Source organism: Macaca nemestrina, chromosome 12 (genome assembly GCF_043159975.1).
Source record: "Macaca nemestrina isolate mMacNem1 chromosome 12, mMacNem.hap1, whole genome shotgun sequence".
Classification (NCBI taxonomy): Eukaryota; Metazoa; Chordata; class Mammalia; order Primates; family Cercopithecidae; genus Macaca; species Macaca nemestrina.
In genome coordinates, this window is record NC_092136.1 from 5,341,622 (window position 1) to 5,412,702 (window position 71,081).

At 52.6% G+C, this 71,081-nt stretch overlaps 2 protein-coding genes and 1 long non-coding RNA gene across 4 annotated transcripts in view; all 3 read right to left on the reverse strand.

Moving 5' to 3' along the window:
* The window catches only part of LOC139357312 (uncharacterized), a 5,375-nt gene extending 1,080 nt beyond the window's left edge, over positions 1-4,295 (reverse strand). Inside the window, exons 1-2 of the long non-coding RNA XR_011610280.1 lie at positions 4,236-4,295; positions 3,978-4,131 (exon numbers count right to left, since the gene is read on the reverse strand). This is a non-coding gene — a long non-coding RNA (uncharacterized lncRNA). The remainder of the gene's footprint in view (positions 1-3,977; positions 4,132-4,235) is intronic.
* An 8,845-nt stretch (positions 4,296-13,140) lies between these two features.
* On the reverse strand, positions 13,141-14,755 carry LOC105469722 (myeloma overexpressed). Its single transcript, XM_024789083.2, is given in 5 exon segments — positions 13,141-14,055; positions 14,058-14,133; positions 14,135-14,190; positions 14,193-14,530; positions 14,532-14,755. Coding segments are annotated over 5 exon segments (744 nt in total). The 3' UTR covers positions 13,141-14,005.
* A 42,340-nt stretch (positions 14,756-57,095) lies between these two features.
* Positions 57,096-71,081, reverse strand: part of LOC105469720 (two pore segment channel 2) — a 202,702-nt gene continuing 188,716 nt past the window's right edge. The window contains exon 21 of one of the 2 annotated variants that reach the window (XR_011610439.1): positions 57,096-57,528. The gene's annotated coding sequence lies outside the window, so the exon portion shown is untranslated. Of the gene's footprint in view, positions 57,529-61,027; positions 61,624-71,081 lie in introns of those variants that run through there. The other variant, XR_011610438.1, reaches the window with a different exon arrangement.

Sequence of the window (71,081 nt, forward strand, 5' to 3'; positions counted from 1 at the left end):
TCTCAGTGGGAGGCCAATGGCAGGGAGCAGCCACAGTCCTGTCCCAAAGCTAGGAGCCCAAGGGGCCTTCATCCCAGAGGCAATGAAAGGTGGGGGCTGTAGCGTCAATAGAGACACCTGTCGGGACTAGAGCCACAGTCAGTGGAAGAGAGCACTCGGCATGGCCAAGAGCGAGCCTGGGACCTCCATGATCACCCTGCTCAGCGGCAGCCAGGATCCCCCCGGCCCAGGACTCCCCTCTACCCCCATCCATGCCTGGGGTCTGGAGCAGGTGGCCTGGCTTTGCCCCCCTCACTGTGTGGCCTTGAGCAAGTGACTGAACCCTTCTGAGCTTCCACCTCCACGTCTGCAACCTGGGACTAATCTGGGTTACTGGGAGGATTGGCAAGTTAATACATAACCCAGGGTCTGGTACACAGTAGGCACTCACCGAATGTCAGCATAATGTCCAAAACTGTTATTCATTCCTTCTCAAGTTCTGTGCCAGCCCTGAATGGTCCTGGAGCTGACAGAGACAGAACAGCCCCTGGCACTTGCATCCAGGCCGAGTCAGGACCTGGTTTCTCCACCTGCATGTCCTCTCCCACGCCTATGACCCGGACACCCATGTCTCGAGACCCAGTTCTAATGTACCATCCTCTTGGAGGCTTTCTCCAGGCTTCCTTTCAACATTATACTCGTGCCAGGGGCCCACGGGGCTCAGATCCCTGAAGTGCAGGGACAATGGACTTACCTCTGTGGCCCCAACGCCATCATCCTAGTCTTTTCCCACATGCCGTGGGAGGACACAAGGAGATTGGGAGAGGCTGGGCTGAGAGCCAAAACGAGACTTAGAAGCCCTCACACCAGTATGCAAAGGACCCGCATTGGCTGGACAGGGGCCACCTACTTGTACAGTGCAGAGCCAAAGGCAGACGGGAACATAGAGACGGCGGTGGAGATATGGAGGAGACAGATTTGAGAGTCGTGGAAGGAGGTTACGATGATGGAATGAAGAAGAAGAATCTAAGAGCCTGATTCAAGAGATACAAGGGACAGGAATCCCCAGAAGGATGTGTGACACCCGCGTGTGAGGCTTGGCCCCCTTCCATGAGATGGGGACGGCCCGTGGAGGACCAGGATAGGGGCAGGGAGGCCATCCTGCTTGGTTTAGGCCATGTTTGGTTAGGCGCATTTGAGATGAGGGTCATCTCAAATGTTCCTCTTCTCTTCATGGGATCACACAGAGAGCCACAGGCAGAGCTGGGACAAGGACCTGGTCTCCCTCTGCCCCTCACGCGAGTCTAAGACTCTTTCCAACCCTCCCTGTGGTTTTCCAAAAGGACACCGAGTGGACAGAGTCCAAAGAGAAATGTTCCCTTGAAAACACACATCCTCTCAGCTGTTTTCCTCTAGAATCATCAGCAAGAGCCCAAAATGCATACATTGTTTTCTGGTGAAAAATAATAGCAATCCTGTCTTGATTGCCAAGTCTGTGAAACCACAAGCAGCAGACAGAGGACCCCTGGAGCGTTCCCAGTGAACCAGGTGCCAGCAGCCCCCTGTGGACCTGAGGGCAGGTGCTGTGGGCGGGAGGGCCTGCTAGAGGCTGGCTGGGCCTGGAGTGGAGGCCACAGCCCTCTCTCCTCCAGACACTCGCTTCTGGAGGGGCCTTGCCCCCTCCATGCTGAAGTCACTATGTGAACACTAGGACCCCCAGATCTTTTTCTCTGGCCAAGATCTCCCCTGAATCCGGAGCTGCTATGCCAGCAGCCCAAGGCTTCTGCCTCACCCGTGGGAGTCTCATAAGCAGCTCAACCTCAGTGCACTGCAAAAGGAACCCACCTCTTGGCTTGGATGGCTTGGACAATTTGGGCAGCATGTGATCCTCGTGAGAGGAACCCAGGTCCCTCTCCTGCTTCCAGCTGCCCCAGCTGCAAACCTGGGGACACACTGAGACCTGGGTCACTGAGCTACATAGAGTGTCCCTCCTTGAGTTCTCATATCTGCCCGTGCCTCCCGCCCCACACTGGCTTCTGTCCAGGTAGCTGCCACCACCCCTGACTCACCTGGCAGTCTTCCCTCCTCCTATCAGAAAAGGGGTCTTTCAAACAGGACCCTGACAATGCCATCTCCTGCTCCAGTGCACTTCAGGCCACTCCCAGTGGCCCATCAGAACCCCGACACACCCCTCCGCCTCCTCCAGGCCCTGCCTGGGGGCCCCACAGCCACCCACCCCCACAGGACCTCCAATCAGGCCCAAGGCAGTCATTGCCAAATCTGCCCCGACCTGCATGTCAGCCATGTTTGCAAGTGCTGTTCCCCCTCTCAGAATGGTCTTCCCACTCCCAGACCCTAGGGGAAGCTGAGTTACCCCCTGCCCCATCATAGCCCAGGAACCTCTTCCCTGGGAGGCACCTCCATTCCCTCCTCCCAGGGCATCCCTGGAGCAGCTCATATCCCAGGTGCTGCCTGGCGGGCTCCACTTCCCGTGCTAGGCAGCACACTGTGCACGGAAGGCAGTGGGAGCCTTTGAAAAACTGGATCTTACAGTCACATCCAGCTGGGTTCAGACCCACAGGAGCAAGAGCCCAGCAACCTCAAGCGGACCTCATGGCTGCAGCTTCTGCACATACATAGTGTAGGAGATGGCATGACCCAGCCCACAGGGCTGCTCCTGCCTTCACACAACACGGCTTGTTGGCATTCCTATGATGTGCCAGGCATGGCTGTAGGAGTGAGGTGAGAGCAGGGAACGCACAGCTCAAATCCCTGCCACTCAGAAGCTGGCCTGCTCACGGACAGAGGTCCAGCGTGTCAGATGGTGCCAAGTGCTCCAAAATACTGGGGAGAGGCAACTATAAATAAGGGGCCAGGGGAGGCTCACTGTGCAGGCCTTCATTTGAGCAAAAACTTGAAGAAGAGGAAGAAGCAAATCACATGGGTGTCTGGGAAAGGGCGTCACAGGCAGAGGGCCCAGCCAGGGCAAAGGCCTGGGGTATCAGCTGCCCACAGAGTATGAGCAGCCGCACGGAGGCCGGAGTGGCTGGAGCGGAGGAACAAGGTCGGGAGAGGCGAGACGAGGTTGGAAGGCGCAGGCCTGCGGCGGACTTTGCTGTCTCGTCTGAGACGAACCCTTGGAGGGTGAGCAGAGGAAGGGCAGAGCTGAGGCTCGGATGTTAACAGATCGCGGGCCATGGAGATGCCTCTGCAATAAGCCAGGGCAGCTCAGACCAGAGACGACTGGGGCGGTGGCAGGGACTGGTCAGGTTCCGAATGCCACGTGGATGGGGTGGGGACAGCACACGCTTTGCAGTGCTCCTGGCACAAGCTGTGCACTCAGGTGTGAGAGGAGTTTGGCCAAAAACTGACTAAAATAATGAATCCACAAGACATGGTAACGAGGACCACGGCCAAGGCACAGAAGGTGTGGGAGACCCTCTTCCTGGCCAGGACAATATGTGTGGACCTCCTGGAAGAGAAAACCTCTGAGCTGGGAGAGGGAAAACGGCTTGGACAATTTGGGGAGCTTGTGATCGCCATGAGAGGAACCAGAGGAAGCTTCCTATCCTGCCTCCTGCTTTGGCCAGTCCCAACCCCTCCTGGGCCTGGTTGGGCAGGACCCGGAGCCCCCCAAGGGGCCAGGGTGAAAGGAACAGCGAAGGTGGGCTGGGAGTCTCTCAGTGGTTAGCACAAGACCTGCAGCAGCACCTCCCCAAACCCGAGAGCTGGCCCCAGCTCTGGCCCCAGTGCTCATCTGGCTGTTCTGCCACCCGCATGGACTGCAGGGATAACTTGGGCCCCAGAATAACAGGTACAGGTCTGCCCCAGCACACCCGGGGGTGTAGAGAAGACAAGCCAGCTCCCTGAGCCTCAGTTTCCCCATCTAGAAAACGAGGGTATTGTGTTACATCTAAGCACGGAGGACCCCTCCTGCTCAGCCTCGTTAGGGTTCTGTGGGAGCTGGCACTGTCTTCCAGCAAAGCCCCCATCCTCACCTGCTGTGGTGCCCAGAATTGCTACACAGCTACTCTGCTTGGCACATGAAGACCCCTGTTGTCTCCATCAAATTGCAAATGTGTGACCTTCAACGAGCAGCCCGTTCATGTCCCAGTCCTTTTCCTGGCACTGGTCCTGCCTGGTCCTTTGGCACTGACCAAAAACAGTGGGAAGGGGAAAGCAAGTCATAAGTTTTGAGGTTGGGGCCAAGGAAGGGTGATGTGAGGGACCCCTGCACTGCCCTAGATAAGACTCACCGTGAACAGCAAGGGCAGCGTGTGGTATTGACGGACTGCCCTCTGCCCACTGTGTTGTGCTGGGCACCATGGAGCACTTCAGCAATTATCCCCTGCATGGCAACCACTGGTCACTGCACCTCACAAAGGATGGAATCAGGGCTCAGAGGGGCCGCTCCTGCACAGGAGGAGGGGAGGGGACACTGGACCCCAGTGGGAGGACATGAAGGCATTGGGGGTCCTGGAAGGACCTCAGTCTTTACTTCCCCATTACTACCTGCTCTGTTTCCAGTCTGATTCTTTCTTCTTCAGGGCAAACATAGGCTGTAATAACTTGGGCATTCAGGTGACTTGGGAAATCCTGCCAGGGTTCCCAAGACAAGAGCTAGGTTCTTTTTGCTCTTGGGGACCCTAGTCCGCATCATGAGGCAGGTACACAGGGCCTCAGGAGTATTGGGGAATGGAGGGAGTAGAGATGGCCCTTATCTTGGTCGGCCAATGGTCACTGGGGCTTAGGCTGCTGAACATGGTGGGGGGCAGGCACTTTGCAAATAGAAATGGATCTTTGGGGGCCAGACCCAAGGTTGGCTGGGAGACATGGCCTGTTGGCCTGGCCAAGGGAGCCCACTGTGAGGAGCTAGGGGCCCACTGGTTTCTGAACCAGTGCGTTCTCACTCAACTGGCTGCTTTTATGAGCCCTGGACTCTGTAGCCAATTTCCTGGCAGCAAAGCGAAGGGGCATCCCCAAGTCACCTGCCAGCATCCTGCGCCCACTGGTGTGGTGGGAAGGAAGGAGACCCGAGCTTCTGGCCATTTCCACAGCACCCAACTCTGTGCCTGTGGGTCAGGCCCCTTACTACTCAGGGCCTCGATGTTCTCCATATCTGTTACTGGGGTCTTTCCGGAAAGGAGAGAGCGTCCACATGGACTAACATCTATGAGAACTGAGAAGGCTCTGGGGACGTGTTGCCATGAGTCCAGCTTTCTGCCATGTGTGTTTTTCTGGGCAAGGTCCACACTGGGAGGTCTCTGGGGGCAGTACTGGGAACGAGAACATTCGAGATCTCTCCTGCCACCCCTGTCCCCCCGTGTGACTATGCACATGCCCCAGAGCCTCCCCACACCTCCAGCTGCCCGTCTGTTAGATGTGATCCTGCCTCTGTCTCTGCCCTGAGCGTCGCAGAGCTCGGTTTTATGTGGAACTGTGGAAGTCGTCTGCAGCTTCTGCTTGAGGCCTGGCTGTCCCCGACTTTCAAGAGGGCCACTTCCTTATAAAATAGGCGGTATCATCCAAGCTCTCCCACTACGCCCACTGCCCTGCGTCCATCCTGGATCTTAGCTTATTTATATTAGCTCACATGTGTTAGCTCATTTAATTCTTTTATTTTTTATTATTTACTTATTTATTTTGAGACAGAGTCTTGCTCTGTCGCCCAGGCTGGAGTGCAATGGCGTGATCTTGGCTCACTACCACCTCCTCCTCCCAGGTTCAAGTGATTCTCCTGCCTCAGCCTCCCGAGTAGCTGGGACTGCAGGCACTCACCACCACCCCCGGCTAATGTTTGTAATTTTAGTAGAGACGGGGTTTCACCATGTTGGCCAGGCTGGTCTCGAACTCCTGACCTCAAGTGATCTGCCACAACCATGTAGAGGGGATTATTATTATTCTCGTCATGTCCATGCTACAGAGGAAGAAACTGAAGATCAGCAAGGTGACCAAGGACATGTAGCTAGAAAGCCTGAGCTCAGAACCCGTGCTCTTAATGAAGGTACCACACTGCCTGCCTTCTGATGAAGGCCCAGAGGGGCAAAGGAACCTTGGAAGGTCACACAGCAAACTACTGACTGTATACAAACCCAGGATTCCTGACTCCCAGGCCTCTGTTCTTGCACCTACATACTCCAGGCCCTCCATTTATTCCGGGGATAATATGAGCAGGTTCTTCATGGGAGAGAGGCATGAAGGAAATTTCTCCTGCAATGAGGCACTTGTGAGATTCCTGCGAGAGATTAATAAAATCTTATCAAAGAGCACAGTGATTCCTGCCAGCCCACCCTGTCAATCAGGAATCGGCAGAACTATAATTTCTATCAAACTATAATTAGCTGAATTTCCTTTTGTAATCTTGGGAATCCGAACTGACTGCAGCCTATCATTGGAGCCGTGGGATAATGATCAGCTGCTTCTCATACAAAAAGGTTAGGAGTCAAAATGCCCTACGGGTCCCTTTGATGTTTAAAGAGGAATCATTAATGCAAAGACACGAAAAAATTAGTGGAATTTCAAATACAAAACAAATGTAGCCTTGTTGGGATCCAGAGTTTCATGGAGGGGGGGATGCTTGCCAGGCTGCTAAACCAGGATGGCTTCCTGGCCACAGCCAGCCCCTCCTTGGACAAGTGCCACAGAGCGGGTGAGGAGTGGGGTTAGTATTTCTCTAGGGCCAGCATGGTGCCAGGTAAACAGTGCATACAAGAAGGAAGTGGAGAATGAATGAGTAGATGAATGAATGAATGAAGTGGGAGGGCTTGGTGTTTTGTTCCTACGCCTGAGCCTTTGCCATCTGTCATTCTATCTGGAATACCTTCCCCTCTTTCTGACTCTCGGCCTGGGGAATCTGCTGCTCAGCCCTCAAGATTCACCTCAAACACCGCTTCCTTCAGGAAGACTTCCTGGATTTCCTCCCCAACTTGGCTGCTCCCTCCTCAAGCTCCCGGGGCCTTAGTCTGCAGGTCCTTTATGGTGTTTATCAGCCTTTGTGTGTCCTTCCTCCATCAGGGAATCTCTAGGGAAGACCTTGTCTGCCCCAGCTCCGTGTCCCCAGAGCTGAGGGGTATCAGAAAATGGATATTAAGATCACAGATCATAAATCCGCCCTTGACCCCGTCCCCCAGTCCCTCCTTAACCTGGCAGGCACAGCATCCTTTCAGCAGCCTGAGTCGGACCCATCCTTCCCCCGCTCCCCGATTCATTCAAGTGAAAGACAAAGGCCTTAAAAAGTCATGCAAGGGTGGGACCAATAAACCTGTCCTTTGAGAGGAAAAGGGAGCCCCGTAAGAATCACACTAGAGCACATGGGGCCATCCCAGAAAACGGGTGCCGTGTCAGCCTTCCTGGGCAGTTGTGCAGGATCCAACCGCTTCCCAGATTTGGTCCCTTCTGCCGTCCTCCCTACTGCTCCACAGAGGGGTGCGCCATCCAGACACCCCCCATCCCCGCTCACCCTGCCCCTCCTGATCCCATCCAAAGCCCTTCTCAGAGAGCACCCTCTTCCCTCACTCTCCTTTCTCTTTCCCACGGTTCTGATTGCCTCCATAGCAGGCCAGGCCATGTGACTATGGTTACTGCCTGTCTTCCATCTCCCCTCAGCAGACCCCCTTGGACAGGGACCCAAGTCCATTTCATTGACATAAATCCTCAGTGCAGAGTGGTGCCTGCCACAGAAGGCTTGACCAGGGTTAGCGGGAGAGGAAATGAATGAAAAGGACAGGGTGTTCAGTGGTGCTGGCTTCTTGTGTCCCAAGTTCCTGCCATGGCAAATTCAGAGGCTGATGTATGGGCCTCATGGACCCTGAGACCACCAGCCCCAGCCTGGCCCTGGGCCCCGTGCCGGTTTCCCAGCAGCTGCCCTACCTGGCACCTACTGCACGCGGACCAGGCTACTACCCGGGCCTCTCTCTTCCCACCCCTGGGAGCCCAGCACTCAGGGGTCACCACCCTGGGTCCCTAAGCTCTTAGTGTAGCCCAGGCTTCCAGCTGGAGAGAGGCTCACCTCCCAGACCCAGAATTGTGTTCCTGGTGGCATCTGATGCCAGGACTCAGGACCTGCCAGAGGTGAGCCCTGCAGGTCAAAGGGCTGTAGGACACCCCTGGCCCCAGGAGGGACAGAGGAGCACCAGGTGCCCACGCAAGTCACCAGAGGCATTGCCTGGTGGCACCCCGGCTACAGACGAGGACACAGAGGCCTGGAGCTGTGCATGGCCTGCCCCACACCACACAGCAGGGAAGCGCTGGGACAGACACAGAGCAGGGCTGCCCACTCCAGAGCTGGCCTGGTTCACTGCAAAGGGACAACAGGCCCTCTGCAGGAGAGCCTAGCCTGGGTGTGGCTGCTGAGGAGACAGGCAAGGGGGGCAGGTGAGTCACTCTCGTCTCCTCATCCCAGTGAATCTCAGTGAGCTGAGGGGCCCAGTGTTCCTCCAAATGACTGCTAAGGGGCCTCAAGGAGACAGGCACCTAGCCCTCCCATCTGCAGGGGATCCAGCCCAGTGAGGTCAGAGAGCTCCCGGGCTGGAAGGGACTCAGAGGGCGTCCACACCTTCCCGGAGGTCATCTTGCCCAGCCCTCTCTCCCTGCCAAGGGCCCATCAGGCAGGCCTGAGTGCCCTCCACACCCTTGGCAACTGCCCAGTGAGATTTCAGGGAGGTGGCCTCAGGGGTAGACACTGTATGAATGAAGGAATGTGTGGTAGGAGGTGACAGTGGTGACTCAGGGTGACTCAGCTGGAGCCTGCCAAGGGCCTGCTGAGCAGCTGTCTGCAGCCACAGTGGCCCCCAGCCTGCCCACCCTGCAGCAGGGGCCAGCTCCCCTTTCCCCAGGGCCCATCTCTCCTGCTGGCTTCGTGCCCAGACATTTAGAAACTGGTGGGGAAGAGGGTGCATGGCAGGTGCCTGCGCTGAGCCTGGGAATGGAGTGAGGGAAGGCCTGTGAGCAGAAGAGAGAGGTAGGGGTGCTGCCCCTCCTCCTAGGAAAATCTGGAGACTCCACCATAGAGGCCCATCTCATCCAGTAAATCCTCATAATCCAGACGGGAAACCAAGACCAGGAGGGCAGAAGACTCGCCATAGTCATGGGGCTGACAAGGCTGAACCAAGAAAATGACCCTAGCCAAATCATTGGTCTTCTAGTTGGTGGAGGACGCGGACATCGTGCTGTGCATGCCAAGGCTCCATCTGTAAAGCCAAGCGAGTCCCATCACGGTCTCTGCTAGAAGCGACTCACATTGCCCATATGCCTGAGATGACCCAGGTGCTTATTTCACTTTCTAACAATCCCCTGTACCATCTATCCACTATCTATCTGTCCATGCATTCATCCATCTGTCCACATCCACACATTTATCCATCATTGATCAATCCATCCTTCCATCTGTTCATCCCTCCATCCGTTCTTCCATCTGTTCATCCCTCCATCCGTCCTTCCATCCATTTATTTATCTTACACCTTTTGATCCATCCATCCTTCCACCCTTCCATCCATCCGTCCATCCATCCATCCGTCCATCCATCCATCCATCATCCCTGAGTTCATTCATCCCTTACCCATCCACCCATCCCTTCATCCATCCACCCACTCATCCATCTTCCTTTAGACCATCCACACATTCATTTATCCATTTATCCTTCCACATCTCCGTCTGCAATTCATACCCTTCAGTTAGTGGATAATTCATCCATCAATTCCTTATTCATTAAACAAGCCCTAGGAAGCCTTGACAGGGTAGCCAGTCCTGTGACTTCCCCCTGACCCCCAGCCTTCCACACCCTACTCCCTCCTCTCCAGCCATCAAGCCCTGCTCATCCCAGCAGGCCACAGTGACTCAGACACGCATGGTCCATGACTTTCAGAAGCTCATAGTCTCAAGGGACAGACAGGAGCTGAACCCAGAAAACGCTAAACCAGGCGGAACGGCCAATGCCTCCACCCCTCTCTGTCTCCAGGATGGTGGAGTCCTTAGTACTGTTCCTGCTGCTGGTGGTCTTTGCTCCTCACCTGCTGGGGATGGGGAGGACCCGAGCTCCTCATTCTCGTACCAGCTGACTTGGGGAGAGGGGTCGATGCTGAGGGGAGGAGGACTGGGACGGCAGAGAATGAGCAGTGCCTGCCACTTCCTGCCTGGCCTGAGCTTGGCTCCCAGTGCTTCTAGGAGTGGTCTGTGGACCTGCCCAGTGCTTTGAGATCCCCGGAAAAGAGGGAATTCCGGAGGAGCAGCTCAGCCTCATAAAACTGAAATGGGTTGCGTTCTTCCTGTTGTGTTTTTATCATCATCATGACACCGTAGAGCTTTTGCATTTCAAAGTGCCTTGCCCCTGTGACGGTTTCATCCCCGTAGCAGCCATGGCCAGAGGGTCAGGGAGGGTGGCGAGAGACCCCTGGACCGCAGTTCGGATGACTCTGCGAGCACCTACTGCATGACCTTGGGCAGAACTTGCCTCTCAGGTCTCAGTTTCCTCAACTGCCGAAGGAGAGACAACGCCTCCTCGCAGGGGCAGCACCAGGGTGAAATGAGACCCTGGATCGGAGACCCCAAAGCAGTGCCATGTGGGTTGTGCTGAACGAAGCTGTGGTCAGCCGGACGGGGCCAGCCGAGCACACAGGCCTGCAGGGCTTCCTCATCATCCTCCATAAAATGTCCAAGCCGCTCAGCCTGGCTGACCCCCTGGCCTGGCCTCCGTCCCCGCTCCACACCACCCAGTCCTCTCCAGCTCCGACACACCAGGGGCTCTCCTGCACTCAAGCCGTGCACACACTGTCTCTCTGCCTTCAGACCCCTCCCTGCCTCTCCTCCCAGCCAGTCCCTTCCCCTGCCTGGTATCTCATCCTTCCGGCTCCACTCGGACGCCCCCCACCCCAGGGAGGCTTCTGTGATGCCCAGATTGTGTGTCCTCCCCTCCTCTGCATCTCCCCTGCTAAGGGGAAGTGGCACTGGGCATCCTTAACATGGCACGTGGCATTGGGCATCCTTACCGTCCAGGACTGCTGTTCTGTCTCCACCACCAGATTGGCAGCGTGGGAGGGGGGGAAACCACATCAAAGTCACCAATGTGCCCAGAGGGTCAGGGGGGCCTGGCACTGAGGGGCCACAGGATCATCTGACGCGTGGAGAACGAATGATGCCCACGTGACCCCGGGCTCCCTGTGGACACCTGGAAGCTACTCGTAGGAGGAGATACGAGGTTGGATTTAGAAGCCTGTGCCCCAAAAGGCGTAGTTTTCTTCCCAGCCCCTTCTCTTCCCTCCACCTTGGATCCACCCCAGACTGAGAGGTGGGAACCACAAAGGGAGCTGGACCAGTCAGCAGAGGCCATCCTCCCTGGGCCTCCCAGCTCTGTGCTGAAACAAGGATGGGTCAGTGGAGCCAAGGGAAGCACCAAGGTGCTCATGCCCAGCCCTCAGCTCCTATAGAATCCTGGGTTTGAGGCTCTGCGCCAGGCCCCTGTCGGGGTGAGCTGGGAGGCACCGTGGGAGACAGAAGCACAGTGTCGGGAAAGGGGGGTCCTGACGGAGGCCTTGGGGTGGACAAACTCAAGCCTCTCAAACCCCAGGAGCACCCTCACTGGCCCCTGCAAACTTGCAAACACCCTGTGAACTGGCTGCAGGGCTAGGAGCCGTGCAGCCCGGGCAGGACACAGGAAGCGGGCGGGTCGTGTTTTTGTGAATGAAACTGCAACCCAGCTTCCTCCGGGTCTCCACGCCCTGCCGGCCTCGCTTGACCACTCAGTAACCTCAGGCGAAGCGCTGGCAGAAAGGGGGAACTTCAAAACGAAAGTGTGAGTCAGACAGGAGAAGGAAATGGAGAGAGAAATTCTTGTTTCACAGAGGCCTCACATGAGACCTGACCTGGGCTGGAACTGCAGCCTGGCCCCCAGCAGCCCCAGTCCCAGGGACGTCCACCTGCAGCCTTGGCCTGCTCGCCACGCCGGGCCCCCAGCCCCTCCAACACCATCTGGACAGGGAGGGGCCACCCACACCCCATCTGGGGCCCTCGACAAAGACGGCTGCAGAGAGTTCCCTGACAGTCATTTCCCATTGATCCCAGGAATGTTGAGTGAGCACCGACTGTGTGAACAGACTTGTGCTGTGAACAAGACAAGCAGGGCCCTGCCTTCATGGAGCGGACAGTTCATGCTGGGGGCCATTAACATGGGGAGCAAGGTGAACAGAGTTTGGGTTGTTCCTTGTGCTACTATGGAGGTCAGTAGGTTGCTGTGACGGACTGGCAGGATGTACCTGGGAGGAGGTGGCACACAGCTGGGCTCAGAAGGAGGAGATGGGACCCCCACAAAGAGCAGAGTGATGTGCATGCCAGGTGGCAGGGAGGGCGGCCCGGGGAAGCAGCTCAGGATGTTCTAGGAACTCCAGAGGTCGTTGCGACGGAAGTACAAGGAATGAGGGAGCCAAAGATGAGAAGGAAGCGGGGCACGTGGGGAGTTGGGGGTGGCTCGCAAAGCCCCCATTACCTTCTGAGCCCAGAGCTTGGGCAGGGCTTGTGACCAGACAGAAAGGAAGATTGCTGAACACTGGGGGTTCCTGCCTTGCAGACAGTCAGCTTTGGGGAAGTCACAGGTCCGTCTCCCTTGGATTAGACAGGAAAGCCCCTCCATCCTGGGTGTCTGGGGTAGGGGAGTGAGGCAGGGCTGCTCACCCAGCCGCCTGCCTGGGACCCCCAAGCTTCCTCTTAACCCCCAACTCCCCTCCCAGGCAGGTTCTTCACCTCTCCCTCCTTGCTTGGAACGAATGGATTCTGCTGTCCCTTTAAAGGGACCTGAGTCAGAGAGTTAAGAATGAAACTGACTCATGGTGGAAGGGGTGGTCACCAGCTGGCCAGGCGCCAGGACTGCGGCGGGAGAGGAAGCCAGGCGACCGCAGCTGCCTGTGTGTGCTCTGCTGCAAAGGGCAGAAACCACAAAACCCCATTTGAAATTCCGCCGTGCAGCGCGTCTTGTGTAATGAGGTTACCCCCTCATAATGGGGGCATTCAGGGACCACACGGGCCTGGGGGCTGGGGGCCTGCCCCCCAGGGCCAGCTGATGCTGATGTCATCTTCAGTCAGGAGTACCCCCTCCCTTGATTAAGAACTTAAAAAAAAATGCACCAGGAAACTAGAGTGAGAGCCAGAACGGAAGTCTTGGTTTTATTTATAGCTGATAACTTACATCCGGCCCTGCTCCTCGGGAAGCACAGCAGGGAGGACAAAGAGCCCAAAGGAGCCGGCGACAAAAATGCCCAAACCCCTGAGCTAATGTGGTGCCTGAGAGCAAGCCTAAAGCTCCCTTCCGAGCTACCCAGCAGCCAAAGCAAAGAGAGAAACAGGGTCCTGCAGCATGATGTTACAGAAAACCAGGGACCCTGGAGCCTGGGTTCCAACAGGAACCTTACATTCTGACACCTTAGATTCTGATTTCTCCCTGGAAAATGGAGAGAAAAATACTGAATTGGTTAGGAGGGCTATGCAGCACACCCAGCACAGTGTCTGGGTGCGTTTCAGAGGCCCCGCCAGTCTAGGGTCTACAAGAAGACAGCACAGGTGCCTCGCTCTCCATGCCTGTGCGCATGGCAGACATCACTCGTGGATTGCAACATGCTTTCCTGGAGCCAGATTCAGCCTCATAGCCCCATTGCACAAGTTCTCCAGGGGCTACCACCAATGCCCCAGTCGGCTGGAGCTGAACTTGTGTGTCCTCCCAGCCTCTAACCAGCTAAGGAAAGGACCAGAAGGAGCTGGATCATCGTGATCTTCCCAGCACCTGGCTCATGCCTGCACCTGGGAGATGCTCGATAAAAAATTGTCTAGTTAAGGAAGAGGCAGGGAAGAATGGGAGAGAGGAGAAGGAAGAGGAGAGGGTAGGAGAGTTGGGAGAGGAAACTTGGACCTTAGGCAACTTGCTGAGCTTCTTTGGGCCTCAGTTTCCTCATCTGTTAAGTGGGGGGGTTTAGCAGCTAACTCATGGAGTTATTCTGAGGATTAAATGAGGCTGGGCATATAAACCACCTGGCACACAGGACGTCCTCAACAAGTGAGGATGATGAGGAGGAGGAGGACGAGGGGGTGGAGGAGGAGGGGGAAGTTCCTGACACTGGGGCTGGGCACACGGTGTGCCCCACCTGGCCAGTCCTCTTAACTCCCATGCCCCACCCCACCCCTGGCCTCAACTGTCACAACAGTCAGCCAGGACCCAGCCACCCCCAGAGGCAGCCCCAGGTGGAGCAGTGAGGGGTGCGGTGCTGGTGGGGGGTCACGCATGCTCTTCTTCCCCTTCCACAGTCGGGAGAGCTTGATTCTGCCAGGGTCATGCAGAGTGCCCTGGCACCGGTCAGAAGTCCTCGCCCACATGAACACAGAGCCACACCCATGCGCGCCCACATAATTTCCGTGGAGACCCCAGGCCACCCATGCACCTCCTCAGGACACGAGCTAATGGCCTGCTCAGCGCCCACTGGAAAGGCTTCTCCCAGGGGAGCAATGCCCGCCACCCTTACAGACTAACTCTCAGAATTCCTGTTCCCAGTGCCACACAGAGTGCCTGGTGGCGCTGGCCTGGGACACATCCACGTCTTCTGCCTCCTGGCTGAGCCCCGCACCTGTCTGGACACCCTTGTCTCCCTTGTTTCTCTCCAGGTCATTAGCTCCAGCAGCAAACCACAGAGACACAAATGCTCCTCTCACCGCAACACACAGAGCCTGGGAGAGGCAGAGGAGGCCCCGGGATGTGCCGGCTTTGGAGCCCTCCGTGAAGTGTCTGGTCTGCCGGATGAACATGAGTGACCAGTCCCTGTCCCCGGTGGGGTCAGACAACAGACAAGAAAACCAATGAATAGGCCGGGCGCGGTGGCTCAAGCCTGTAATCCCAGCACTTTGGGAGGCCGAGGTGGGCGGATCACAAGGTCAGGAGATCGAGACCACAGTGAAACCCCGTCTCTACTAAAAATACAAAAAATTAGCCGGGCGCGGTGGCGGGCGCCTGTAGTCCTAGCTACTCAGGAGGCTGAGGCAGGAGAATGGCGTGAACCCAGGAGGCGGAGCTTGCAGTGAGCCGAGATCGCGCCACTGCACTCCAGCCTGGGCAACAGAGCGAGACTCCGTCTCAAAAAAAAAAAAAAAAAGAAAGAAAACCAATGAATAAATCAGACATCAGCAGGTGGCATTCACCCACCGGCAAGAAGAGGATACCGGGGTCGGGGAAGTGTTGGCACCTGGTGGAGGTGGAAGGTCAGGAAGGACGCACCACGGAGACGATGACACCAGGAGGAAGACTGTTCCAGGCGGAGGCAACAGCGAGTGCAGAGACCCGTCAGGAGAGCTGGGGTGTGTGTGACGCAGACCCTGAGGGCCACCAGCCGAGGGAAGGAGCCAGATGCTGTCCTAAGTGCCGGGGGAAGTTGTTAGAGGTGTTAAGCGTGGCGTGATGTGGCTGGATTTAGGGTCTGAGATGAACTTTCCTGCTCCTGAATGGACTCTGAAGAGAAGGAGGATCCTACCTTAAACAACCCACCCCGGGAAGGCACCGACCTCCTTGACCATGGGGAGGATGAGAGACCACCGCTCTGTGCCTGGGTCCCCATGACCTCCAGGGTCCCTTCACGTCTTCACCTCACAATCCTGGAAGCTGGGACCTGCCAAAATCCACGAGGCAGCCCCAGCCTCCCCGTCTCTGGGGAAGGGGTGGGCTGCCTTCTCCTCCTGGTTTATAGCCACAGACGACTCCAGGCACCGTGGTCCTCAGCCGCCTCTAGGGACCGTGGGGACAGCTGCCCTCTGTGTGTGACAGTGGCTGGGCAGAAGCCGGCTGGGCTGTCTTGGGTGGGGCCTGGAGGCCTCTGGCTGTATCGCACCACCTTGGGGGGCTCCAGGTGGGAGGGGCCCTGGGCAGCTCAGCAGAGGCTTGGTCACTCCCAAGCCATCTGTGGGTCCTACTGGTCTGTACCCTCAACCCCACCGGCCTGCACTGGTCATGCCCGGCTCTCACAGGATGATGACCCCAGCCTTGTAATGAGTCACCTGCTGCCCTCCTGCCCCTCCAGCTGATCCCCCACCCAGCAGCCACAGAGCTCTCCTTAAAACATAAGAAAGACCCTGCTTCTTACCTGCTCAGATCTCACCAAGGCCCGACCACCTCACTCCAGATAAACTCCAGACTTTTCACTGAGCCCAAAGGCAATGAGCAGAAGTGCCCAGAAAGCACACAGAGCTCAGCAGGTGGTGAGGCACCGGGACCAAGTCACTCAGCAGCTGAACAGGCCATCCCTGAGGCCATGCACGCCCTGGCCCTGCAGGTGTGACAGCCGAGGCTTCCACGACAGGGGGGTGGGTGGGAGCTAATATGGCTGGTGAAAGTACTGGGTTCAGTGGGGATGGCATCTCTCGCCCTCTGTCCAAGGTGGGGAAAAAGTCAGCTTCAGGTGAGGGAGACCCTGGACGCCTGGCTTTGGGCTGGCTCCCCACTCACATGGCCTCTCCCAGGCACACTTTCCTGCTTTGTAGGGATGTGGGTTTGCAGGACAATAACAGGAGAATCAAGTCAAGAACTCGGAGGGGGATAGCCAAGGTAGGCGGAGCTGCCTGCTGGGTGGGACTAACCCAGGTGGGTGGGGCCGCTTGTGAGTGGGGCTAGCCCAGTAGGGTGGGGTTCCTTGGGGGTGGGGCTAGCCCAGTTGGGTGGGGCTCCTTGGGGGTGGGGCTAGCCCAGATGGGTGGGGCTCCTTGGGGGTGGGGCTAGCCCAGGTGGGTGGGGCTCCTTGGGGTGGGGCTAGCCCAGGTGGGTGGGGCTCCTTGGGGTGGGGCTAGGCTAGGTGGGTGGGGCTCCTTGGGGTGGGGCTAGCCTAGGTGGGTGGGGCTCCTTGGGGTGGGGCTAGCCTAGGTGGGTGGGGCTCCTTGGGGGTGGGTCTAGCCCAGGTATATGGGGCTGTCTGCTGGGCAGGACTTTCTTCTCTGCCAGCATTTCCCTCTCTTGGTTAAGTAAGGCCAGGGCAGAGCCCACACATGGTTATGCCCAACCTTAAGGCCTGCCCTGGGTGAGTTAAGACTCCCCAGCTCACCTGGGTCCTACCTGAGGGGAACCTACACAGCCAACCTCCTCAAGGATCCTGAAGCCCCAGGAGACCGTGGGGCTAGGGTGCTATTCATTCGTTCATTCATTCACCTATTCATTTATTTACTCGCTTCTCCACCGTTTCCCGGGTAATATTAAGAATAATAGTGGGCCTAGGAGTATAGAACATTCTTAGGGGTTTCTTGCAAGCTAGGAACCCTAAGAACAAGTTATGTAACCCACGTGGTCTCGCTGTGAGGGCTACGACCGCTGTCCTCACTTAACAGATGAGGAGCTGAGCCGTGGAGGCCCCACGGCTGGGCAGCTGGGAGTGGACCCCCACAGACTGGAGGGGGATGGGCAGGGGCAAGGGGTTCTGCTGGCCCCAGGCCTCTTGTACACATCTTGGGAGGTACTAAAAACGGATACTTGCTCAAGTCCCACTCTTCATTGAGCACAGGGAGCTCTTGGCCCTTCCCTCCTCCTCCCTTTACCCTCACCCCCCCAATCCCACATGGGTGTACTGAGCACTTGCTAAGGGTCAAGCCCTGCACTAGGTGGGGCACACAGTAGGAACCCAAGGCAGCCCTCCTGCCCAGCTCTCCAGGATACTGTTATCAATGCCAGCAGGAAGCATAGAGAGGCCAGGGGAAGATGGGCAGTCAGGAGGAGCCAGCAGAGGGGAGAGAGGGATGGCAGCTCAGTGCCCCTGGACCCTGGTGGAAGCTGGACTGCGACCAGAGACAGGGCTGCAGCCCAGAGCTAGCCTCAGACCCACAGGGCCTCGAGGGGATTCACAGGTTTGTCAGGGGTTTGGACTTTATCCCGAGGGCTGGGGACCCTGCAAATTGCAGAGACTGGGCTATATTTGGCATTTTAGAAGCCCCCCCTGACTGCAGTGGAGGGGAATTGGAGGGAGTGTGAGAGGAGGTTCCCATGCTCACCTAGATGGGAGATGGTGGTGAGATAGAGGGTGACCCTGATAGGACTCAGGGACAAATTAAAGGTGAGGGCCAAGGAGAGGGGTATGCGGACAGCTCCCAGGAAGATGGTGACACCAGTGAGGTGGGGAGACAGGATGGCATTTGGTTCCTGCTGAGCTGGAGATGCCTGTGCAAAGCTTCTAAGATACCCAAGGCAGAATCTGCAGCTCCTGCAAAGTCAAGAGCTCTGCTCTGCCCCCAGGGAATCGGGGAAGGTCTCCCCAGTGCCCTACTGGGGCCTCCAGAGCCCCTGTGAGAGCCTCCCCCTACCCAACCACCAGCCATTAGCGCCACCTACCGGCTGCTCAGGGCAGGCCCCCAGCAACTTGCTGAGGGCAGATCCTGATATGTCCCCATTTTAAAGATGAGGAAACTGAGGCCAGGAGACAAGATGAAGCCTGTCTGAGGTTACATAGAGGTGGAGGTGGCATAAGACCTCAGTTTCGCCTGGCAGATCCTCTCCAAAGAGCCCCGTCTGAGAGCAGATGGAAGGGGGTGGTGTCAGGAGATACCTCATCTCACTTTTGTCTGCTGTCAGCATTCCAACAACCCTAGATTCTTTTGTGTCACTCAGTCTCACCATAACCTCACTCTGATTATCAAAGCTCATCTTTTGGGCTGATATCTGCTTCTGGGACCCCCAACAGCCCACCTGGGTCCTGCTAGGGAGGACTGTAGAAATCTGACTGTCCCAGCTTGATTTTCTCCCTCTGTCTTCAACATTCAGAGTGCCAGCCCACCTGTTAAATCATGACGAGTTTGTGATGGTGATGGTGATGATAGTGATGATGGTGATAATGATGGCGTTGATGATGGTAATCATGATAGTGATAGTGATAATGGAAAGGAAATGGTAATGATGATGATGATGATGACGATGACAGTAATAGTGATAAAGGTGATAGTGATAATGAGATGATGATGGATAATGGTGGTGATGATAATGATGATGATTATATGATTATGATGATGATGATGGTGATAATGATGATGAGGAGGACGATGAGGATGATAATGGTGATGAGAATGATGGTGGTGATGATGATGGTGATGATGGTGGTAATGATGATGATAGCGATGATGATGATGATGGTGATGGTGGGTGGTGATAATGATGATGGTGGTGATGATGGTGATGGTGATGGTGATGATGATGGTGAGGATGATAATGGTGATGATGATGGTGGTGGTGATGATAGTGATGGTGGTGATGATGTTGGTGATGATGGTGATGGTGATATGGTGGTGGGGATGACAGTGATGGTGATGATAGTGGTGGTGGTGATGATGGTGATGGTGGTGTGATGGTGGTGGTGATGATGGTGATGGTGGTGTGATGATGGTGATGGTGGTGATGATGATGATGGTGGTGATGATGGTGATGGTGGTGATGGTGGTGATGGTGGTGATGATGATGGTGATGGTGGTGTGATGATGATGGTGATGGTGATGATGGTGGTGGTGATGATGATGGTAAGGATGATAATGGTGATGATGATGGTGGTGGTGATGATGGTGATGGTGGTGTGATGATGGTGGTGGTGATGATGGTGGTGATGGTGGTGATGATGATGATGATAATGGTAATGGTGATGATGGTAATGATGATGATGGTGGTGATTTTACTGCTTTTGGCTTAGCCTACAGAGAGTTTGTGACCCCTTCTCTGACACTCCTTGTCTGAGCCAAAAGGCTCCTCCCATCTGGAGTCCTCCCAGCAGCACTCCATACCAGTCTGGCTGCTCTTTTGCATTAAGACACAATGAGGAAGCCAAAGACTCTAAAGGGAGGGGGACAGGTGTGCCAGTTTCCCTCAGAGCACTGCCAAGGAGGGACCACAGCTCCAATGGCATGGGCGTATGATGTTCCACCTGCCACGACTCCATGCCCAACCCTCCTGCTCTGAGGGATCAGACTGGGCCCTGACCCTGCCCACTGTGAGTGACTGGTGAGCAGCCAGCTCAGGTTGCAACCACCAGCATGTGGGCACTGGTCAGCACATGGCATGTCTCCTGTCCAGTACTCAGGGCCTCGCTGGCCACAGTTGGACTCTGGAAGATTCCTGATGTGGACTCAGATGTGTTTGAGCCTAAAAACATGCTTTTCATTGATCCCACCCTACTTCAAACAAAACAGAAGGCTGGATTGTTCTAAAGGACCGTGCACAGCAGCATCATCTACTGCCCAGGCCCCCAGGGTCAGGCTCTGCCAAAATTTCTACCTGCATGATCCCATTTAACCTTCCAGCTGCCCTGCCAAGTGGCCCTCACTCCATTTTACAGATGAGTAAACTGAGGCCCAGAACAGTCAGGCTGCTTCTTCGAGGACATCAGTTGTTGGAGATCCGAGCCAGGATTCTGAACCAAGGCTGTGTGAAGCCAGTGGTCCTCTCCATGCCCCACCGCAGCCCAATATGGTGCGATCTTCTCTGGAAAAGTAAGCATGGATGCTGAATTAATTTTTAAAATTGTGGGAGGCAGAATTCTATGATGGTCCCCAGACCCACAGCCCTGGTGTACATGCCCTACACAGTCCCTGCCACTGTGAATATGATGAACTCTGCTCTATGATAGGATTGTGTTTGATGGCACCGTTGACTTGTTCATTTTGAGAAAGGGACGCTAACCTGATGGGCCTGACCTCATCACATGAACCTTTTACAAGTAGGGTGTTTTCTCCATCTGGTTCCCAAAGTGGAAGTCGGGAATTGGACGATGAGAACCACTGCTGATTTGGGAAAGGAAGGGGCCCACGTGGCAAGGAATGTGGGCAGCCAAGGGAGCTGAGAGTGACCCCAGCCGACAACCAGCAGGAAACAGGGACGTCAATCCTACAACTGCAACTGCAAGCAACTGCATTCGGCCAACAACACAAATTAGCGTGGATGCAGACTCTTCCCCAGATCCCCCAGAAGGAACCCAGTCTGGCTGACACCCTGACTTTCAGCACGTGAGACCACGAGCAGACAGTGCCTGCCTGGATGTCTGACCTGCAGCACTCTGAACCCGCAACTGGGGTTGTGGTAAGCTATTGTGTTGGTGGCGATTTGTTATGCCGACAGATAACTAATACAGGTATGCCTGCAGGTGGCCTCTGGGGGATCTTCGAAGGTCATGGCCCGTGGGGCCTTTCCTGAGGAGGTTCCTGAAGCTTGGGTTCCTCCTGGGATGGGGGCAGGGTAGCCCACCCAGACCTGCTTGGGTGCTACAGAATTAGCAGGTGCCACAGTGAGAGCATGAGCTGTGGAGAGCAGGAGGGAGGCCTTGGTTCAAATTACTGCCTTGCACCACCTCTCTGGGCCTCCCGTTCCCCAACAGTAAAGCAAGATTGATGCCAGCGAGTTGTGAGAGAGTGAACTAAGTGATGCATTAAAAAGTGCGTAGCTCAGTGCCTGGCGCATAGTACGTGTTTAAGAAGCCATGGATGGTGATCAGATGCTGATCTCGACGTTGTGCTATGATTATCACACACATGACAGAGGGTGTCCAGGCCAAGCCCTATAGCACTAAAACAGGTACCTGCCTCTCTGCTTTGCTGGCTGGTGCCCCAAGTAAGAATTTCTCCCACAAGGAGCAACACAGAAGGCTGCTTGGAGGCCCCTGCTGCTCCTGGGGCAGAGAGGGACCCTGTCCATCCACACTGGTAGAGCCACCTACCAAGGTCCTCCAGAGGGGCTGGCTTTAGCTCAGCGGTTACTTCGCAGTTCAGCAAACCAAGGTCCTCCAGAGCCTTGCAGAGGGGTTGAAGAAGGCATTCCTTCAACAATTGCAAAGGGTACATTTTTAGAAACCAAGAGGGCCTTGCTTCTGTGACTTGGGACTGAGGGTGACCTGGACACCTGGCCCTGTGCCAGCACCATGAGAAACAAAAAGGAACCAAATCCCTGTTTCCATGCATTCTGGGAGACAGACTCAGAGACAATGGCTGGCAGGGGGTGAGCACAAAGGTGAGACTCAGTCGTTCTGTGATGGGCCCCAGGAATGGAGCCCAGGAGAGAGAGTCTTCGCATACAGATCGTTTACAACACAGTGAAATCAGTGCAAAGCATGGGGCTATCCAAGAGGCTGCTGGAGCTCAGAGGAGCTGGGCCAGGGAGGGCAGGGGGCTTTGCTGTGAGTGCTGCAGAGCTAGAAGCTTTCCAGGCTGCCCAGGCGAGGGGAACCAGCCCAAGCAGAGGCAACAGGTGCATGCAGAGGCTGGAGCAGACATGGCACATCAGGGAGCCTCGGCTGCTCAGCGTGAGCCGTGCCCACCTCCTTGGGCCAGAAGCCCCTGGACCTTGCTTCCGGACAGGATTCGTGTCCCAGCTTTGGCCCCTTCCAAGGCTTACTCAGACGATGGCTTAACTGAAATGCACTATAGACAGTGAGCTGGCAGCCACATGGGGCCCAAGGGAGAGGCTGGAGGCTGGGAGTGGTGCCATAAAGCTAGAGGGTGCGGTTCACAGGTTTGGGTTTAGCTTTCACAGGTGTCTGAGGCCATCAGGTGACCCAGGCAATGGGTTGGGACAGTGTGGGTTCTTATCTCAGGACATGTCACAAGCTACTTCAGGCCCTTGAGATAAGAAAGTTCAATGGCTTTATCCAGTTGCTTTCATAATTTTTCCTCAAACACCACTTCAGTTTCCATCTTAGAGCAGCGCCTGCTCAGGTCCCACGGTTGTGCCATGCTGTTCTCATGGCAGACATAACTAATTGATTGCAGAATCCTCACTTTAATGCTCAGGAAACTGATGGATTCAGGGTGTTTGGGGTCTGAACCACTCTTCTCAATTAGATGAACTCCTCGCCTTATCATGAAGCCTATGTGAAGCCCACTGGAGTCCAACCCTCCTTTCTGCTCTCTGGCTACTTTCAGCCAAGAGAGTTGGAAAATTGTAGTAACTAGCACACAGGGAGGATGAGACAGCTGTCCTCCTCTCTCTGTCTTTCTGTCTTTGTCTATCGCACATAGAAACGGAGGCAGAGCAAGGCTGGGTGCATGATTTATCATCTGGAGCACAGTGACGTACATGGTGCACTTGGTGGTAGTTACTGCAATTTTCCAACTATCTCAGCCAAGAGGGCAGAGAGGAGGGTCAGACCCTGGTGGGCTGACCAGGTGGGTGCCAGTACCTGGCACATGAAAGTCACTCCACCAATGTCGACCAGAGCCATTGTCTCTGAGTCTCTCTCCCAGAATGCATGGAAACAGAGATTTGGTTCCTTTTTGTTTCTCTTGGTGGTGGCACAGAGGCAGGTGTCCAGTTCACCCTCAGTCCCAACTCACAGAAGCAAGACCCTCTTGGTTTCTAAAAATGTACCTTTTACTATTGTCGAAGGAATGCCTTCTTCAAACCCTCTGCAAGGGGGTTGGTGGATCTATGCGACCCAGCCACCACTTGACCAATCCTCCCCAGTACTATCTCTCGGCCAGTTCACATCTCAGCGATGTTTTTGGCCCCTCTGGTTTTCATCTCTTTCCCAGGAAGTGGGGGGAGGGTGGTGGCATGGGGCAGCGTTCATTAAACAGTTGGGGAGCTGGGGCCTGGAGAAGTTTTCCTGGGGTCTTTAAATGACTGCTGAGATGGATTTCTAGATAAATGCAGAGTGAGCATTTGGAGGTGGGGGACCAGGCTCTCCCAGGGCTTTCAGCTGCCTCCCCCCACCCTCACCTCCACTCCTTCCTCTGGGAATTAATTGGTATCAAGAGAGAACTTTAGGAAATGGCCATGTTTAAAAGGCCCCTGCTTAATGTTCCCTTTAATTAGAATGGGTTTCACTTGACACCGTTTTTGCTGACCCACAGGGGAGGGCAGCCCTGCCCGGTGACTGCGCGGCGACCCAGGCATTCCCGCGTCTCGGTTATGCCCCGTTTGTGAGCTCACTCAGCAGAGTTCAAAAGAATGGCTTTTTCTGCAGCAGAACAACAGCCAGGGTCCAGAGAGTCACTCCCCTCAGTTCAGGCACCTCTGTGGGAACCTGGGTCTGGGACATTCCTCTGGAAGGAAGAATGTGCACGCGGGCACCGGGGAGCGGGGCCTGCCAAGGGCAGTCTCTCAGCAGGCTCAGCAGGCGGGGCATGAGCCCCAGGAGGACCAGGCTCGAGCAGGGCCCTGGAGCCGGAGATGCAAGCAGGGTGGGCCCGGGGCTCGCCCCCAGAGCTCCCTCAGCCAGGCCAGGAGGTTGTCCCCTGAGAGGGCTATGCAAGCAAAGTGGGCCATGGTGGCAAAGGCCAAGAGCTGGGGAAGCCGAGGGGAAACCTGATACCACCCAGGCAGGACCAGCAAACTCCCCAGGGAAAGGTCTCTCTAAAGCAGGACCTTGAGTGAGCCTGGAAGAGCTCGGCTGTGCTCATGCAACACACACACCCGCACACCTCAGAACCCTCATGCTGCAAAGACCTTTCCCCACTCTCGTCACACTGTCACAGAGGCCATCCTTGATGGGCGTCCCCCCGCACTGGCCCGAGGATCTGGGCCGCCTACAGCCGTGGGAAGGAATGCAGAGCACTCACATTTGGTTCCAGCCGCCGCAGGCTGGATGCGACCTGCAGGCATCGAGTTCGATGGTCTCGGGGAGACTGGGAAGTGGGACTTTGAACCCTCTGAACCCCAGAAGAGGTGACGGTGTGGGAAGCACAGGGCGCTGTCACTGGCCCATTCCTGGATGGCTGGAGAAGCAGAGGCAGCTGTGTGTGCAGAGGCCTGGAAGCGGGAGAGGTTTGGGGAAGCACAGGGTGTTCAGGATCCCTGGATGATGAGAGGCGAGGGATGGAGGGATGGAAAGAGGTGAGGTTGAAGAATGGGGAGGGGGCAGCCAAGAAGTTTCTGGAAGGCTATGGCAAACAGCAACGACTTCATCAAGAGGGCTGTGGGAGCCATTGAGTGTTCTAGGCTGAGAGTGACATGGTCAGATTTGACAGGAATGGGCCTATAGGAACAGCTGCAAGACCCCCTATGAGCGGGGGAGACCCCATCCACTGTCCCCTGAAGCCATGGCAGGCAAAGTAAACGCTGTTGCCCCGGGCGTCTGACGGAGCGGTGGGTCAGGAGTGCAGAAGACTCCTGCTAGGCCAGACTGAGGCAGGGCCTCAGGACGGGGACAGGTGGGAGTGAATGGGTGTCTGTGAGAGCGGAGGCCCACAAAGAGCTCCTCCAAGCTCACTGCAGAGCCTCGTGGGGAAACCAAAAGAGAAAAGATGACAGCCCTGGCCCCAACCCCAACACAGGCCTTCCGTCATCCCGGTCCAGCGGTGCACACTGCGGCCACTTCCTCAGGTCCAGGGTGGACACGGGCACCCGTGGAGACTGCTGAGGCAGTGACTGGACTCCAGCTGGAGAAACCTTGTTCCCTGCAGCCCAGGGTCATCATTCCTAGCCATTCATTCATTCACTCATTCACCCAACAAGTGTCCATTCGGCACCACTGTGGGAGACACCGCTGACCCCCAAGGACACAGTCCCTGCCCTCGTGGAGCTTATTCTAGTGGGAGAGGCAGACTCTGAAGGTGGGGAAGCAAATCAACAATGATAAAATGTGTCAGTGAGGGGAACAGCCAGTGAGGAGCAAGAATAGAGCCCCTCACCTGCCCAGGAAAAGCGGTGCAGAGGCTCTCCGGGGAAACCCTGAGATTGAGAAGGAGCCCGCAGTGTGGGATGGAGGCAAAGCCACTCCCAGCAGGACGAACAGCACGTACAAAGGCCCTGGGGCCGGCAGGGCCTGAGTCATTGGAGGCACTGGGAGGGATGCAGCGAGGCTGGTGTGTGACAGCCAGGGCAGGTGTATCCAGAGAGGCCCCATGGCAGCTCGATTTCAGGACTTCAAAAGGTGTCGTGTACAGAATGGACAGCAGCAGGTGAGGATGGAGGCAGGGAAACACCTAGGCCTCCAGGGCAACCTCACTGGGCTCAGCGTGAGCTGTGCCCACCTCCTTGGGGAAGGAGCCCCTGAGCCTTGCTTCCAGACAGGATTCGTGTCCCAGTGCTTGTCCCTCCCAAGACTCAATCAGGCGGTGGCCTAACAAATGCCATCATCTGAGTAAGTTAGGTGAAAGGATTTGAGAGACCCCACAGAGGGAAGATCCGCCCCTGGTGTTGGTGATGAACTGAGTCCGTGTGTGTGGATGCAGGACAGGAGGGTGGCGAGGTCCTGGCCTGAGCACCTGGGTAGACAATGGCCATTTGCTGAGGGAGAATCAAGGACAGGAATCAGGGGCAGTGAAGCTGAAACAAGAGCCCATGGGGGAAATGCCAGGTGCATGGTGCCCACGAGCCACCCACGTGAGGATGCAGGTAGAGGTCGGCTGTCCGGAGCTCAGGGGACTGGGCTTACTGGAGATTTGGAAGGAACCCTTTCAGGAAGCTCCCCACCATGGAAAGACGAATTCTCCATCTGTATATGTATTAGAGGAATAAAGCCACAAAAGCTCAACGGTACTTAGGTCCATGGAAAGGGTAGAAACCATCATTATCCCAATTTTCCAGATGGGAAAACTGAGGCACAGAGCAGCTCAACAAGGTCCCCAAGGCCGCCTAAGTAACCAGTGGCAGACCCGAGATTTAATCCAGACTGTCTGCTCCTGCAGCCCATGTTGTCACATCAGATGACTTGTCCGGGGTCACAGCCTTGGCTGAGCACAAAGCTGGCTCTCCTGACTCCAATTCCAGTGCTCTTTCCTCGCGCTTGCCTCAGCAGATAGTTGGAATTCCAGAGCCTGTAGCCACCAGAGAAGTTATCAGCGCATAGCTGAAATTACGCCTTGCGAATTTGGATCTAATTCTTCCCCGGCTGTGGTTTTCACCCAGCATTCCTGGGCATAAGACGTCTCAGCTTGGCCCCAGGGGCTTATCGATGGAATTACCAGGTACCAGGAATGTGGGACCCAGGAGCCTTATCTCAGGGGATGGGCAGTAATTAAAGTATCCTGTGCCGCCATGTTGAAACTAAGGCAACAACCACCACCCCAGTCTCCTGCCGGAGTGGCAGACCAGAATCAGGCTTGGGTCAGACAAATGGGTGTCATTGCTTTGGGACAAGCCAGGGAGCCAGGGGATGAGCCAGGGAGCTTCTGCGTCCCCCATGCATCCCACTGTTTCTGAGCACGGTCACCAGGCTTGAAGCCTATGGCAGCCCCGTGAACGGGTCTCCATCCTGATGTTATAGACTAGGAAGCGGAGACTGGAGGAGAACAGGACACAAACCCCAGGGGCTGGACTTGCTTCATTTCTTCCACAAATACTTCTTGTATCAGGCTTACTCAGAGCCAGGTTCCAAGAGAGGGGCTGGAGACAGACAAACAGGAGAGATCATGCCTGCCCTCAAAGATCTCACAGTGGGAGGGAGGGGAACACCAGGGGAAACACCATTCACTATGGACATGGTTGTGCCTTCGAAAGGAAGGAGAATCCAACACCCGCTATGACGTTAAGCTGAGAGGAATAAGCCAGTCCCAGTAGGACAGGTACCACGGTATTCCACTAACACGAAGTCCCTGGAGTGGTCAGATTCATGGAGACAGAAGGCAGAATGGTGGGTGCCAGGGGCTAAGGAAGGAGGAAGAAGGGGTTAGCTTTTAACGGGTAGAGTTCTAGTTTAGAAGATGAGAAAGTTCTAGAGATGAATGGTGATGATGATTGTACAAACATCATGATGGTTGAATGTACTTTAATGCCACAGAACCATACACTAATAAATGATTAAAATGGCAAATATTATGTTATGCATATTTTACCATGATTAAATTTTTTTGAGATGGAGCCTCACTCTGTCACCCAGGTTGGTGTGCAGTGGCAGGATCTCAGCTCACTGCAGCCTCTGCCTCCCAGGTTCAAATGATTCTCCTGTCTCAGCCTCCCAAGTAGGTGGGATTACAGGTGCATGTCACCACGCCCAGCCAATTTGTGTATTTTCAGTAGAGACAGGATTTCACCATGTTGGCCAGGCTGGTCTCGAACTCCTGACCTCAAGTGATCAGCCCACCTCAGCCTCCCAAAGAGCTGGGATTACAGGTGTGAGCCACCACATCTGGCAACATTTTTAATTGAAAAAAAAAAAGAAACTGTTCACTTCATTCACTGGTTCTACAGCAGTGACCAAAAACCCACTGTGCTCCCTTAAGCACTGTGCCGAGCCCTGGGCTGGGTGAGTGCATGAGGTTGTGTGTGTGTGTGATTGTGTGAGTGTGTGTGTGAGCATGCATGCATGAGCATGTGTGTGAGAGAGTGTGCACATCAGGGCATAAGAGGCATGTAAAAAAGTGTCCTGCTGGTGGGGTGTTGATGCCCACGCAGGAAAGCCAGGGCCCACACAGGCAAATGTGGCTGCAACGAAATAACTGCCACATAATCATATGGACTTCAGGAGGCCAGGCCCAGTGCAGGGCACCTGACATGAACACCATTTAGTTCTCAGCACGGATCTCTCAGGGAGCTATTATGAATTCTATCCTGTCTGACAGAGGAGGAAACTGAGGCTCCCAGGGAGTCACCTGATCCAGGCTACTCAACTACTAAAACACAGAGCAGGATTCCCACCACATACATTGGTGATCTGTTGCTCATCACGAATGACCCCAAACTCAGCACGTTAATTACCTCTTGCAGTTCCTGTGGGCCAGGGATCTGGGAGTGGCTTAGCTGGGTGATTCTGGCTCAGTGTCTCTCAGGAGGTCACAGTCAGGATGTTGGCCAGGGCTGCAGTTTTATCTGAAGGCTCGACTGGGGCTAGGGGATCCACTTCCAAGATGGCACACTCACACAGCTGTGGGCAGGAAACCTCAGGTCCTTGCTACATGGACCTTTCTAGTGGTTGCTTAAGGATCCTCACAACATGAGGGACATCGTAATTGAAGAAAGAAAGACAGAAGCCACAGGCCTTTTATGATATGGCCTAGAGAGTCATACTGCATCCTTTCCACAATATCCTGTTGGTTACAAGCTCAGTCTTATTCAAGATGGGAGGAAGCTACACAAGGATGCGAGAGGTGAGGATCAGTAGACGCCATTTCGAATCAGCTACCACACCTAGTGTCATCCAAATCTCCTGCTAGGAGTCTGTTCTTCTACAAGACTAGAGGTGACTCACACAGAGGTGTTGGCATCAAAGACACCAAGAGACTGGGTTTGGGATGTTCTGGAGGAGAAGGACAGGCCAGGTGGGAGTGCTGTACTGAGAGGAGACAGACGTGGTACCCGGTCTGAGCCTGGGTCTCAACTGAGAAGCTCACATTAAGCCATAATCACATTTTGGAAACATTATGGGTGTGCGGACATGGGAGGTGTCCTTCTCAGACACATGCCAGCTCAGAAACACACCAGGGACCTGGGGGTGGGTGACCAGGTGAATGGTAACACTTCTGGCTGTGGCAGCAAGAGCTGGATGTTGGTGTCAGACCTGAAATGTGTCCTCTGGGTGTGACATTGAGTAAGTTTCCCACATCCACTCTGACCCTCAGTCTCCTCCTCTGAAATGGGATATTTGCTTCTCTTCCAGAGAGGGAATAAAGCCACATGTGTCAGGAACACACCAGAGCCTCGGGTTCAGCCTCTGAAGTCCAGCAAGAAGCAGAAACAGCCACACCTCAGACCAGGCTATGCTCTGCCACACGGTGACTATGGCAAGCAGTTGGCGTGGTTAGACACACGGCACCAGTGGAACATGAGTGTCCTTGTCCCGGTTCAGCCGGAAGGACCCTTTCACTCCCACAGACGCAGATTAATCAGACTAACTAGTTGCTCCCTCCTGGGTGTGCCTGGGTGAAAGGGCCAATACCGCTTGTGGTTATTGGAATGCCTCATGAATGAGAAATGATCTGAACAAATATTTCACACCTCTTTTTTCACATTCCAATGGGAAAATCACATGGAGCACGGCGCGTTCCCCTCAAGGATAGCTGACAAAGGAAAAGGCCCTTCCTTTATCTCCACTGGGAGTTTTGTTTTCCTTTTATCTAAAAGCGGTTATCAGTGCTGTTCAAACAAAGAAGAAATGTATGATTGAAAATGGGTGGAGGATATGCTGCTTAGAAAAAAAAGCCTGAACAATGAAAAATTGTATAAAGAGATTGTTTTTCATCAATTTGGCATTCCTTAATTACAGGCAAAATAAACCTCTCACCATCAGTACAATCAGACATAATTAATGCAGTCTCTGTAACTGATCGTTAATTCTATCGGTAGCACATATTATTTATTGCATGCATTTCATTGTTACAATGACTCAGCGAAGAGGCGCTGGTATTACAGTTTACACTCCAGGAGACGTAGAAAAGCTGGTTAACTCATCCAAGCTCATGCAGCTAATAAACCGCAGACCCATGATTCAATTCTGGCAGAGGTCTGACTCCAAAGCTCATGCTTCCCCACCCAAACACCACCCTATCTCCCAGGAAAGGAAGAACAGGTGTCTCTGGCTGAACAGTTGCAAAGCCAAGACTGAAAGGATTTAGTTTTAAGCAATTTGACTTTTGTCACTTCACCCAGAATTAATACCAGCCTTGCTTTGTGTCCCCTCTGCAACTTGACATCTGACACTAGGAATTCGGGGTATTGATGGATGTGCAGGTAAATCAGTGGGTGGGTACAGGGGCAACAAAACAGGCTCCTGAAGATTAAGTGGATGGATAGACAAGCAATGGATGATGCTGGGCAGGTGAACAGATAGACTGGCAGTGAGATGAAGGATGGATGCTGCATGCATGGGTGCCTGGTAGGTAAGGTGATGGTAGATGAATGGCTGTGGATGGATTGATGGTGGATGCTGCATGCATGGGTGGCTGGTGGGTAAGGTGATGGATGGATAAGTGAGTGTGGATAGATTGATGGTGGATGCTGTGTGTGTGGGTGGCTGGTGGGTAAGGTGATGATAGATGAGTGAGTGTGGATGGATTGATGGTAGATGTTGGCTAGAAGGACAGACCAATGGATTGGTAGGGGTCAAAGTGGGCAGTGGAATAAATGAGTGGGTAGGGCCAGTCCATCCTCAGGACACAAGAATCAAGTCCCTGACTGTGGGCCTGACTCCCCATTCCTCTGCAATTATCCCAGGGGGACGGGGAGATTGGCGAGGGCAGGATTTGGTCAGATACGTACTTGAGAGGACAGGCATTCCCTGAGCACTTGCTGCCTAGAAGTCTAGAATCTGAGAGGTGGCGGGGCTACAGAGACCACACTGGCTTTTTGGCAGGACCCCAGAGTGGGAGAGTCTGGCCGGCAAGCACAGGTAACACCAGGGCCCTCCACTCTGCCCCTCACTTGGGCTCTGGTGGCTGATGCCTGCCCCACACTCCAGCCTGAGCTGAGCTACCCCTAGACCTGGCTGACAACCTCTCCCAGCCTTAGATTTCTAAATGAAGATCATAATATTAATTTAGGAAGATCATTTTAAGGATTCAGTAAGATGATGTTTGCAAAATGCGTGGCACAGAGTAGGTGCTCAGCAGGTGTGTCCCCAGGGCCTGGAACTCCAGGCTCACCTGTAGGTGCCTGAGGCCCCACCCTCCCCCACAGCCCCAGCCTCCGGGAGGTAACTGCAAAAGCTCCAGGCGAGAGGCCCTGGGAGCGTGGGAACTTCCTACAGCATGTTTGTCTTGGGCTGCCTGGGAGGGGCCGCCACCTCCGTCAGCTCCAGCAAGAGCTCCTGCCAGGTCACCCAGCGTGAAAAGAAGGAATTGTTCCCGAGACCTTTGCTTCCCTTGTCAAAGGTGACTTGAGCCTGAGACACAAGCACAGCCCCTCTTCCCTAAAGGCCAGGCCAGTCCCAGTTCCGTCCGCACTCCCAAAGGGGTTGAAGGAGTCGTCTGCGTTGGGGGAACCCACAATGTCTTCCCTGCCAGCAGGTGTGAGGTTTTGCAGCCACGAGTCCCCACCCGTGAGCCAGCAGCTGGCCAGGGCTCCTCCAGGGCCCCACTAATTCCCACCACTTACCCGGTTCTCATTCCCCTCTGTGTCCCACAATATCCAGCACGGAACCCAACCCAGGGTCAGGGGCTCAGACACTTGGCTGAATCGAACTCCCCAGCCCAGGGGAGACTCCCAGCCACCCACCCAGAACAAGGCACCCTCCCCTCTTCCCACCTGTCCTCCACCCTGCCCCCAGAGGGTGTCCCCTGTGCTGGTCTCTGGAGGTGGGCCACATGTCTCTATGCAGTTGGACACTTTCATCACCAAGTTCTTGTCACTCTGCCTCAATCTCCTCCACCCCAGTCACATGACTGAGGGCCAAGGTCTGCCCTCTCCCAGCCCACTGCCTACTGCCCACCTGCCCTGCTTCGGCCAGCTGGCAGCCCCAGGGTGTAACATTCTGGCAACTGTGGAGCCTTCTGGAGACCAGCCATGTGGTTCTCGCTGCAGGCAGCACAGCTGGGGTTAAGGGCAGCCTCGGATCACAGAGGTTCCATTTCCGATTTTCCAGAAGTTGCCGATTATTAATGATCATTGTTCTTTCCTTCTGGGGCATAACAAAGCAGGTTCGACTGACAACGGAACAGCAGCAGGTCAAGATTCCCAGAGTATGAAATGTCAGCCTCTGGCGGCAATGACATTCACCCAGGGGCACTAAAAATAGATGTAAAAAAAACAGAAGCATGCGGCCTCCGGAGGCTGGAGAGGCCAGGTGAGCTCAGGACTGAAATGACGCTTGAGGTGACATCTATGGCCACATGGCAAAGCTGGGCTTTTCCTACTTCCTTTTTTTAATTTTCTTGAGAGACAAAAAGAAAGTGAACTTGAGAAGGGTCAGCCCAGAAGGACTTTGCTTTTTTAAAGTCTGACCTTATGTGCAAAATTCAGGTAGAAAGAAAAACTGCCATGAGATATGACCACGGGAGGCATCAAGTTTGGCTGAATTCACCACTGCTTAGCCCAGGGAGGCGCAGAGGGTGCTTATCGTCCTTCCCAGCTCCTCACTGACCCAGAATTGGCTATGGAGCCTGGCTGAGGTCAGCACAGACCAACAGAAATCTTCTAACAACAAAAATGCTGTGTACTTGCTCCGTCTCATCTGGAACCCAATAGTTATGGTAGCACTTGAAATGTAGCTGTAGGCCGGGCACGGTAGCTCACATCTGTGGCCCCAGTTACTCAGGAGGTTGAGGTGGGAGGACAGTTTCAGACCAGGGATTCAAGACCAGCCTGAGCAACATAGTGAGACCCCATCTCTACAAAAAATAAAAAATTATCTGGGCTTGGTGATGCCCACTTCTAGCCTGGGCTACTTGAGAGGCAGAAGCTGGAGGATCGCCTGAGCCCAGAAGTTCAGTGTTACAATGAGCTATGATGATTGCACCACTGCAATCCAGCCTGGGTGACAGGGCGAGACCCTATCTCTAAATTTGAAAAAGAAAGACCGAAACGACGTGACTGAGGCAATTGAGCAACTGAATTGTTAATTTTATTTAATTTTAACTGATTTAGATTTAAATAGCCATATTTAAATGATGGCCAGTGGCTACCCTACTAGACAGCACAGTTTTAGGCTCTGGGGAAAGAAAGCTGCAATTGATTAGCAATGTCTGCCAGGGACACAGGCTGGGGAGATAAGGCACAAATGCCATGTTATGGAAGGACCAGAGATCTGGTATGATCCAGGTCACCTGAGACCTAAATCAGTGATCCTCGTGTCTGCACAGTTTCAGCATTCAGGAGGAAAAGTGTCTGTGAAGTTTAGTGTCACCCCCTACCCTTCAGTCTCACGGTCTAGTCAGGCAACTGCAAGTCTCTTTACTAGTTTTCTTCCACAGCAGACAGAGGGGTTCTTCCAAAATACCAATGCAGCCACTATCTACCCTGCTTGAAAGCCTGAATCTAATCCTTCAACCATGGCCACCAAGACCTATCCTGAGGCTGTGCCCCTCTGCGGCCTAGGCCCCTCAATCTTCTCCACCTCCATCCAACACAGACCCCGCCAGTTCTGGCTGGTTCTTCCTCTGCTCCACTGCACAGGAAGCCCCAAAGCAAGGGTTTCCTCTTGCACCATCTTAGCACCCCCACCCAAAGCACAGGACCTGAAGAGCCCCCACAGGAGGCTCACATGATTCGAAGAACTCCCAAGTCTACATTCTTTTTATGTCCTCCCAATAATAAGACAAGAATCCTTATTGCCCTGTTTTGCAGATGAGGACACTGAGGTTCAAAGAGGGAAAGAGTTTGGCCAATAACAAAAGAGAAAATGGCATATCTGAGACTCAGATCTGGGTAGGTGTCACTCCCAGACTTGGCCTCAGCACAGGGGTTGCACTGAGAATGGAAACCAGGCCGTAGGACACCCAGTCCACTATTTCTTTTACTATTAACTCAACAAATGTTATGTGATGGAAGGAAGGAAGGGTTGGGTGGGTATGTGTATGGATGGGTAGACGGGTGAGTGTGTGTACGGATGAGTAGATGGGTGGGTGCATAGGTGGATGGATAGATAAATGGATAAATGGATTGATACATGGATGGATGGATGGATGGATGGATGGATGGATGGATGGATGTGTACATGGATAGGTGGATGGATGAGTGTATAGGTGGATGGATGGATGGATGGATGGATGGATGGATGGATGGATGGATGAATGGAGAGGTGGGTGGATGGATAAGTGTGTAGGTGGATGGCTAGATGGATGGATAAATGTATGGATAGATGGATGAATAGATGAATGGATCAATGGGAGGCTAGATGGATTAATGGATGTGTATATAGATGCATGCAGACATGCATGAATGAATGCAAAGGCAACAAAACATGGTAACAGGTCATGAATAGGGAACGGGATGAGATCATCATCTACCTTTCTCTTAATCATATTCAGGTATATCAGAAAATGAGGTCATGTGAAAAAATTCTTTGAGACTTTTGTTTTCAAAGAGATAAAGTAGCTGGCAAGCTGTGCATATGGAGCAAGCCCTGAGCTGTGTGAGGGCCTGCTCCCCCCGCTCCTCCCCTGTCTCCACTCCCCACACTCCTGCTGGCTCACTGAACCCCTCCCTAATGCTGCTTTCCCATGGGAAGGCTGAGAAGCAATAGCAATTTCTTCTGAATGGAACTCTCCCCTGAGCCAAAGAGTAAACAGGAGCCAGCAAAGAGCTCAAGTCGGTGTGTAACTGCTCGGGCGGTGATTACATAAGCAGGACATACCTGGGAGAGGCACTGATCCAGGGGATTTTAACAAGCAAGCGGGGAGGGCTAGCGTGGGAGGCGGGTAGGGGGAACGCCCAGTGCAGGAATGGCCGAGCAGCTACCTGGCCTCGCTGGGAACTGGAGCCGGCTTGCTCAGGGAGGGAGGACACTCAAGTGTCACTTACTGAGGGCCTTGTACCATGACAGGCCTCTTGCATGATTCTTTTGTTTAATCCTCACAAGGGCACTGCAGAGTGGGCTAGTTCAGCTATGCTCCCTTTGATAGATGAAAAAATTAAAACTAGACACAGAGAGGGGTAGTCATGAACCAAAGGCAGGCAGCAGCTGTGTGGTGAGCTGGGATAGCCCCAGACTGGCTCCAGGGACTGCAGGGTAGACTGAGCTGTAAGGCTGGTGCTTTCTCTTCTCCTCTCCCTTCCCTGCCTTGCTGTCCTCCTTCCCTCCCTGCTTCCTCCATTCCTGCCGTCAGATCCCATGTCCATTTATTCTTTCCATTGTCCACCCATCCACCCACCTGGTGCCCGGCGGCCTTTCCCTTCTCTCCACAGTGGACCTGCATCAAGAGAGGGACCAAAGGGAAGCAAGACGCAGCTGCTGGCTGCAGAAGGGCTTTCTGACAAGGACAGGTGATGTAGAAGCGTCCGCCCACCATGGAACATGGCTTGAACACTTCGGGTGCTGAGCCCTTCCTGCCTGTGGGATACTGAGCAGTTTTGCAGTGATTTTCTCCTTTCACCTGTGAGACGGCTCCAAGTTCAAAGCCATTATTCGCCTGTGGCAGAGAGGAGACTGAAGTCCAGAGTGGTGGACTCGGGGTCTCATGGGAGCCTCAACCTTGGGACTTGGAGGTCAGGGAGAGCTTTCCAGAGCCAGTAGCCTCCAGCTGGCTTGGACGAGGCATCCAGGAGTCCCTCAGGCAGAGCGGTTCAAAGTTGGGGGGGCAGTTTTCAGCTGCTAGAGCCTTTGGATGGCGAAAGGAGGGAAAGGGTCCTTTGCCCCCTGGCACTCGGCTGCCCCGCTATCATCCAGGAGGAGGGGACTTGGGAAAGCCATGGGGCACCCAGGCAGAGCCCTGGCCAGGCTGAGGACAGTTGGCCCAGAGCAGTGGCTTCGGCCCTAGAGCATGGTTGCAGAGTGAGACCCTATGCACACTGAGACCCTTCTCTGTGTCTCCCCATCTATAAAGGGAGGGTGACGTGAGACAAAGCGCGGAAGCCATGTTGGCATCTGGTGAGTCTTTAGAGGTGGAGGCCCTTGTGAATGCTGCAACTGACAATACGTGTCTCCCCAAAGTCCTGCAGGAAGGGCTGGAGCCCAGCAGACAAGCAACCGGTGAGGCCTTGTGCCCAGGCGTTCTTGCCTGCCTGGGTTGTCTGGGGCAACCAGGTCCAAACGGGGTGTCACCCCCAAGGGCGGGACCAGGGTACAAGTCACATCATGAGGGAGACCTCCCTTTCCCACAGCACCCTGGAGCTGCCAAGCGCCACGCTGCCATGATATAAGCCACCGACCTGCCACCGCTGGCTGCCCCGTGCGTTGCCATGTAAATAGAACCCTGTATTTACCTACTGTGGGGAAGGGACAGGCCTACCTGGTGGGCGGAGAGACAGCAGCTCAGAGGCCTCCAGCTCTGATTTCTGTTCTGCTCCAACTGCACACACATCCTGTGCCCAGTGGCTGGGCTTGGGTGGGGGCGTGCCAGCAGAGGGGGCCAAGGGAAACTCTGCATCCTGGGAGCATGGGCCACAGGCCTCTGGGTTGCAGGCTCAGGTTGCAGCCGCCAGCCCTGGGCGGGGGAGACCAGACTTGCCTTGCAGGCTAGGGCCATATCTGAGCCACAAGCGTCAGATGGCCCTGATGGCCCCAGAGGCCTCCCTGCTGTTGGCACCAGTCAGCTGTACAGGAAGAACAAATGGCCATCTGCACAGCCAGGGCCAGGGCCCGGGAGTCCCCAGGAGCCAGCCATGAGCACAGCCCCACCTGTAACAACCATTCCTCCAGGGAGTCAAACTCCGTAAGGACCTATTTTGTTGTAAAGAAACGTAATACATGTTTTAGCTTTAATTCCTATAACTATTCTAGATGTTCTTATTCTTGTTTTACACAGGAAGAAACTGAGGCACAGAGAAGTAAATGACTGACCCAAGACCACAGAGCTAATGACATGACAGAGTCAGGATTTGAACCCAGGTTTCTCTGACCCTAAGTAGTTATTCCCAGTAAGTATGCTGCCCCCATATTTCATCTCAGTGTTTTCATCTACCAAGTAAGAGCAGTCATATAATCCAAGACACAATGTTACTCTGGGCTCTGTGATGAATAATGGTAGCCTCGTGGCATCTGTCCATAGATGCTTGGCTGGATCAATGGATAAGTGGATGGACAGTGGGACAGGTGGACAGATGGATGGACAGAGTGCCACATTTATGAGTGGGCTTGGAAGATGGGAGGATGGATAGATGGATGAGTGGTTAGAAGGATGACCAATAAGCAGATAGACTGGTACATGGACTAACAGGTGGATGAGTAGACGAATGATGGATAAATGGTTGGATGGGAGGATGAGTGAATGGGTGAGGACTAGAAAGGTAAACACAGATAGGTGTTTGGATGGATGGTAGAATAACACAGGTAGAATGGATGGATGATTGAAGGAGTGATGGGTGATTGGATGGATGGATGGATAGATGGATGGATGGATGGATGGATGGATGGATGGATGCATGAATAGGTAAATCGGTGGATGGAAGATGAATAAATGAGTGGGTGGACTTGTAGATGGATGGATAGAAAGGGCTTTGAATGAATGACCAACAGTTGGATAGAGGAATAAACAAGTAAATGAATGGATCAATGAACAGATGGACATGTGGATGGCTACACAGATGGTTGTAACAAAGGCTAGAAAGATGAATGGAGAGATGGATGAGAAGTTAAGTGGGTAAGTGAATCGGTGGCTCTCCTTCCAATCTAACTCTAGTTGGAGAAGAGACTCTCAAATATCCAAAGCCTAGCCAAACTGAGAGGGACTGCACCCATACTAAAGGGTCAGCTCTGTGGTATGGACGTTGCCTGAAGACTGTCAGGTCACCTCACGGAGCCCATGTCCTTGCTGCTGTGAAACAGCCCTATGGCAGGTGGAAGGAGTGGTGGCAGCCCAAGCAGGACCCCAGCCAAGTTGTGGAGGCTGCTCCTTTCCTTTCTCTCTACCATAGTGCCAAGCCAGGGCTCCTACACCACAGCTACCAGGTAGCCCCTGCCATTCTTCCCTCCTCCCTGAGTCAGGGCAGCTACAGGTAGACCAGTAGCTCCTTTTCCCACCCCACTAAAGAAGACAAGGGTCTGGGGATGTCCCCAGATCTGACACTGGCCTGCCATGTGATCGGGGAGGTGGCACTGCCAGTCTCTGATCTCTGCTATGGGCGGCGGTCAGACTGGAGTGGAAATACATGGCAGAGAAGCTTGGAGTTACTTTGAGGCAGCCAGACGGAGCCGCCCCAGTCCCTGGTCACAGTCCCTGACACACCCCGCTCAGAGCCCCAGGGATCTCTGGACCCCACTGGCTGGGACCATCACCCAGGGCCCTTCGGACTCCCGTGGTCTGAGATTCTGGCCCCAGAAACTGGGTCATCCCAGCCCAGAAGGGAAAGGCAGCGAAGCAAAGAGAATACGCTCAGTTCATCTGGGCCCGAATCTCCCTGGCTAAAGGCATCCCAATGGATGTGAGCTTGCTCAAGCCCTGCCACTCTCCAGATATCATGTTTCTGTCTCCACCTGGAGCCCATCTGGGAGGCTGGCATGGGTGAGGGATTTGGCGATTTTTTTTTCCTTTTTTTTTTTTTTTTTTTTTGAGCTGGAGTCTTGCTCTGTCACCCAGGGTGGCGTGATCTCGGCTCACTGCAACCTCCACCTTCTGGGTTCAAGCGATTATCCTGCCTAAGCCTCCGAAGTATCTGGGATTACAGGTGCCTGCCACCATGCCCGGCTAATTTTTGTATTTTCAGTTGAGATGGGGTTTCATCATATTTGTCATGCCGGTCTTGAACTCCTGACCTCAGGTGATCTGTCCGCCTCGGCCTCACAAAGTGCTGGGATTACAGGTGTGAGCCACCACTCCTGGACAGACTTGGCGATTTTTACAGGACAGGAGTCTAGGGTGTCCTGGGCCTGGCTGGGAGGGGCTGCAGAGGCCATGGAAGGGATGTGGGAGCCACAACGTGGCAAGCAAACCCCAGAGCCGGGGCCTGGGAACAGCTCCCTTCCAACATGGGATGGGAGGAAAGGGGTCAGCCCCTGGGAGCAGGGGACCCAGGTAGGCTGAGGGGACCCAGGTCCCTTCAGAGCGAGCCCCATCCCCTTCTCCAGGCTCCTGGTCTTTTCAGAGCGAGCCCCATCCTCTTCTCCAGGCTCCTCTGCTCGCAGGACATTTGGCCAGCGCTGACCTCTGCCCACAATGCTGCTGCCATCTCAGGGCCACCATGGGGCCCCTGGGGGACTCCCGCCGGTACCCTAACTCAGAGGCCTGGGACAGGCCTGGGAGGAGAGGGAGGGGCCTAGAGGAGTTGGGGGGGCTTGCTGTTCCCAGCACAGCCTGCCGGGGCCGCCTACTCCCCACCGACAAGCCGTCCATCGCTCCCCTGAGAGTCAGTGCGTGGGCCCCAGACCTTGCCAATCTGCCGCAGCACACGAAGCCAGGGCCAGAGCATTCCCACGCCGTATAGCCACTATGGAGGGGCCCAGGCCGCAGGGCTCCCCCAGCCCCAGGACTGCAGCCCTAGGTCCCCTGGATGCCCTGTGTGCTCCCATTCCACACTTGGCAGACCAAGCCCACCCAGAGCCCATCACACCACCTAGAGTCACAGAGCACACAGGACTGTTTCCCAGGCTCGTGGGGGTGTGGGATGGAGTGCCAGGCCCACCGGAGGCTGGGAGGGCCTCCGAGGGCCACTCTTCTGGAAGTTTCTGGGGTTACACGAAGGCTGAGACAGTACAGCTGGGGCCTGGAGGCGAGCTGGACAGGGAAGCCTGCATCCCCACACACTCAGCCCTCTGGGTGGTCAGGACAGGGAGTACCTCTTGGGGGCCTGAAATTCCCACACTCCTTGCAGGTTGTCTGAGGTCCCAGTTTTCAGACTCAGTCTTTCCACCTGGCCAAGAAATGAAAAGTGCAGACATTTTAGAGGTAAGGAAAAGGGCTCAGAGAGGTTAAGTGCCCTGCCCAGGGTCACACAGCAAGGAAGCTGAAGAGCTGGGCTTCAGACCCAGAACTGTGCTTTGCACACAGCAGGTGCTGAATGAATGCACGAAGATTACAACATCCATGATCTTAGCCATCGAGACCCCATGCTGTCTCTGACTGGCTGGCAGCCAGCAGGGCCCAGCTCCAGGACCAGGGAGCTTACCACTCGCTCTGGACCCCTGGCTACTGTCACTTTGCCCATTACGGGTCCAGGTTCTGCCCAAAACTCATAGAGATGAATCTGGTTCCCTTCCCAGGAGCAGCCCTCAGGGCTCCAAGGCGCATTCAGAGCTCAACTCCAAAGCTCCTCGACTCCATCCCTTCCCACATCCTCTTGCACCCCGCCTGCACCCCAACTCTGACCCACTGGACCTCTCCCCTGCCTGCCCCCTGTGCTGAGCCCCGTCCAGGCCACTATGGCTCCCGGCTGGCCCGGGCTCTCTCAGCCTCTGGTGTGCCCCGGGTCACTCCCAGCTCTGAGGCTGGGCATCTAGGAGGCCACTCTGTGCCCAGGCCCCTCATTTCCTGGCCTTCTCTGTACATGAGAAGCAGTGGTGTGGCTACTGTTGCTAGGCCCAGGGGGCCTCCCTGGGCCACCCTCCTTTACTCCCTTCCTAGGCAGGATGAGGGGACTCCCGTGGCCCCAGCCTCCCAGGGAACATCGGCCTGAAGAAGCTCCCTCTGCTGTCTCAATGAAACTGTGTGGGACCTCGAGCATAAGGCCAGGATAGAACCTGCCGCTCTGGGAGGCCCAGACATTTTCCTTCCCACCACACAGGCGGAAAGAGGTCCCCGCAGGGAACAGATGCCCATCTATGCCTCATAGCAGGGAGGTTTCTAAGCGTGCCCCTCCCGTGAAGCCCCGCAGGCATGTGGCAGAAGGAGAACGTGGAAACGGCATTTGAGGTGGACATCACGTACCCATCTGCCAGACAAAACCCATTCGTGAGCTCGAGGGCCAGAAAGCCAAGCTCATTCACCACCGACACCCGCTTAGTGCAAAGAGCGCGTGGCCAAGCTTGGTCGTCACTTTCCGAAGTGTATTCCGGTTCCACTGGATGTTCATAGGATCAAGGGAGTTTGGGGACCACAGGATGAAGCAAAGGCTTTAGAGAGAACTTGCTGGGGCCTTTACTCTGCCTCTCTGAGAGGAGAGAGCAAGCTGGGTTTCTCAAACTGATTTAACCTCGTAAGTTCTATTCCTGGACTGTCTTATGGGACCAGCATTCCCTGGAACGCTTTCTGAGAAACACAGCCCATGTTGCTCCTGCAGCCCTGAAATGCTTGGCTCCTGTACTCTGGCCCAGCACTGATGTGGTTGGGGAGGATGCTTAGAGAGCTCCAAGGACCAGGCCTGGGCCCACACTCAGTGACGGGTAGAGAAAGGTGCCTTCCCTGACTGCAGGGCACAGCCTCTCTGGGGTTATATGGCACCAAAGCCCACGAAGCCACCAGCAAAGACGTATGAGGGCCAAACGCAGCCTCTCCTGGCATTCTGGAGACAGGGTGCAGTCCCCACAGACTAGCAGAGGCTACAGCTTGCAACCTGGAGGGAAAGTTCCCGAGGTACCCAAAAAGCTCATGTAGGTGCCTCTATCGCTGGAATGGGAATAAAGACCAGTCTGTTCCCACCCCCTCCAATCTCTGCCCTCTCCACCAGCCAGGAGCCTCCAATGCCCAGGTGTCCCAAAATCTGGGAAATCTGTCCACAAACAGCCTGTGAGTGGCTACCTCGGGCCCTTGGGTGTAACGGGCACCCAGGCTGGCTCTCTCTGGCCCCATTCCCCAGGCTCCCTGGACTCCCTGGCTGCTGGCTGAGCTGCCTGGGCCCCTCCTCCGAGACCTGCCTCCTGACCCTGAATAGCTTTTCACATTTCCCCAGCAGCGCCTTTGATCCGGTGAGGATCTTTTCCATTGATTCAGCATCTAATCTGGTTTCCCATCTGATTGCAACGGGCCCTCCACGCCTCCTTCCGCTCAGGGTTTTCCTAATCCTTGGCCCTGCTTACTTATCGCTTGCTCCTGAGCGCTGGCCAACTCCTTCTCTTCCCCTTGACATTCCTGCCCCATCTTCCTCCCTCTCTCCCTCCCTCCCTCCGCATCTGGCCATGGCCTTGCCCGAGTCAGGCAACCTTGAGTCTGGGGTGCCTTCCTGGAGTACGAATCAGTCAGCCTTTCCTTCCTCCCCTCATTTAACCCAGCAGTCTCAACCTTTTTGGCACCAGGGACCAGTTTCATGGAAGACAATTCTTCCCTGGACCAGGGGTTGAGGGGATGGTTTCAGGATGATTCAAGCACATTACATTTATTGTGCACTTTATTTCTATTATTATTACATTATATAATAAAATAATTCTACAACTCACCATCATGTAGAATCAGTGGGAGCCCTGAGCTTGTTTACCTGTATCCAGATGATCCCGTCTTAGGGTGATGAGAGACAGTGACAGATCATCAGGCATTAGATTGTCATAAGGAGTGTCCAACCTAGATCCCTCGCAAGCGCAGTTCGCAGTAGGGTTTGCGCTCCTATGAGGATCTAATGCTGCCGCTGATCTGACAGGAGGCGGAGCTCAGGCTGTAATGTGAGTGATGGGGAGTGGCTGCAAATACAGATGAAGTTTGGCTCCCTCACCCACCACTCACCTCCAGTTCCTAACAGGCCATGGACCGGTACCAGTCTGTGGCCTAGGGGTTGGGGACCCTTGATGTAACCAACGTTGATTAAATGCTTTCTCTGCACCAGGTGCAGGGGCCCCCACATCTGCAGCCTTTTCCAGAAATAGCGCTTTTCTCTGGAGGCAGAGACTGAACGAAGAAACGTGCAGGGGGCTGACGCACAGCCCACCAGGGTGATCACAAAGCCCTCTAGCACAGCACTCTGGAGAAGGATAAAGTTGCACCCACTGCACAGATGGGAAAATTGAGACTAGAGTTATTTTCGATCGTCCCCGCCACAGAGCTGTGAGTGTCAAGGCAGGAACATCTGACTTTCTGACTAGTTCACAGCAGGGCTGTTCTGGTTGTCATTCAAGGTCTCTGGCATTGCTTTGACAGTGTCCACATTGACCAGCTACAGGGTCCCAGGGAAACCATGCTCAACAGAATGTGGCCCAGGCTCTGACATTGTCCTGGCTTGGAAAGTTCGTGCCCCAAACCTGCCCAGGCACACACATCCTGTTCACCTGCGATGGGCATCCCAGGCAGCGCTTCCACGAGAAACAGAGGCCAGAGGCCCCTTTGTCTCCTCCTCCCTAAAAAGACCCCCCAGGCAACTGACCTTGAGGCCCACATGGAGGTAAATAGTCCTGAAAATTACCTTCCGGGGGGTGGGCAATTAATTGAAAGTCTGAGGCTGGCAAACTTCCATCCCCACCTGGCGGAGAGGGCAGCCCCTCCCTCCTCCCTCACATGAGGTCAGGAAGATGAGGGGATGGTTAGACTTGGGCTCCTGAGCAGCAGCTGTGTGGGCAGGAACTGAGGGGCTCAGCGCAAAGGGAAAATGCAGGACCCCTTGTTCAAAGTTGTTAGAAAGCATCTAGAGGGTAACAGCAGGACTGGGCATGGTGGCTCACGCATATAATCCCAGCACTTTGGGAGGCCAAGGCAGGCAGATCACCTGAGGTCAGGAGTTCAAGACCAGCCTGGTCAACATGGCAAAACCCTGTCTCTACTAAAAATTAAAAAAATAAAAAATAAATTAGCTGGGTGTGGTGGTGCACACCTGTAATCCCAGCTACTTGGGAGGCTGAGGCAGGAGAGTCGCTTGAACCCAGGAGGTGGAGGTTGCAATGAGCAGAAATCCCACTACTGCGCTCCAGCCTGGGCAACAGAGCGAGACTCTGTCTCAAAAAAAGAAAGAAAGACGGTGATAGCAGAGCACTGAACCCAGTGAGAGCCCCACTGATCCAGGGGCTGGTCACTTGCCTGAGAGCCTGGCCTGGCACTGGGCACTTAGCAAACTCCAGGATAAGATCCTTCATCATTCACACAACCCATGAGAACCCGCACCACTGAGCCCCAGCTGTGGTCTAGCCCTTGTCCCTCTTCCCTGCCCTCCCAGGGTCCCACCACCCGCAGTTTGCCCGTCACTTCTTCAGAGGGTCATTCTCTGGCTGCCCAGAGCTGATCACTCCCTCCCTTCTCTGTCCTTTCTAGAGTGTGACATCACACATGTGTGTGTAATTGTTCACTGCAGTGCTGACCCCACTGTGGCGTGCGATAAACACATATTGGGGGTGAGAATGGGGAACCCCAACTTTGTCACCTGCGGGAGCCTCACTCTGTGTTCTGGGCCCCTCGGCTGAGGCTCCTGCAGGGCCTGGAGACCCTCGGCGGGTCACTGTCATTGTGTACCAGCCTGCCCCTCATCCCAGCCCTGAGTCATGGCTGTGAGCTCCAGAACAGGGTCACGTGACCTTGTTTTGGAGGTCCCAAGGCACCCAGTGCCAGGTTACATATAGTAGGCATACAGTAGGCACTCAGCAGTGCTGAGAGTCCCTGCACTGCATTCTCCGGGCCTCAGAGCCACAGGGCCAGTGAGGGACATGGGCAGCAGAGCAAGAGACGGGGCACGTAAACATCCCCCACACGTTCCCCTGGCTTCTGGCTGTGTGCACCTCTCCTCTGTCTATGCCTCCTTGTCATGAACTTGGAGGTTATGCTGCATCCAGACCATTTCCACCCGGCAGGGTCTCTCTGGCTGCATAGTGTCTGCAGAGAAGGCACATTCCCTCCCAGCCACCCCAGCAAGGAAGACGGTGAACCTGCCTCCACCTTCCCCCAAAGCAGGCACACATTGGAGGGGAGCAGCTGGCCTGGGGAGGATTGAAGGCCATGCTCTGGTGTAGCCGCTCCCTCCCCAGGGCCCAGGGCAGGCCAAAGCTTGGGTCTTGGGTGGCATTCCCTGTGGATGCTCCCTTATTCCCTCCCTCCTTACTGCCCACAACCCCTGCCTCCCCCAGCCAGGCCCAGCCAGGGAAGCTGGTGATTCCACACCCTTAAGAGCCTCCTAGTCACCTCCTTGACACCAGGTGTGGGGCACTTGGGGCTCGGTTCTCTTCAGACCCTACTGATCCTTCCGGTCCTTTGAAAAACAGCCCCAGGGTTGAAGGGCAAAGGCACCGCATCTGCCCTGTTATTGTTTCGCTCTTTCTACTCAGGAGGTGTGGGGAAGCCTCTGTCGCAGGGTCTGGGGCGTCACGTGGCCACACGTGGCCTCACAGAGGGCCGAGGACCCCAGGGGTCACAGAGCAGCCAAAAGAGCCCCCAGATGTGGAAGTCCTGGGGCACCTGCAAGGATGGAGCCTCACGTTCTGGCAAGCCCCTCAGGCTTGTCTGGTGCCCCACAGACTCCAGTGCCAAAAGGGCCAGCATGAGACGGGGTAAGGGCTACATCGAGGCATATTCCATGACTGGGACGCGGGGCAGGGGCTCTGATGGCACTGAGGGAACCCACCCAAGAGGTGACTTCTGAGCTATGACTCAGAGCATGAGTGTGCGACATTTAGGGGAGGGCTGAGTACATGCTGCAGCCCAGTGCAGGTGGGAGGATGCAGTAGGGCAGGAGGAGACACAGAGGCGCAAAATGCCCTGGGCTTGGGAAGCAGGATGGCCTGCTCTGCACATGGCAGGAATGTCTCAGCTCCCAGACAAGAATTTGGAGTGATCTTGGAAAGCAGCCAGCCCAGTCTCTTCACAGTGGAGCTGGGGATGGGTGTCAGGGGTGGGGGCAGTGACAGACTTGAGGTCACACAGTTGGTCAGGGAGGGAGCCAGGGCTTACCCGGGCCAGGAGTGTCCTGGTCTGGGCCCTGCCCTCAAGTTCGGGGCACATAATGAATTTCTGCTGTTTCCTTGTAACTCCAGAAGAGCAACTGAGGTCTAGAGGATGACATCATCAGAGTCATATCAGCTATGCGGAGACACAGCCCAGAGCAGGAAAAGGGTGCTGGACTGCTGCTTTCAGAACCTAGAGTGGGAAATGCTTCTCCATCATGGCCCTGGATGTTGAGTTGTCATTGTCTGTTTACTCATCTCTCTTCCCACCAGATTCTGAGCAGGACACAGCAGGTTCTCAGTGAGTGTGGATGGATGGGTGGATGGATGGATGGATGGATGGATGGACAGATGGGTGGACAGATGAATGGATGGACAGGTGGATGGAAGGATGGATGGGTGGATGGAAGGATGGATGGATGGATGGATGGATGGATGGATGGATGGATGAATGGATGGATGGATGGATGGACAGACGCATGGACAGATGAATGGATAGACATATGGATGGATGGATGAACGAATGGATGGATGGATGGACAGATGGGTGGACAGATGAATGGATGGACAGATAGATGGAAGGATGGATGGATGGATGGATGGATGGATGGACAGACAGAAGGATGGATGGATGGATGGATGGATGGATGGATGGATGGATGGATGGTTGGATGGATGGACAGACAGAAAGATGGATGGATGGATGGACGGATGGACGGATGGATGGATGGATGGATCATCCCTCTGCTAAATTGCCAAGGTGTTTTCCAATGTGACTGCACCATTTTGCCTTCCCACCAACAGTGTACAACGGTTCTGGTTTCTCCACATCCTCACCAACACTTGTTATTTACTTGTGTTGACAGTGAAGAGAGAGGTGTTCTTCTCACTCCCATCTCAGGCCAGGTGAGGGAGTCCTCAGAAGCATCTCTGAGGGTCTGCAGGAGATTTTGGAGTTTTGGAGGATGCAGAGCCTGGTGCTGACCCGTGCCTGCACTGCTTAAATGAGGGGTTGCCAGAGCTGCCCTCGGGGTGGCTATCTTCAGGCATGGAGGGGAAAGTGAGTCATGGTGGATAGCCATGAAAGGAAGCCATGAGTGGGTCATCTTGAAAGGACTTTTCCCACGAGGGTGAGAGACCACCAGGAGCCACCTGAGGCCTTCCGTAGAGAGGAGCCCAGGATGGGGGTAGTCACAGGCCCTTAGCTGAAGGCACCTGGCCAGGGCCAGAGACTGATGCTAGGGGTTTCCAATGGGGAAAGGCCCAAAGTCAGACGTCAAAGGCACACACCAGAGGAGGAACTCCAAACCTCACGGGGAAAGAAGGAAAAAGGAAGAATGCAGCAGAAACCATAGCCCAGGCCCTCCCCATGACAGCTGCCCACCCTAGCAGGAGCCGTGGAGTGGGGAAGGGGTATACATGAGATAAGAGACTGAAGCTCTGACCAGGCGCGGTGGCTCATGCCTCTAATCCCACCACTTTGGGAGGCTGAGGCAGGTGAATCACAAGGTCAGAAGTTCAAGACCAGCCTGGCCAAGATGGTAAAACCCCGTCTCTACTAAAAATACAAAAAATTAGCTGGGCATGGTGGCACGCACCTATAATCCCAGCTACTCTGGAGGCTAAGGCAGAGAATTGCTTAAACCTGGAGGGGCGGAGGTTGCAGTGAGCCGAGAGGGCACCATTGCACTCCAGCCTGGGCAACAGAGCAAGACTCCATCTCAAAAAAAAAAAAAAAAAAAAAGAGACTGAAGCTCTGACTTAAATTGGACAGGACTTTCCATGTACTGAGCATGAGACTGTTAATCCATGACGGTGTTGAGGAGAACCACGAATCTGCCCCACCAACCACGTGGATAGGATAGAGGCCCAGCATCGAAGGCCTGGAAAAAAAGAAAAGTGATCTCATGGATTTCCACCCTGAAGATCAGAGGTAGAAATCTCCACCCTGAGATAATTGGAAAAATTGCCAATGCCCCATCATCTGGTAGGATTGGGGTCACCCAGCATCTAGAACACATTTGGTGTGAGGAGTGGACCATGATACAGAGTCAGGGCCCATGCTGGAGGCCCAGCCTTACAGGCACAGGCAGAAGAAGATCCGAAGATCCCATCCTCCCAGGTTCCAGGCTGCCCTCTCATTTTACATTGCAGCTGGGTCCCAGAAGCCGTGCTGGTGGTGAGATGTGAATGTGATCCCTATATTTGTGAATAATCCCTCAAGGTCAGCCAGAGACCGGAGAACAATCTCCTCCTTTGTAGAGGGTGCAGAAGAAGGGGCAGGAGACTGGCCTATAGACACAATCAGCGAAAGTGGAGGGGTCCAGGAATGCCAGCCTCATCATCAAATACCCCTTATACCTCTTCAAGTTGCCCCAGTCAATGCTGTTGTTATTTGGTACTTTAAGTCTTAAAAGGGACACATGAGTTCTAGACAGGCTACCAGTTTCTGCAAGAAGGTAGTGGAGTTGAGGATGCAGGGGAGCAATCACCTCTAATGCCACCATCAATCTGGCAAGTTCCAGATGATTCCTGATACCCTAAGTGTAGTATAACAGCAAGTGTGAGCTAGAAGGGAATCTAGGAGAACATCTAGAGGTGAGTCCAACTCCAGGAATTTCTGTGAGTCTAGCTTGAAAAACTGATGTGGCTACTGCCCGCTTAGAGTAAGTGCTTTCTAGATGCTTGGTTGTCATATCTGATTGATTTTGCTCTGCTTTCCCCAGCCCTGCCACATTCCAATTTCCTAATCTTGGTGAGCTAACCATGAAATACTTAGAAATAAGTTCAGTAAGAAAAGCACAAGATCTCTAGGACAAAAATGATGAAACGTATCTGAATAACATAAATCAAGTCCTGAGTGAATGAAGATAAATGATCTTCAAGAAGACTTTATTATCACAGTGGGCAAAACCTTCAAGGATTAATAGATGTATTCTTTTCCATTCGGAATCCCAACAAGGTTCTCAGTTTGGGTTGTTTCATTTCTTTTAAAACTAGATAAAATCTTTATTGTTTTGAAATTGGACTGTATGAATCTGATGTTCACATGAAAAACAAATCAACCTGCAAAAATAGTCAAAATAGCTTCAGAAAGAGAAAGGGGGTTGGGGCTTGACCAGATTTTGAACCCATGCTGAAGCTACAGTAATTAAACCCTCTACTCCTTGGGTAAACAGATCAGTGAAACAAAACAGAGGGCCCAGGCATTTCTCCAAGTATTTTTAGGGACTGCAAATATGACAAAGGACAAATTCTGGGCTTAAAAGGGTTGGGAAAATGACTATTCATTTGGAAGACATTTAAGTTAAATCCTTACCTCATACCATATACAAAAATGACTTCCAAATGAATTGAAAGTGTTGTTTTTTAAAGCTATAAAGGCCAGGCACAGTGGCTCATGCCTATACTCCCAGCAATTCAGGAGGCTGAGGCAGGTGGATTGCTTGAGCCCAGGGTTCAAGAACAGCCTGAAAAACATAGAGAGACCCCATCTCTACAAAAAATACAGAAATTAGCCAATGTGGTGGTGTGCACCTGTGGTCCCAGCTACTGGGGAGGCTGAGGTGGGAGGATCACTTGAGATCAGGAGTGTGAGGCTGCAGCAAGCTATGATGGTGACACTGCACTCCAGCCTGGGTGACAGAGTGATAACTTATTACAAATAAACAAAAGGCCCAAATTGTAAGTGTATAGATGATAATAAAGGAAAATAGTCATATAATTTCATCATGCAGGAAGTCTTCCCAAGCAAGATAGGAAACCAAGAAGCCATTAAAGAAAAAAATAAAAGAATTAACTACACAAAACACTTTTTTAAAAAGTCTTACAAGACTATGCTTTAGGAAAGCCACTCTGATGGCCAGAGTGGAGGAAAGATTGGAGGATGACACCAGCTAGAAAGGAAGGAGGCGTCCAGGGGAAAGAAATGGCCATGGTCCTATTAGAAGGTGTCAGGATAAACCAGGTGGTGGCCAGTGGTGATAGAGATGCAATTGAGCAGCATTTGTTTGAATTATTAATCAGCTGTTGGTTTGCAAAAGGGGCCAAGATTACCTTGGTATTTAATACATATATGACAAACAAGCTCTTTTCATGTATGGGCATAACTTGCCTTTTTTCTCACCAACCCTTTATGCTAGAGAAAACTTCATCTTTGCCTAATCAGATTTACTTCCTTCTCCACCCCGAAAGCAATTCTTGGCATGTGTTTGATGAGAAATGAAGATGTCAGTTTTATTGGGTGAGTCAGGTGGGTGACAGGCCTTGAGAGCTTCTTGATAGAGCTCCTCTATCAAAGAGAGGAATAATGAAAAGGGAGAGGCAGGAGCAAGGCATTAAACACTCAGACCCTGCCACCAAAAGAAGTCCAGTTTCAAGGCTGAAGAGGGAGTTGGAATGGAATAGATGGGGTTCAGTGAATGAATAGGCCTCTGGATGTGGCTCCCTCCCCAACCACTCCCTCCCCCAGAATTTCCTTACTATCCCAACAGTTCCCCAACTATAGTGTGCATCAGACCCAGTTCGAGGGGTTGTTAAAGTACAGATGGCCAACCCTCCCCTAAATCTCCTTCTTTAGAATTGCATTGGTTACACTGTTCCCTGTGTCTTTCCATATAAATTCTAGAATCAGTTTTATAATAACTATAAAATAGCTTGCTGTGACTTTGAATGGAATTGTGCTGATCTGCAAATAAAACTGGGAAGAATTGGCATCTTCATATTGAGACTTCCAATCCATGAACATGGACTATCTCTCGATTTACTCCCAAGGTTTCTGATTCAGCAAGTCTGAGGAGGGGCCTGAGATCTTGCCTTTCTATCTACTGCCCAAGTGATGCTGATGCTGCTGGTCCAGAGAGTCCACATGGAGAGTTCCCCAGTTCTGGCTTTGAAGCCCTGTTTGGTTCAGAAGTTAAAGCTATCCTGAAGACTTGGGCCCCAGGACATTGGAAAGAGCTTTTGTTCTCATGCAAATCACAGGGGGCCAGTTCTGCTGGGGTTTGCATGCTAATAGCTGTCTTTTTTGTTTTGTTTTGTTTCTAATTCCCAGCAGATAAACAGTGAATGCCAGGAACAGACAAGTGTGCAGGGTCAGAAGATACAAGCCCCTTGCGGGAAGGGGATTTTTCTATAAGTATCAGATTCATCAGTTTACTGGGTGAATTCCTCATCTCTTAGGACTTCCCCTTTCAATAAACAGCCTCCCAGGAAATCTCATGAAATCAACCCTGGGTCTGAAAATAAGGCTCTACTCCCATCCCCTGGGCATGAGTGGTCCCCATGAGCCCAGGTGTGTGGCCTGAGGAAGGCACTGGGCGGTCACAGGAGTGCTCTGTGGACAAGGTGCCAATGGTGTGGGCAGAGATCTGGCAGACAGTAGTCCCTACTCTCTTCCTGTCTTGGTGAGGAGGATCAGAGCTGGCCCAGGGAAGGGGCATGACTTCCAGGTAGAGGGAATAACATGGGCAAAGGCTCAGAGACCAACACAGGAACTCCATGGTGCTGTGTCACAAGGGTGGAACCCTGGTAGCCTCCTCCTGTGCCTGCCTGTCACTCGAACCCCCAGTGCTCACTCTACCTGCTGCCTTTCCTTCCTCCTAAGCTGCCTTTAGTGGGTAAAAACTCTTCCCAAGTATCTTCTCACTGATGCTAGCCCAGGCGAAGCTTGGCCAAGGCAGGAAGGGGCTCTACAGAGTGAGTCAAGGACCAGCAGGGTGACTCTGGCTTTGCAAGGTGGGAAGCCTAGGAGGGACAGCCTCAGCCATGGCTGGGGACCCTGCCTAGTCCCCCAACTTCCCAGTGCATGCAGAGGCTCCAGGAACAGGGCTCTGCCCCTCACAGTCCTCACAGGGGCCAGTCTCTCCCAGTCCCTCTCTGTGTGTCCTAATCTCCTTTTCTTATAAACACACCAGTCCACCCTAATGACCTCATTTAAACTTAATTGCCTCTTTAAAGCCCTATCTCCAAATGCAGTCATATGCAGAGGTTTTGGGGGTTAGGGCTGCAACACATAAATTTGGGGGAATGCAATTCAGCCCATGATGGCACCTGTCTGCAGGAGCCTCTCACATGCAACTGTGTGCTAGGGAGCTGGAGGCCCAGCATCGGGTCTGCACCCCAGGCCCTCCCACTAGAAGGAAGAGGCAGGGGACACGGGGCCAGCAGCCTTTGCTCCTCTTCTTTTCCTCCATTCCTGCATCCCTGCACTCGGTGGCCTTAATAGGGGAATGGAAAAATCATGAGTGAGTGAATGGCAGGTATCCATGGAAGAGAGAAACAGAGATGAAAGGAGCACGATGTCCAGGGGCCAGCAGCACCCAGGGCACTTGAGCCAGGGCAGACCCAGGACCCGAACTGCTGGACCCTTCCATTACCAGGCTATGCCTTTCGCTAGGGAATGTGGCAGGTGTGTTAGCTGGGACTCGTATACTCGTTTCCAATTGCTGCTGTAATAAATGACCACATACTTAGCAGCTTCTAAACAGCATACATTTATTGATCCCAGAATCCTGGAGGTCAGAAGTCCTCAATGCAGCTGTGCTCCTTCTGGGGACCCTCCAGGAGAATTCTTGTCTTGTCTTTTCTGCTTCTAGAGGTCACCCAAATCCCTGCTCTGGTGGCCCCTCCCTCCCTCCCTCTTCAAAGTACAGCTCTCCAAGCCCTGCTCCCATCTGCACATCTCCTCTGGCTCCGACCCCCCTTCCTCCCTCTCACAAGGGAGGGCACCCTCCCAACCCAGGGTCCTCTCCTGTGTCAAGATCCTTCACTTTATCACAACTGCAAAGTCCCTTTTGCCATGTAAGGTCATGTATTCACGGTTCCCAGGGATTAAGAAGTGGGTTTGGCTGCAGTTACAGGGTGCCCGGCATCAGAGAGGCTTAAGCAGAGTGAGGTATTTCCATCTCCTGTGGCCACCCAAGCTGCAGTGACAGCTTTGCTCTGAGGAGCTGTGGTGCTCACATCCCTTGTCCCCGGATGATATGGTTTGGCTGTGTCCCCACCCAAATCTCATCTCATGTGTTAGGAAGGAATCTGGTAGGAGGTGACTGGATCATGGGGGCAATTTCCCCCATGCTGTTCTCATGATATTGAGTAAGTTCTCATGAGATCTGATGATTTTAAAATGTGGCACTTCCTTCCTCACTCTCTCTCTCCTGCCACCTTGTGAAGATGAGCTTCCTGGCCTGACCAGCCTCTTTAGGCACCAGATCCATCTCTGCCCCAGGATCACAATAAAGAAATGCCCATCACCTACTCTCTGCCCAGCCATCTGAGGTATACAGCAGCCCACATCCCATTCTTCTTCCCTTGGAATTTAAGTTTGCTTTTGCTCCTCAGGGCTCCCACCCAGCTCACCCAATCTCATGGCACAGTCAGAACAGGCCCCAGAGAGCCTCACTAGCCCTGACTCCTGTCTGTCCCTCCCCCTGCTACTCACCCCTTCCAACAAGTCACCATCACACTGAACGACCAGAGTCCTCTGATGAGGGTGGTCTTTTTGCCCTCCTGCCTTTCCCCCTGCTGTTTCCAGCGCTGCTATGCCCTCCCCATTCCCCTTTGGCTGTCTGGTAACTATATCTTCTCCAGGAAGCCTTCCCTGATGATCCATTTCCTGGGCAGAGTGAGCATCTCCTTCCACTGGGCTTCCGCAGTATGATCTCCCACATCTCCAGCATGGAAGGCCTGGAACGTGTGTCACTATCAACAGGCGAGAGCAAAGTGGGGCACTGACCATGTCTTGTGCATCAGGGCCCCATCCCAGTGCAAGCCTTTTTCAGACCAGGAGGATCAAGAGGGGCAAAAGAGGTCTGCAAGATCCACGTTGGTCAATCAGTGTTTCTTATTCCCCTGGCTATGGTAGTTGGTTTAGGGTTGGACATGTGACCCCAGTCTCACCAATCAAAGCGGATCCAGGGATTAAAGCCTTCTCAGAGGAAGACAGAAATGGGAAATGGAGAAAGTGAGATTGAGTTCTGATATCATTTGAGCTTCTGAATCCAGCCATTCCTGAAACTGAAATCCCTGAGCTTTTCAAGTACACAAATGCACAAGCCAATCACACCCAAAATGGTCCTGCCCAATACAGAACTCAAACATGAGCATAGCTCCAGGATTTTGCCATTCCCTTTGGGGAATAAGGAATATAGATTAATCAAGAGCAGGCCTCACGTGTCCAGGATTCTGGGCAGCTATGGTTTACCTTCATCGAGTCATTCAGTACTGAATGGCTTTACCCCAGCAAAGAGGACACAGTGCTTCTAAGAAGGGCACCCATTGGCAGAATCCACCAAGGGACAGGTCCCTCCACTAGACTTTCCAGTAAGAGAAGGCACCTCTGGGGATGACAAGATTCACAGGAAAAATGAGAGATAGATTGAAAAAATGACTTAGATAATTTGGCACTGTGGTACATAAAAAAAAAAAAAAAAAGGCCTACATGGTAGTTAGGCTGGTCCCAACAGTGCCAACACCCCTTGTTGACTTTGTTCAAGTCACTTGCTTGTCTAGAAAGCATGTCCCACCTCCCTATTGAGTTACAGAGACCCAATCCTCTATAACAAAGAGGATGGGTCTGAGTGTGGTAGAGATAATGTTCTTTGCCCCACAGACCCCTCCCACTTTCTTCCCTCCTGGACCCATGCTGGCTTCTGAGGGAGTCAGGAATCAGATTGCATGGAAGCAGTTCTGGAGGATGAAAAGTAAAAAGAGACATGCATGTCACTTCCAGGCTGAGGCCATGAGAAGTACCATGTGATCTTCCATTAGCATGTGAGATGCAAACAGGCTGGATCCCTGAATCACTGCATGGAGCACAGCTGTCCTAAAAAGCCACCCCCTTCACTTTGGGTGTGAGAGAAAATAAGTTCTCACAGCAATAAGCAATTGAGGTTTGGAGATATGTTTGTTATGGCAGCAAACCCTAGCTTATCCTGACTAACACACCAGAGATGGCAAACACATGACACACACACCATCATTAAGAGACTGGCAGCCATCCAGACATTATTAATCCATCTTGGCACATTTTCCTCCCATCTCAGCACATGCTCCAGGCAGCCCATACCAATGGACTACCTAAGGAGTGTAAAGTGGGTAAAGATCCCTCCAGCTCGCAAGTTGCCAATCAGGTGGCTAAGCAATTTGACTGCCCCTCATTTGACACACAATGGTCAGGCTTGGGAGTCAAGGGGAAGCTGTGCCCTCTGGAAGGATCTGAACTCGCCCCACCACTCACTATTCAGGATTGTCAAAGCCTCGTGTCTTCTCACCTCCTTCCATCCCCTCCCTCCCTGCCATGCCCCAAGGGGCTGCTGGACAGAGGCTGCCCCCACCCCAGCCTCTGCCAGCTCCCCATCCCTCATCGCCAATTCAGGAAGCCTCCAGGATTTCGGCGTCAGTGACATTTTTCTCTGCCTTGTTGCTGTTCCTTAGTAGAGCCAAGTAGGAACTTGTTCCTCAGAAGACTTTGGAGAGGAGCTGCGCTGCCCCACGCTTTCTCATTCTTTCTCAGGGTGTGCCCCAGCCTCAGACCCATGAAAGGCAATTTCACTTTCGGTGGGGCTCCTTCCAGGAGGAACGCTAGGGCCCGAATGGGAGCACATGCGTTGGCGGTCAGCTCCCTCCCCGAGCCAGAGCCGAGGGAAGGGCCGTCCCAGGACACAGGCTCCAAGCAGATGAACAGAGGCAACACGACTTTTTACAATGGGGCTTTGATCTACCTAATGTCACAAGACAGGCTGGGGACAAATGCCAGGCTCTGTGTGACTCCCGGTTCCCACAGGAGGTGCCCTGTGCAGGTATTCACATGGGGAGAGTCTTGGCAGGCCTGGCCCCTGGGTCTGTGCCCATCACAGACACAGACACAGCAATCAGGTTTTGGAAAATGGTGGGTGAGGTTCCTTTGGCCGAGGCTCCAGCCTCCGGCCTGAAAATAGCACGGGGAGAGAGGGAGGGAAGTTGCCCCCAGCAGCAGTGGGCGCCCTCCTGGTGTGAATGAGGGTGAGGGTGAGCGTGAGGAATTCCTGTGGTCGGGGCAGCCGGCGGGGCACAAAGTCTAGGCTGGCGTCCTTGACAATACCTGCTCTGTCCCTGCAGATGGTGACCTTCACCAAAGTGCTTCGTGAATGGGCTGCGGCTGCTCCCAGGTGTGTCCAAGCCGCCAGCGTTGGAAGCACATGAAGAGGCCGGGACCGTGGGGAGAGTTCACAGGACGTTTTGTAATTCGGGTGCCCATGAGGGCTGCCCTGGGGCTCGGGCCAGGCCGATGAAGGCTGCCAGGGGCCCATCCTTGGGCTGTCAGGACGCATTATCCCCGCCTGTGCTCAGGAACAAAGGCCACACCTGTAACTCACTCCCATCCCTGAGTGGATGAAACGGCCCGCGCCTCCTGCCTGCAGCTCCGGTTTCCCTGTCGGGCAGCCCTTGGAAGGCTGCAGCAGGATGTACAGGCAGCCCAGAAAGATAGCGGGTGGCAGGGACTGAGGGAGGTGGAGACCGGCTCTCTGCAGGCCAGGAGTCTAGTTTAGACAAGGACGTCCCAAGGTTTCTCCCAGGCACTTTCATGAAGCATGCTACTCACACCAGGGTCCTGCCTGCCCCGACTCCCTCTCTCACCCGTCTCTGAAACTCCAAAGTCTGGGCCCACCAGGAACAGAATCTTGGCAACCTCTCTTTTTCTCCATTTTTGCCTCTCAGCACGGTGAGGTCGGCCCCCTAACGTGTAGACACAGCTACATGTTTAACAGACACTTAGATAACTTTTGCCAGGCATTGAGTATTTGTGTATGGTACAAATACTTGTTTCAGTCTCACAACAACCCCAAGAGAAGCTGCTATGAGCATCGACTCCATTTCACATTTGGGGAAACTGAGGTTCAGTTTCCCCAAATGTGAAGTCGCATGGCTGGTAACAGGCAGGCCCAGGGTTGTGAACCCAGGTGTCTAGCATCAGAGACTGTGCCCACCCGCACTGCCCCCCACCTGCCCTGCTCCAGCCCACACCACAACCCAGGGCTCTTTGGTGACACCTGGAAGGGGTCCCCTGAGCACGTCTTTCATGGTCATGCCCTTCCTACTGCCCACATTCCTGGGGCTCGGACTAGGTCATACTCATCGCTGCACCCCAGCTCCAGGCCGGATGAGTGTTAGTTTAATGGGAACACAGCTGGGGGATCATAGGTGTCATTTCTGGAGGTTCCCCCTGGGCCAGGCATGCCTCAAACACTTCCATGGATGCCCTCATGTTCCTTTCCCAACATCCCATGGAGAAGCATGAGCGCCATTCCCATTTCACAAATGAGAAAACAGGATGAGAGCGATATGGTGTCTAGCCAAGCATGACCCAGCTCCTCCTCTACGGCAGCCGTGGGTTCCAGACTTGGTGACTCTTCTGCCTCCATCCTGAATGAAAAAGGGAGAGACAGAAAGGAAGGGAGAAGGGGCGCGGGTCATTCGGAGGCGGTAGAGACCTCACGCCACCTGCCAGTAGCAGCCCTACCCGACCCCAAGAGGCCAAGGCCTGTGCTGGCCCTCACTCACCTCGGGGCTGGCCAGCTTGCCGTTTTTGATGACCCCACACTGAGGCCTTAGCCAAAGGTGGTGTATCCAGGTCTGGGGGTTATTTGTTATGGTGACGGAGAGATAAACAATGAATTCCAGAAGTTGGCTGGCCAAATCCCAGCCCCACACAATAAACCCCACCTGTGGTGTGCTAGCAGACGCGAACAGGTGTGTCCTCACCAGAGAAGTATTTAGACACCAGAAAGCCGGCTTGCACAGCCACAGCAGGCCCCTTATCCCGGGCAGGGCGGACAGGAATTGGATGGAAATTTGCATCTATTTGAATGCATCCTCGGCTTGGTGGGACCAAGGAGACTACCTGAGCCTCAGCGTCAGCTGCGTGTGGACTGACCCCATGCGGGCAGGCGTCTGTTGGTGCCGGGCACTCGGCCAATGGGAGAGCCTCGGGAACGGAATAATGAAGAATTAATTTACCCAGCAGGGCCCTTTCCGTGTCTGGGAAGCTCTCACACCTTCTTGGAGGGGGCAGGCGTGTTTCCTTGGGAGGAATGCCATTACACAATCGGTCTGTCAAGAGGCTGCGTTCAGGAATCTGGGCGAGGTGGCTCCAGCTGCGGTCTGTTCCTTTGATTCACACACTCCCCACGGGCAGCCCCAGCCCCCTGGCTCTCTGCTGCCCTGTGAAACACACACCACCCCTGAGGGACCCCACACAGGAACCAGGCTTGCGTCTGCAGCAGAGAGAATGCAGCAGGACTCAGGCGGTGCTCCCACGCTGTCTGGAGGCCTCGGAACCAGAATCTCACAAGAAATCTGTTGGCAGATGCTCCTGCTCCTGCACTGCACAGACAGGCACGCGGACGCCAGTAAGGAGCACGCAGCCTCGTGGCCAGCAAGCAGCAGAGCTGAGACGTGGACCCGGGCCTGTGATGACCAATCGCCCCGGACAGGTGCGGTGTGCTACAGAGTATAGGTTAGGACATGGGGTGGAAAGTGTATCTGGGGGCTGAGACCCAGAAATAAGAAAAGACCATCAAAAAAAAACTACATCAAAATATCAAGAGAAGGGAGGGCAAGTTGGTGGGATGTTTACATGTTCACGGAGGGCACTTCCGAGCACTCCATGCTGGGGACTAGGTCACAAGACCACAGGTGCTCCACTCAGCTCCCCCGTGGAACCACCCGGGAGGCTCTACAAAAAAGACTCCCACATTATTCAGGAATAAGAAGAAATCAGCTGGCAAGCTGCAACAAGACATAGAGGAATCTGAAGTGAAATCAACACTATCACAAGGTACAGGGGCAGGTGGGAGAATTCCTTTCTATCAAAGTCTTAGGCTGGTAGAGTTAGCACTAAGAGGAATGCAACCCATTCATTTTACTGATGAGGAGACAGAAGGTCAAGGTGGACCTTGGTGGGGTTTGACGCAACACTCTGGATTCCCCATCCCGATGGTTCCTTCGGTATCATAGATCCTAGCTTACAAATACAAAGTCCAATTTTTCAAAAAGGCATGTAATTAAAAAAAAAAAAAATCCCAATACTCAGGTGTCTGATCCCTGATTCATCATTTCTTCCTGTGAACCAAGAAAGAAGCCAGTCTGAAAATGCTTCCCACCGCGTGGTTTCCACTCTGTGATGTTCTGGAAAGGGCCACACCATGGAGACAGTAAAGACAGCAATGGTTGCCAGGGGTTAGAAGGGAGGGAGGAACAGGTGGAGCACCAGAGGTTTCTAGGGCAGTGGAGGTCTTCTGTTTGATCCTGTCATCGTGGATGGATGTCATTATGCGTTTTTCAAAACCCACAGGTTATACCACACAAAGAGTGAACTCTAACCTAAATAAGGATTTTAGTAATTATCCTAGTAAAAAAATTAGGACTCAGTAATGTATCACTACTGGCTCATCGAGTGTAACAAGTATACCACACCAATGCAGGATGTTAGTAATAGGGGAAACTGAGAGAGGGTGGGGAGGAGGTATATGGAACGCTATGTGTTCAATCACTCTATAAATCAAAAATATTTAAATAATTTTTTAAAAAATATCCACGAGGTCTACATCAAGGCTGAGTACCATCCAGGACTCACCTTGGGCTGAGTCTCAATCCTCAAAGCTCTCTCCCAGACCCTAGTGAAGAGGAGAGAGTGAACGTACGAGCGGGCCTGGGTCCCGGACTGTCTTGCTGGCTGCTGTAGTCACGGTACCTAACAAGCAGCTAGTATACAGTATGTTCTCAATAAACATGTGTTAAATTTATGAATGTTTGGGGCATTAGGAACCCAGGTACTGCTTGGGATGAGGGAGTGAGGTTCCACAGGAGTGGGGAGAAAGTATCAGGGTTAGGGTGGGCATTTTGGCCCCCTTGAGGGGATCCAGAGGAGGAAGGAGCTGGTGCTGCTTTCCCAATAGAGTGGGGAGAAGCTCCCCCAACGTCTGCCAAAGCCATCTCGGCACACAGGAAGAAATGATGAGTCAGGGATCAGATACCTGAGTGTTGGGATTTTTTTTAATTACATGCCTTTTTGAGGAATTAAACTTTGTATTTGTAAGCTAGGATCTGTGATATAGAAGGAACCATCGGGATGGGGAATCCAGAGTGTTGAGTCAAACCCCACCATGGTCCACCTTGACCTTCTGTCTCCTCATCAGTAAAATGAATGGGTTGCATTCCTCTTACTGCTAACTCTACCAGTCTAAGACTTTGATAGAAAGGAATTCTCCCACCTGTCCCTGCACCTTGTAATAGTGTTGACTGCAACCTTCAGAATAGAACATCTCCACTGCTTTGCTTAAAACAGAAAAAGAAGCCATTTCCGTAGGTTTTATAAATGGAACTCTAACTTCTTCCTTGGATGTTTTGTGTGTTGGGAGCCACTCCCTTCCCACTCTCACCTAAAGACCTCACAAGCTTAAGAAAGAAACAGAAAAGCAAAAAATAAATAAATAATAAAAGCGATTGGTTGTGTTCAATTCCAGAAGATCAAGAAATAGAAGAATCTAGTACATTACAAGTAATAAACACAACACCACACAACAAGCAACACAGGAACTATACAGAAAAAAATAAGCAAACACAGCAACAACAAACATATCACAGCAACAACACTGCACAACATGAAAGGTACCCAGTGTTGAATTAAGACACAGTCTTGGCCGGGCACAGTGGCTCATGTCTGAGGTCAGGAGTTTGAGACCAGCCTGGCCAACATGGTGAAACCCCATCTCTACTAAAAATACAAAAATTAGCCAGGTGTGGTGGCACACACCTGTAATCTCAGCTACTTCGGTGGCTGAGACAGGAGAATCTCTTGAACCCGGGAGGTGGAGGTCTCAGTGAGCTGAGATCACTCCACTGCACTCCAGCCTGGGTGACAGAGCGAGACTCTGTCAAAAAAAAAAAAAAAGAGAGAGAGAGAGATACAATCTCATAGTCAAGGAGATTACAGCCCACTGAGGGAGACACATGCACCACAACCCAGAATGCAATGTGAGAAGTGCTTTAGGAGATGCATTTATTAGGAGCAGGAGCTGCCGTTTCCTTGTAATGCATAGAAGCCCACGCCTGTGCTAAGCACTTCACCTGCTCTCTTGCATAAAACCCTCTAGAAATCAAAGCTGGATGAAAGATTAAGATTCAACACTTTGTTTCAGTGCACCCAAGCCAGTGAGGATGAGGGGGAAAGGAGAAGGAAGATGGGAAGCAAAGAGATACTATATATTACTGCGCTGGCCGCAGCTGTGCAATAAGCTCTTAAGAGACAGGATGGGATTTCTGTAGAAGGGCTTCCACACCTCTGTACCTTAAAAGAGTCCACAGAAGGGAGGAAGGTGGCAGGATTTATCAGCCTGGCTTCAACCCATGTCTCATTTCCTTTGGGTCAAGTTTAACCCGCAGTATGTTTGTTTCATTCCAGGAGAACATGGTCAGAGAACTGGACCTCATGCCCTGTGGAATGTGCTTCATCCAACTCTGAAACCAAAGGGTGACCCAGCAAAGGTCAGGTGTCAACTGAGAGAAAAAAGCAACGAAGGTAATATGAAATGGTGTGTTAGGATAGGGTAGAATACACTTGTTTATCTCCTTGTGTGACTCATGATGGCCCTAAAAGGTAGGTATGGTCATCCCCATCGCTCAGATGGAGAAACTTAAATATGATATTGAAGCTGCTACCATGAAGGAAAAACTGATATGAGACTTGCCCTCCTGCATTTAAAAAAAAAAAAAGGAGAAAGAAAGAAACCTAGAAAAATGGACAAAATGAATGAAACAACTCTTTTCAGGCATTGGAAAATGGGCAGCCTGGGGTTGTGATCCTAGAGAACAGGAAAACAAAGTTGAGCCCCACAATCCCCTTGACTTTCTGCCTGAGGGCAAGTCCCAGACCACAGTGCAGGGACGGGGTGTTCAGTAGTCTCACTGAGTTGAGAAGGCACAGATAGCGGCTTAGAGAGGTCAGGACTGCTACAATGTGTGAGGCAGAGTACTAAAGAGGAAGGAACTACACAGAAGAAAAAAAAAAAACTCCAGAAATATTCTCAGGATCACCTTGAGTCTTTGGATGAAGATTAATCCACATGTATGTGTGGGTAAACTGCACAAGGCTGGGCAAAGCACGACTGCTGGAGAGCTGCAAGCTGAACAACGAACAGCTCGCCCAGAGCTGAGACACGTGCAAGTTCCTACCAGCCAGAGCAGAGGAACTGTGTTGAATGCCTGGAGCATAAATATAAACTAGCTGTGCAATATGGGCGACTCTAGAACTGACCTACAAAAGCTTTAAGTGAGCTTTAAAAGGGTTAAACTGACATACAAATAGTTTTGCTCCCTGACAAAACAAATTTCAATACACTGTAAAGCAGTGGTCCCCAACCTTGTTGGCACCAGGGACTGGTTTCGTGGAAGACAATTTTTCCATGGACTAGGGTGGGGGCAGAGATGGTTTCAGGGTGAAACTGTTCAACCTTAGATCATCAGGCATTAGATTCTCATAAGGAGCATGCAACCTAGAGCACTTGCATACGCAGATTCACAATATGGTTCACGCTCCTATGAGAATCCAGTACTGCCACTGATCTGACAGGAGGTGGAGCTCAGGCAGTAATGCTCACCTGCCTGCAGCTCACCTCCTGCTGTGCAGTCTTGTTCCTACCAGGCCATGGATGACCAGTACCAATCTGTGGACCAGGGTTGGGGGCCCCTGCTGTAAAGGAAGACAACAACATTGACACTCAGAACAATGTGGCATAAATAATGTCTAGTGCCTGAGCAAAATTACTAGACATGCCAACAAGCAGCAAAATTTGACCAATAACCACGAGAAAGAACAGTCAAAAGAAATAGACTCAGATATGACAGAGATAATGGCATTAAGAGACAATGACTTTAAACAGCTATTTAAATATGCTCAATAATTGAAAAATATCTTGAACGTAATGAGAAATGAAAGGTATATATTTTTAAATGAAACATTTTTTGTATAAATGGAACTTCTAGAAATGAAAATACAATATCCAAAATAAAAAATTCAATGCATAGACTTAATAGATTAAATACTGCAGAATAAAAAGATTACGGACCTCAAAAGCATAGCAATATTGAGACACAGAGAAGAAAGTGAAAAAACGAATGGAGACTCAGTGATCTGTAGGATAACATTGGGTGGTCTAACATCCATGTTTATGGAGTCCTAGACAGAAAGGAGGGGAAGGACAGTAAAAATATTAGAATAATGTTTTTAATTTGATGTAAATTATAAATGCATGTATGTAAGAAGCTCAAAATGAACCACAGACCTAAATGTAAAATCTAAAGCTATAAAAATTATACATGAAAACATAGAAGTTAAATCTTTATCACCTTGATTTAGACAAAGATTTCTTTGATGTGAAATAAAAAGCATAATCTAATAAAATCTATCTATTTTTAAAGTTACCAAAGAAGAAATGGATACATAGGACTTCATCTAAACTAAAAGCTGTTGTTCATTGAATGACAGTCTTAAAAATGAAAAGATAAGCCACGTTCTGGGAGAAAATATTTATAAATCAAATGTCTCATGAAAAAAAAAACCACCTGTATTCAAAAACATTGAAAGCACTTTCAAAACTCAATAATAAGAAAACAAATCACACAATTACAAATGAGCCAAAAAAAAAAAAAAACCCTGAGATACTACTATATAACTATTTTAAATGGCCAAACAATATTATTTATTTATTTAGTAAGGGGGAACCTCACTATACCAAGAATTTTGAGGATCTGGAGTAACTGGAAGTCTCACACATGGCTTGTGGGAATGCAACATGGCTCAACCACTTTGGAAAATAATTTGACAGTTTCTTATAAATGTATACACTTACCATTGAACCCAAAATCTCTCCCCTAGGTATTTACCCAAAAAAAAAAAAATGAATATTTATGTTCACATAGAACGTGTATGTGAATATTTTTTGTGGCTGTATTAAAAATTGCCAAAATCTGGAAACAACCCAAATGTCCTTCACCTCATCAATGCATAAACTGTGGTACATCCCTACAGTGGAATACTATTCAGCAGTAAAAACAAATGAAATATTGATATATTCATTAAAATACCGATATACAGTATGCCCAGTGAGAAAATTCAGATTGAAAAGGCTAGATAGCACATGATTCCATTTATATGATGTTCTGGAAAATGCAAAATTGTAAGGACAAAGAATAGAACAGCAGTGATGTGGACTGAACCGTGTCTCCCACAAGATTCATATGTTGAAGCCCTAACTCCTGATGTGACGGCACAGACAGTCCCTGACTTATGATTTCTACCTTTATGATGGGTTTATCCAAATGTAACCTCATTTTAAATCTAGGCACTCCTTACAACTTATTAATACAGTGGGGTTATAGTTTCCACTGAATGTGTATCACGTCCGCACTACTGGAAAGCCAAAAAGTCATGAGTCAGACTGCCATAAATTAAGGACTGCCTGCTATGTTGCCAGCATTAAATGCATTTTCAATTAATGGTGGGTTTATTGGGACATAGCCCCTTTGTGACTCAGGGAGCATCTGCATTTGGAGATAAGGCCTTTGGGAAGGTAATTAAGGTTAAAGGTTAAATGAGGTCATAAGGGTGGTGGAGCCCTAATCTGGTTGGATAAGTGTCCTTATAAGAAGAAGAAGAGAGGCCGGGCACAGTGGCCTGTAATCCCAACACTTTGGAAGGCTGAGGTGGGCGGATCACGAGGTCAGGAGATTGAGACCATCCTGGCCAACATGGTGAAACCCCGTCGCTACTAAAAATACGAAAATTAGACAAGCGTGGTGGTGGGTGTCTGTAATCCCAGGTACTCGGGAAGCTGAGGCAGGAGAATCACTTGAACCCAGGAGGAGGAGGTTGCAGTGAGTCAAGATTGCACCACTGCACTCCAGCCTGGCAGCAGAACTAAACTCCATCTTGGGGAAAAAAAAAAAAAGAAGAAGAAGAAGAAGAGATGCCAGATCTCTTGCTTTCTTTCTCTCTCTCTCTTCCCACCATGTGAAGACACAGCAGAAAGATACTCATCCCCAAGACAGGCCTCACAAGAAGCCAGCCCTGGCCAGGCTCAGATGTCAGGAGTTCGAGACCAGTCTGGCCAACATAGCGAAACCCCATCTCTACTAAAAATACAAAAAAAAAAAAAAAAATTAGCCAGGCATGGTGGCAGACATGGTGGCAGACACCTGTAATCCCAGTTACTCTGGAGGTGAGGCAGGAGAATCGCTTGAACCCAGGAGGCAGAGGTTGCAGTGAGTCAAGATCTCACCGTGGCACTCCAGCCTGGGTGACAGAGCAAGACTCTGTCTCAAAAAAAAAAAAAAAAAAAAAAAAGAGAAAAAAAAAAGAAAAAAAAGAACCCTAATCACACATTGATCTTGGACTTTTAGCCTCCAGAACGAGCAAAACTAAATGTCTGTTGTTTAAACCCCCTGGTCTATGGTGTTCTGTGTGGCAGCCCAAACAGACTAATATGAAGTGATTTCTAGGAGCCGAGGATGGGAATGGGGCACCCTCGGGGGTGACGGAAACATTCTGTATCCTGTCTGTGCAGGTAGTTAAACAACTGTGTGTGTTTGTCAGAACTCACAGAAGTATACACTCAAAAGCATTAATTTGACAGGATATAAATTATACCTCAATAAAGTAGCAAAAAACTACACATGACTTACAGGGGGACAAAGATAAGAAGGATGAAGACATCTCATCAGAAGCAATAGAAGCCAGAAGAAACCAGTGTGCAGCAGGAGCTGCAGGGCAGAAACAAGAGCCGCCACCTGTTGGGCTGGGGTGTAGGGAAGCGTCACAGAGCAGGTGCCCTTGAGCTCAGACTCCAAGGGGGAGAACAGGCAAGGCAGCCAGAAGGAGAATTTTAGGAAGAGGGAGGCAGCAGCCTGGACCTCAGCTCACAGCTTGAAGGGGAGGGGAAGCCCAGCCTGCAAGGTGGGCTCAGGCCAGAAACACAAGCTGGGACCAGACTCAGAAGAGCCTCCAACTCCAGGCTGAGGACACTGAATTTTACTCTGGAAGTTGCTGAGGTACAGCAACAGGGACAAGAGGCAGCGGCAACATTTCCTTCTCGCCGTGCAGATGCCGAGCATATGTAGTGGCATTCTGCTGGCCCTAACTCAGCTTGGCACCTAATTTTAGCCCCCAAGCTGTTAGAAGTTGCAAAGCATCCACTCTGGGGCTGCCGTAAGGCAATGTCAGAGAGCTGGGAGTACAGGAACTGTTGAGATAAGCTCCCAGGCCGGGAACAAGCACTTCACCTTCTCCAGCCACATCACGAGGCCCTCCCTGGCCTGCCTGGCCCCCACCTCCTGACCTCATCAGCTCCCGGTTACACTCACTCTGCTTCAGCCACACTGATCCCCTTGCTGCTCCTCCAACACACCAAACAAACTCCTGCCTCAGGGCCTTTGCACACACTGTGGCTGCTGTAGCCAGGAGCACTCCTCCCCAGGTACCCACAGGGCTCACTCTCAGACATTTCTCAGGGCTCTGTTCAAATGCCCCTTGTCAGTGCAGCACGCCCTGACACCGTAACTCAGCCCCCACACCCAACCCCAGACACCCCCAGCCCCTCATCCTCATTAATCTCTTCCCAGCACTCACTTCTTTGTCTCTCTAGGAAGTGGGCGCTGAGTGAATATCTATTGAATGAGTAGGGGACACCTTCTGGAAACTCCTTTCACCCAGACTCTAGCTCTGATGGAAACTACTCATGGCAGCCAGATTCCTTGTCAAGGTGGGTGATGCAGAAGAGAAAAGGCCAGGGCTTGGGGCTGAGATCCAAGAGGGGTCACATCCTGCAGGGCTGGAGGCTGCAGTTGCCCAGTGTAGAAGATCCTCCCTCCTGGGTCACAGCTCTAAAATGGAGATTCCAGAGACTCTTGCCCTATAGTCCAGAGAGCCACGCCAGATTGTAACTCATCCTGTGTCTGCTCAGTAACATGTAAAAAGTCTGTATTAGTCTGTTTTCACACTACTATAAAGAACTTCCCAAGACTGGGAATAAAGACTTTATAAAGAAGAGAGATTTAATTGACTCATCGTTCTGCATGGCTGGGGAGGCCTCAGGAAACTTACAATCACGGCGGAAGGTAAAGGGGAAGCAAAGACCTTCTTCACATGGCAGCAGGAAAGAGAGAGCTAGCAAGAGCAGGGAAAACTGCCTCATAAAACCATCAGATCTCACGAAAATGAACTCACTATCACGAGGACAGCATGGGGGAAACCACCTCCATGATCCAATCACCTCCCACCTGGTCCCTCCCTTGACACATGGGGATTATAATTCCAGATGAGAGTTGGATGGGGACACAGAGCCAAACCCTATCAAAGTCCGTACTGCATAGCAGGTCCTACACATGGTGCTGCGGTTATACAGTGAGCAAGACGGACGTGTTCACTGCCCCGTTCACACGCACACTTCACCCCAAGCACATAGTCCAGTAGTGGAGACATACAGTCAGCTGGACCATCACAATATTGCGTAATAACAGGTGTAGTGCAGGACAAGTTCAGGGCCTGGGGATCCTATAAAGGCAGGCGGCCCAGAGTGATACAGCAAGGTGGTCAAAGACAGCTCCCTGAAGTAAATGACACCCCATACAAAGTGACCTTCATTAAACAAAAGCTTATCACGCATCATGCTTGCTGTGGCTCCCCAGGGCGCAGAGGCTGAGGGGTGAGGTCCCCAACTCAGCATGGAAGACCCTCCACAGCTATATCCCTTCCCCCTCACCCCCCATGGGGACCGCACCAGGGCATTGCCAGGTTTCCCTCCATGCCCCATCTATCAGTTATTCATTGCTGTGTAACAAATTACCCAAACATAGAGGGTTAAACAACAGGCATTTGCTACTCTCACAGTTTCTGTGGATCACAGGGCTGGGCTGGGCTGGGCTGGGCTGGGCAGTGCTGGCTGAGGGTCTCTCATGAAGATGCAAGCAGATGTCAGCTGGAGGGGTAGTCTTCTGAAGGTTTGACCAGGCCAGAGGATCTGCTTCCAAAACAGCTCCCTCACGGCTGGCAACTGAGTGCTGGCTGCTGGTAGGAGTCCTCAGTGCCCCGCCAATGTGCCTCTTGAGTGTCCTCATGTCATAGCAGCCGGCTTCCCTCAGAGAGAGGGATTCATGAGGCCAAAGCAGAAGCTCAATGCCTTTTATGGCCTAGACACATGCTGCCACCTCTGCTGCACTGGCTCCATCATACAGACCAACCTGGGCTCAAGGTGGGAAGACACTACACAAGGGTGTGAATGCCAGGAGGTGACCAACAGGGACTTGGAGCTGGCTGCCACATACTGCATCTATCCTTAGAGGCTGAGCAGAGCTGTCTCCCTTGGTCTGCTGCTCTGTGAATTCCTCCTGTGTCTATCTCAGGCTGAGTTAAGAGCTCCCTGGGGTTCCCATTTCACTGGCCTCAACCAAACCATGGATCCTGTCCTGTTGCAATTGTTTCTCCCCTGACCTTTCTTCAGAATGGCACTAAGACTCAGAGTAAAGACTGTGTCTGATTCACCTATGTTCCCAATACTCAGCAGCCAGAGCATGTTTCAGCAACTATGTGTGGTTCAATGAGCATCAGTTGGGTGGGTAGGTGGGTGGGTGGATAGATGGATGGATGGATGGATGGATGGATGGATGGATGGATGGATGGATGGATGGATGGGCAAGTGAATGGATGGACAGATGAATGGTTGGATGAGTAGATGAATGGTTGGATGGATGAGTGAAAGGCTGAATGTGTGAGTGGGTAGGTGGATGCATAAGTCAGTGAATGGATAGGTGATTGAATAAACAGATGCATGAATGGATGGACTAAAAAACGACTTTTCCCATATTTCTCCTGCAAAGTAATTGCTTGGGATTCTTAGAAATTTTAAGCCAAGAGAGACCCTGAAATTCATCTATAGACACATCCCCAAATCCAGCAATGCCATCATGTATTGAACAGGCCTGATTCCAAAAGTTGGTAAAAAGTTTCTTACTTGCCCCATGATCTACCTCCTGGCAGCAATGTCCCCACCTCCTTCTCACATGTGGGCACACATGCATGTGTGCACATGGGGACACACCACAAGGATGCTCACATGCCCCAGACATCAGGACACTGCTGTCATAAAGCAGCCTGCATACCCCCATGTTAGCCTCACTGGGGCTAGTAGTGCCACACAAGGCCAGCTTCCCCTGGCATCTTGTCCTGAGCTGGGCAAGGGCAGGGCCTGGAGATCCCCAGGGAAGCAGGAGGAGAGGATATCCCTGAGCCTTGAGCCTTTCTCACCTGCCCACCTGTTCTGCCATCTGGTCTGACCCAGCTCTCACAGAGCTCCTCCCCCACCCCTCTGGATCTCTCCATTCCTCTCACCACCTGTGTGGACCAAGATCCCCACAGACCCTGTGATCAGGGAATTGAATACTTGCAACAGCTTTCGTTCCTTTTAGGAGGATGGGAAATATTCTTTCAAGCAGACTCCCTTATGGGAAGTGCAATAATACACAGCCTCGGCTACCACTCAAGGTCTTGAGTGAAAGCAGGAAGCAAGCAGCTCATTTCTGAGCAAATGGTGAGGCTGGAAACTGGAGTGGTCTGGACTTTGGAAGCCTAAACGTTATGCAATCTGGAGGGCTTGTTTAAGAAAAATAACATCAAATTACAGCTACAAAGTGCAGAAAAAAAACATCATTTAGAAAGAAATGACAAATTTGTAAAAAGCTGAACAAACCATAAATATCAAATCAAAAAAATAGCATATGATTCCATGAGTAAGTAACTGCCTCGGTCGCCTCTATAGTACCCTTTTCCTACTTTTTTTTTTTTTTTTTTTTTGGCTGCATTTTCTTTGATGGCTTCTTTGTATGACAATGATTTTGTAATATGATTTTCCACAGAGAGAATAAAAGATGCTTCAGTCTGCCCTCCAGCACATGTTTTTTGTTTGTTTGTTTTGTTTAAAAGCAGTTTGTTTACTTTTGATGTCTTAGGGAAATTTCTTTCAATTGCATGGGTTGTTATTGGCAAGGCCATATCTGAAATGTCCTCTACAATTTCTTGCCTGGACTGGGTATCTGTAAGAGACTCCAGTTCTTTAACATCATTCATGCTCCTGATGACCACAGTTGGGCAACCAGGTCAACTGAGCCAGGCCCTCATTCCGTCTGGTCCTGGAGGGAAGAGATGGCCATGAAGCCTGGGCACCATGGCCCTGAGCAGGAAGCACAGCAGTGACTGCTTCATCTTCCTCCTTGGAGTCAAGAGAGAGAGTCAGTGACCCATGAGGTCCACCTACCAGGTTGCCACAGCCCACAGCCAAGGAGCATCCTTCAGCATAGGGGCAGGGAAGCCCACACTGAACTGTGGGATGGACCCATGCAAACCAAGGACCTGGAGCTTCAGCGTCATTATCTTCATTGACAATCTGGTGGTGCCTCCTACAAATGCCCAGAGGCTCAGCCCCCAAAGACTCCTCCAGTTTTCCCTTCCCACAGCCTGGCCCCCAGCTGAGGTCAGAGAGGCAGGCCCATGCCTGACACCCAAGGCTCGGCCGAATGTTCTGCTGGAAAGAGGACAGAGGGTGAACAGAGGAAAGGCATCCAGGTGAGGGTTGTGGCCATGCCCACAGGCCCCGAATTTTGAAGAACAGTCATTCACAGCCCTAATTTAGGCCTTCAAAGCCTGCAATTCCAGACATTCCCATGCGGAGGTGCTCAGCCCAATGGTTGGGGACACAGACCTCATTGCAAGGCAAGTGTTTCTCCTGGGTCTTTAAGAGAATGTGAGTGGGGCAAGGGCAACCCCACTCCTAGCAGCCTTTGCGAAGCACCAGGGAGGATATTTACACCAGCTATGGGAATTGGTAAAGGCCCCAATTTTATGGATGTGGGAGAAGCTGCCCATCCCTAAA